General features: G+C 38.7%; 4 protein-coding genes and 1 pseudogene across 6 annotated transcripts; 2 read left to right on the top strand and 3 right to left on the bottom strand.

Annotated features, from left to right (window-relative positions):
* Positions 1–27567: 27567 nt before the first annotated feature.
* LOC143636054 (UDP-glucose 6-dehydrogenase 3) lies at positions 27568–30568 on the top strand. Of its 2 annotated transcripts, none has more exons than XM_077103736.1 (2): positions 27568–27645; positions 28817–30568. In XM_077103736.1, exon 2 carries the CDS (start codon positions 28829–28831, stop codon positions 30269–30271), a length of 1443 nt encoding a protein of 480 aa, XP_076959851.1. In that variant the 5' UTR covers positions 27568–27645; positions 28817–28828; the 3' UTR covers positions 30272–30568. The 2 variants fall into 2 exon arrangements, with proteins under 2 accessions (XP_076959851.1, XP_076959852.1); XM_077103737.1 differs by having other exon boundaries at positions 27585–27645; positions 28802–30568.
* Positions 30569–30828: 260 nt separating this feature from the next.
* LOC143636031 (uncharacterized) lies at positions 30829–31419 on the bottom strand. Its single transcript, XM_077103722.1, has 2 exons — positions 31126–31419; positions 30829–31035 (listed from the first exon to the last, which is right to left on the bottom strand). Exons 1-2 carry the CDS (start codon positions 31417–31419, stop codon positions 30829–30831), a joined length of 501 nt encoding a protein of 166 aa, XP_076959837.1.
* Positions 31420–32768: 1349 nt separating this feature from the next.
* Positions 32769–33792, top strand: LOC143636032 (uncharacterized; annotated as a pseudogene). Its single transcript, XR_013154175.1, has 4 exons — positions 32769–32787; positions 32826–33043; positions 33127–33269; positions 33350–33792. The product of XR_013154175.1 is annotated as an uncharacterized LOC143636032 (transcript).
* A 3976-nt stretch (positions 33793–37768) lies between these two features.
* LOC143636002 (chaperone protein ClpB3, chloroplastic-like) lies at positions 37769–39856 on the bottom strand. The gene is made up of 4 exons (XM_077103698.1): positions 39579–39856; positions 39232–39497; positions 38217–39143; positions 37769–38125 (listed from the first exon to the last, which is right to left on the bottom strand). The coding sequence occupies exons 1-4, from the start codon at positions 39841–39843 to the stop codon at positions 37889–37891; spliced, it is 1695 nt and encodes a 564-aa protein (XP_076959813.1). The 5' UTR covers positions 39844–39856; the 3' UTR covers positions 37769–37888.
* On the bottom strand, positions 39849–41078 carry LOC143636033 (chaperone protein ClpB2, chloroplastic-like). The gene is made up of 5 exons (XM_077103723.1): positions 40884–41078; positions 40572–40809; positions 40354–40496; positions 40032–40118; positions 39849–39890 (listed from the first exon to the last, which is right to left on the bottom strand). The coding sequence occupies exons 1-5, from the start codon at positions 41076–41078 to the stop codon at positions 39849–39851; spliced, it is 705 nt and encodes a 234-aa protein (XP_076959838.1).
* Positions 41079–72089: the final 31011 nt, after the last annotated feature.

Below are 72089 nucleotides of genomic sequence, written 5' to 3' on the forward strand. Positions count from 1 at the left end.
GAGTAATCAGTGATGTAACAACTGTTATTAGATGGCTTAAGAGGAATTGTTCAATTTCAATGTAATGATAGAAAAGAATATATCATAAATGAAAGTTTTGGAGCTAAAGCAGTAACAAAATTTTCATTATCAGCGAAAACAAGTACGAGCCATCTACTAGGAAACCACCATATATCAGTTTGAAGAATGTGTAAGTTTTGCTTCTTTCAAATGCTGTCTTTCAAAAGGGTCAATACTCAATAGGCATTTATCAATTAACTTACACTTCTCTGAATCGTTTTCTGGCCTCTGGGCTTTGTAACATAAGAAAATCATGGAAGCTTGATTAATTTGTTGTTGAATTGGATGTGTGTTCTTGTTTGCAGTAAACAATTGTATTACTTTTTTATGTGATTAATTAGATTTATTCGCAACAAATTTTATATTGTGTATAGATATTGTTGTATGAGATGGTATACATTTAAGTTGAGTTCTAATGTTATTACAACCATTAACATGGAATTTACTGGTTTTGATTATTTGATTTAACGACTTACAATATTCTGATGTTAATTTTGTTATCATTTAGGATGAACTTAAAGAGGAGCAAAAAGAGGGGAAGATGAATGTTTGCGAGGAATGTAGAGTTTCGTTTAAAAGACCTGCACAACTGAGCAACATTTGCAAAGTCATTCATTTCATGTATGGCTATAGTTATCACTTTTTTTATATAACTTTGATTGCTAAACTATTAATTGTTTATTGATGCCACACTTTTGCAGGGTATAGAGTTACTATTTCTATTAACTTGCTATATTTTTTTTTTATCTTAGCCACCTTATTTTTTTTCGTTGTCTTTGATTTAGGTATAAAGTATGGCGTTGATGACTGATTAAACTCTTTTACTTCTTATATAAGGTAATAGTAATTACACATTTTTTTCATTAAGATTCGCATTCTGTAGTGTGCTCCATTTGATGTTTTCAATAGTTGGTGTTATTACATTTAGGAAATCAAGTGGTTAAAGTGAAAGGTCATCATATCTTTTAACAAAGGTAGCAAGTAGTTAAAAGTTTAGTACTAATTTTTTTTATTGATTTAGTTCGAGTTTTAACGGGTCTTTTCTAAAATCGTATCGATTTGGTTCGGCTCAAGACGGGCAATTTAAAAAAGGTGACGATTTTGTTAGGGTAGAAACGGGTCATTTAAAAAGAAGTAACGATATGGTTTGGGTAAAAACGGGCCATTTAAAAAAAACTTAACGCTTTGGTAGGGTAAAAACGAGTAATTTAAAAAAAACGTAACGATTTGGTTTGGGTAAAAACAAGCCATTTAAAAATGCTTTGGTACGGCAAAAAAAACGAATCATTTATAAAAAACATCATGATTTTGTATGGGTGACAAACGAGCCATTTAAAAAAATGTAACTTTTTGGTACATGTGAAAATGGGGCAATTTCATAAGGCTTTGATTTGCTTTGGTTCAGTTGAAAATGGGCTATTTTAAAAGGGAACCAATTTTGTTCTGGTTACTCTTAATAGGGGTTAAAACGAGTCATTTTAAAAGGGTATCAATTTAGTTTTGGTTAAAACAAGTCACTTTAAAGTGAATCAATTTGTTTCGGCTCAAAACTGAATAGTATAAAAGGTTATCGATTTAGTTAGTTTTTAATATGTCCTTTTAAAAAGGTGACGATTTGGTTCGGGTTTCAACAGGTTCTTTTAAAAGTTGTATCAATTTGGTTCAGCTCAAAGTTGGCCATTTTAAAAAGCTATCAATTTGGTTAGAGTTAAAACGAGTCATTTTAAAAATGTATCGATTTGGTTAGAGTTAAAACGGGTCATTTTAAAAGGTTTTGATTTGCTTTGGTTTGGGTCAAAATGAATCATTTCAATAGGGTATCAATTTGGTTCGGCTTAAAATGGATCATATAAAAAAGTATCGATTTGGTTCGGGTTTTAACGGGTTTTTTAAAATCGTATCTATTTGGTTAGGCTTAAACCATGTTAGTTTTAGAAGGTATCGATTTGGTTCGGGTCAAAATGGATCATTTTCAAAACGTATCAATTTGGTTTGGGTCAAAACATGTCATTTTTAAAAGGTTTTCATTTGGTTTGGGTTCATAAATCTGGTTCGGACATGCTTCGGGTTTTTAGGCCTTTAGGGTGTAGGACTTTTTCCATAAAATGGTTTCGAGTTCACTTTTGCAAGTTAAATGGAAAAAGTTCACACGTTCCATGGCAACAATTTTGGTAGTAACCGGTGTTTGTTGTTGTATGAATGTTTATGTCGTCAACTGTGTTTCCGGGCCAAACCCCAAACGGGTTGGGTCAAATTTTGAGTCAAAATCAAAATCAAAGGTGTACACGCTTCCATCTTTTCAGTTTAAAGATAATTCGGGTGATTTATAATAGTCATCAAAGGCCTATATCAATGAAGAGCCCATTTCAATAATTGAAGAATTGGGTTTAGGTTTTGATACTGGTGAACCCGAGGAATCAGGCTTTATATTTCCTTGATGCTTTATAAACATTCTAAAAGATCAGAAAGATGTTACAAATGGAAGACTAGGAAGGCAGCCATGGCCCGGCTTTTATTCCGCGTCTTGATAATGTTGCAGACTTTAGAAAGGTTCATATTACACAAGATTATGAATACATGTATAGAATATGTATTATTTGTAAGTGTTTTTATTGTCAATTGGTATATAAATTTATTAGTAAATCGGTTTGAAAATATACCCACAAACAAATAACAAATACGTCATTTTCAACTCCCTCATATGACCCCACAGCTAGGGCTGTTTAAAAAGCTCACGGCTCGAAGCTCGCTCGAAACTCACTCGAAAGAAAATCGGAGAAAGCTCGCTCGAAAGCGGCTCGATTGTAAATGAGCCAAGCCGAGCCGAGCTCGACTCGATTTCTAAACGAGCTGAGCCTGAGCTAGCCCCGGCTCGACTCGAGCTCGCTCATGCCCACAAACCCTAATTCGAAGTCACGAAGCTATCAATCACCATAACATCATGATTGCTTCTTAACATCGATCAAATACACTACCGGCCACTCATGCTGTTGCTATCAATCACCATAACATCGAGTTCGGTATTTGGTTTGATTTAGACTTGTTTGGTGTTGAAATCAATGTCTTATTTATTTAGTTTAACTTAAAGTTGATGATTGCATATAGTTGTTAATATTATTGGTAAACTCGAGCCAAATCGAGTCAAGCTGAGCCGGCTCGATTTAAAATCGAGCCGAGCTTGAGCTTATATTTTCAGCTCGATTAAGAGTTCGAGCTCGAGCCGAGCCAGCTCGATTGAATATCGAGCTCGAGCTGGCCTTAGCTCGAGCTCAGCTCGGCTCGTGAACAGCTCTACCCGCAGCGAAGCGCGGGCTCTTCCACTCGTATATTATATATATTTAGGGATCCTTGGTTTTATGTAAAACATGAAAAACATTTTATCATAATTCCATGAGAATATGAGATCTTCATACATAATTTTCATGATGAATGTGTAGGTATATACGGCGCGTATAGGATTATACAAGTAGTATAAGTCATATGACTGACAAATGTAAAGAGGGGACATCAAAAAAACATCATTTTAGCATATACAACCCTTTTTAGCTCTATTACGAGCCGTAAATGTCTTCAACAACTTGGGTGATATACGACGCGTATAACCCTATACGAGTTATATAGGCGAAAAGTGGTGTGTGAAGATCTATGGTTGTGTATGAAGATCTTATGCCTTCCGTAAACAGTTTTATGGTATTAGAGCATTCATTGGTTTTAATCCTACAATCACCTTCATGCGGTGTTGTAAAAATCGTTAAGCACTAGTCAAGCGGTGGGGTAGGGACTAGCGATTAACAGGATTAAATTTATATGCATATTTTTAAATATACATATATATTCCAACTTTTATGTATAAAATTCTCAATTTTCACCGATTTGGACAAATGGGAAACTAATCGGCGACAAGTCGGTGGGGGCGACGACTAGCGATTAATCGGGGATTAATCGGCGCCTAGTCGGAATTTTTACAACACTACCCTCAGGTGACATTGTCGATACGTTGGCCGTCTACTGTCATTAATCGAAAATGACTAGCCTCTCATCTGATCTATTATTTAACTCCGATTGATCCTTTCTTTCAATCCATTAAGAAGTATAATATTAGAGTTGTAGAGGTAGGGTACTAAACCCACTCCTAAACAAGTTATATATCGTCCCGCTGAGTAGAGGGGTCAAGCGCCATGTGGAGATAATGGCGCCAGGAAAGGTGACATTACGTATGGTAACATATAATAAACATTCCCTGACACCTCGGGAATTGTAGCGCCAAGATCTTCACCAGTATGGGACAAAAATGAATAATATTTATCGTAAATGACGCCCAACCAATAAGGGATAAACAACACATGATGGATGATACTACCTAATACAACACGTGAATGTTAAAAGACCACGATGCCCACTAATCACTCGCAATTCCGACCTTTCTAGTTTCTATTTGTAACTTTTGAATATGGCCCGTCTTGTGTTGTCTTATAAAAGTAAATTCAATTACACCTAACACTAGTTGACAAAAGGCACAAAAATTCATTTGCCACCGACAAGCACCTTGATTTTCATTACAATCACTTACCACCCATCATAGTTCATAATAACAAAAATCACCCCTCAAGTCCTCAACAATTGTTGGACTTTGAACATCTGTGCTTAAGCCCATCTACACTGAAGTAGGGGTGTCGATTTTATCTGAACCGGAACACCAAACCCGAATAACGTTTAACCTAACCTGATTAATCCCGAAACCGAACAAATGGAATTTGAAACCCAAAGGTAGTATTCGATTTGGTAATTGGTGTAAAAAAGGTTAATTGGGTTATCCCGGTTAACACGAATTTAAATAAAGCGCACAAACACACATGTTTCCATCTTCGTCCCATATAAGTAATTACTTATTATGTTATTTTTCTGTTGGAAGATGTTGGTTGTTTGAACGACTAAAAAGATTTGGTTTCATTAATATGATTTAAAAGATCATAATGGGAGTGTTTTAAATTTTTTATACGACAATTTGTGCTTATTATTTAATGAATATCATGTTGAGTTAAATTGTAAAGTATACATTGTAGCCTATAGCTAAAAACTTGAATACTAATTTAACCCCACCTGAATAAACCCGAATAACCCGAATCTTATTTGGGTCAGTAATCGGGTAGGATTCCTATAACAAAACACCCAAAATCCAATTTAAAAACCCGAACAACATCCGTACCCCTAAGTATAGCACGATTAGCGACTTTGAACTTATATGGAATTTAGAATAGCAAGTGATGTACATGAGAATCTCAATGAATAATTTTCAACAAACTAAGATAATAAACTGATATACCCAATATTTCAAAATTAAGGGGAAAAAAAGCTCCGAGAATAGATAAGTTTTGTTATCTATATGAATGTAAAAAATATATATTTTGGTTGGATAATTGAGACTTAGATTTCACTCAATCCCAGCTATGTTGCTATAATACTTTTGGCCCCAACTTTCAATCTTGATTTTCAAGTTAGCTTTTATTAATTTCTTAAACAAAAATCTAATATATTTAGAGACTTTGCAACTGCTTAATTATATACTAGATATTTAAATAATTTTATGACAATTTGAAAACATTTATTTAGCATGCGCAACATATTCTATTTACAGGAAACGTTTTATTTGCGTCCAACTATGATTTTTTTGTTTTGTTTTTCTATTTTGCTTTTAATTAAAATATATTATGTATTTTCTAAAAACTTTTAATATAGTTTTAAACAAACAAGTGTCGTTCGTAGTATCCAAGTTTATATAAAACAATTATATTAAAAGAAATTTACCCTACTAAACGAAAAAACGGTCATGAACAGGGTCACCCCGGTTCCTCTTATACTTCACCCCTGTTCACGTGAACAATATCAATGTCCCTTGAAAATAGTTAGATAGCAAAGGTTCAATATATAAACAAGCCAGCATAAGTCATGTATAAAATAGAGGTGTTCAGTTTTTGTTGAAGTTCGTTTTGCAAAGGTTCTCTAATACAAAATCTTGATTTTGGTTCATGTACTCTCCCAAAAGTATAGGGTTAATTTTAGTTAAGACTTATTATCTACTAGCTTTTCAGCTTTTGAATACATGTACTATACGAGATTTGTCAAATGATAAAAATACTTAAGGTCTATTATTTGAAATAGATGAAAAAATTAAAGGTAAATAATAAAATATTAGTACAAACAATAAAAAATCTAGAATCTTAAATTTATAAACTTAAGAGAAATCTATTTATACACAACGTTTGTTGTTTTATCACAAGTATTCTCCGTCATCAAGTATTAACAAGTTTAGACACGTCCGCTGGTTGCTCTGAATAATGCAACATGTATTGTCTATGAGAAAAAAAACTAGATATCCAAGGAACAAACCAACACTAGAAAAAAAAATGTTCTTGCTGTTTTCTACTTTTATATTTCTATTTGTTTGATCTTCAATCAATATTTTACTTTTAATCAAGTGATTATTTTATGAGCCAATTGCCAAAATAGGTTTGATATATGACCCATGAATAACTAAGATGAATGAGATTAGTGATTAGAAGATTATGAGGGGAAATTAACTATTTTATAACCCAATTATGGTTTTTATTCATGCATTTTGGATTAGGGAAAATGTCATAAAAAACCAACATACTTTCTCTTTTTGCTTATAAAAGTCTCTTAACAAATTTTTGCATGTTAAAGTCCCTCCACATGCTAATTTTGAACATAAATGTGATATAACTTATAATAACATGTTGTTTTTGCTTATGTTGCATATACATAAAACTAAATACGTTAACATGGACGGCCTATGTGTCAAAAATTGGCATATGAGCAAATTATGTTGATAATTTTTTTATGTTGTTCCTTTTGAGTCTTTTGTAATGTGGTTATTGTTATTTTTATATTTTAATTTTTATACTTTTATAAATATAATTGTATGTTTATATTATAAGATAGTTGGTTATTATTATTGTTGGATGATAATGTGTGCACAACTCGTATTCTAATGCTATTGTCAATACTGTGTGCACAGCTCGTTCTATTCCATGGCCATCACCATAATCACCGGTATAACTATTCTACCCTAGCTCATACATCTTCTTATTTGATCATCCAACAATAATAATAACCAACTATCTTCTAATATAAACATATAATTATATTTATAAAAGTATAAAAATTAAAATATAAAAATAACAATAACCACATTACAAAAGACTCAAAAGGAACAATATAAAAAAAATTATCAACATAATTTGCTCACATGTCAATTTTTGACGTCCATGTTAACGTATTTAGTTTTATGTGTATGCAACATAAGCAAAAAAAACATGTTATTATAAGTTATATCACATTTATGTTCAAAATTAGCATGTGGAGGGACTTTAACATGCAAAAATTTGTTAAGGGACTTTTATAAGCAAAAAGAGAAAGTATGTTGGTTTTTTATGATATTTTCCCTTTGGATTACTAAGATTAATGAGATGAAAGATTATAAGGGTGTTTGGTAGAGAGATTTGAGGGTGGAGAATTAAGTTTCTCTTGTTTGGGAGAATTAGGCGGAGAATTGGGCGGAGAATTGGTTTTCTCTGAGAATTGGGTGTAGGCAAAAAGTAGAGAAATCCAATTCTCTCCATTTGGAAGAGAAATGGAATTCTCTCTGCTTCTAAATCGCGTCTCTGCTCTACTCCGTTCGCGTATGATGACGATGATGCTCCGACCGGCGATGGTGATGATGATGCCGACGTCCGGCACGGCGGCCGACGCCGCAGCCACGTCCGTTCGCGTCTCTGAGCCAAAACGAAACCCTAAATCGCGAGGCGGTGTTGCGAGGCGGAACCCTAAATCGCGGTGTTGATGTTGCGCGGCGATGATGATGACGCTCTACTCCGTTCGCGGTGTTGCGACGCGTCTCTGAGCCACCATTTCTCCACCATGATGATGCCGAGGCGGAACCCTAATCACGTCTCTGCTCCCGTTTCTCCACCCATTTCTCTATTGTACCAAACAAAGGAAATGATTGTCAATTCTCCACCCATTTCTATTTCTCTCCAATTCCATTTCTCTCCCATTTATATTTCCATTTCTTCCCATTCTTTTTCTCTGTACCAAACACCCCCTAAGAGTAGAAAAGAAAATTAGGCTAAACTTAAATATAAACTTAACACACAAGTTTTATTATTTTACTTTGTCAGAATAATAAGATGTTGCTCACTAACTTTCTATTTCTATCTTGAAAATAAGATGTTACACTATAAATATTATTGATAATAGTGATTTAATAATGGAAAGCATTCAAAGTTTATAAAGAGATAAAAATTTGTATATAATACCTTTTGATGCCATAAGTAATTTAAAAAAAATGGAGATGTCAAAAGGTATGTGTGCTTTATGACTACATAATGTTCTCTCTATATTTTTGCGTCTTATATTCTCAAGTATTATAGAGGTATGGTACCAAAAAAACCCAAATACCCTTAAGTACCACCCGCAGGTCACAGAGAATCCTTTTATAAACCACTCGCGGGACGCATGGATCACCCGCATATCACGAATAAGGAGGAACGTCCTCAAGCATCCTGGCATCCTCAAAAGCCATCCGCAGGACAGGATATCTGTCCGCCTAAATATCCGAAAGACAATGCCAGCGGACAGCTGTCATCACTCAAATACTCTCTAGAAGGAGGTTCATGATTCTTACTTGGGGAATACGTGACTGAACAACCAATGAATCAAGGACATCTGGCCAGTTTGTTATAACCGTGCACATGGCCAGGGTGCAATCCATCCTATCATTGGGCGACGCGTGTCTAGGTTGTTATACTCATGCACATGGGACGTATAGCTCAACCTATCACTAGAGGACACGCGTCCAGGCAGTTATCAAAGATCTTCTAGAAGAGGACAGTTGGCCCAATCACTTTCCTGCATCCTTCGGCTATAAATACATTGTCAAACGGTATGAGGTATTCATTCACTCACTAGCATTCCGACTACACTTAGTCTGCTTACTTCAGTACTTTCTTCATTTACGAAGGTTACTGATTCTCAATCCGGAGGGTGGTTACAGGAAGACCCCCCCTCTTGTCCTTCCTGTAATGAGACTCACGGTGTCTGTTTTGCAGGTTCCGGTCATTGGACTTTGGGAAGCTTTACTCATATCTTAGTTGTAATTATCGTACTTTACCCTGTAGACTCATTGGATCCAGGACCCATACCCGGGGATTGGATCCGTGTTTCTTCATTGGCGCCATCCGTTTTTGGTGTTAGAACAACAATAATTTTCGTTGGTTTTTCGGTTCGTTTGATATGAGTAACCTTCCTGAAGGGCCGACGGGAACCCCTGCACCAGATTCACGTGTAACTAACACAGAAGCACCTCCGGGTCTCAGTGTTTTTGCACGAATTACGACTCCAAGTGGCCGTACTCTTGAACGTGTCATAGCACCGGGGTCACGAATCACCAATGTAACACCTGGGGAATTTACTCTAGAAAATATTACAGCACCGACCGGCCTCACTCCCATAGACATGGGACATGCCTCGGCACCGGAAGGTTCCAATTTGGGTAACCCCAAACAAATTGCAGAAGAGACCCGCCAAAACCGGTCGATATTTGATCCGGATAACAACTCGGGCGACTCTGATAGGATGAGATCTCAACAACGTAACTCTAGATCTAGAGGAACGTTAACTCCTGAAGAATGGTTCCACGCGCAACAACAAAGTTTGGTGGCTGAGTATGAACGCAGAAAACGTAACGAAAGGTTTCACATTCGTACTCTGGATTATGAGGAATCTCCCCGGAAATCTCTTTCTCCTCCACCTACAGTGAGAGGAAGCCAGATCCGTTACAGTCAGAAGGCGGAGCCAGAGTTTGGTGAAATACCGAGGTTACGCCCTCGTCCTCGTATAGACATGCGGATGCCATCCTACTTGGAGGAATTTGATAGCTATGATTCAACTTATCAACCGGGTGAATACAGTACGTATACCGGAGATAGTGGAATGAGCTCCAGAGCAAGGAGTAGTCATCCGCATGACATAGTTCGCCATACCGAATACCACAACAATGCTGAACGAGACTTCACTAAACCATACCGCCCCGCAGCTTTCGCCGAAAAATCAAAATTCATAGCAAGCATTGCCACAGCACCCTTTCCTGTTAATGCTAAGATACCTACATCGGTAGGTAAGTACAATGGTATGACTGATCCAAGTGATCATCTCCAGAATTTTGTGGCGGTAGGCGGTGTTAGTGGTTGGACGCTTCCCTATTGGTGTCACATGTTCGCATTGACATTAACAGGGGCATCAAGAGAATGGTTCGAAAAGTTACCTGACGGTGAAATTTCTTGCTGGGACGATTTGGTGAAGAAATTTTCTCAACAGTTCAGTCAACAGAAGAAACATACTCGAGACCAATCAGAAATTTTAGACGTCTTTCGTCGCGATAACGAGTCTATAGAAGATTTTATCACCAGGTTCAATGATGAGAGCCTGAACATCGGTGGTATAAACAAAGACATGCTTCGGGGTGCCTTCCGCAAAAACATCAGATGTGATGATTTAGTCCGCACACTTACGGGCAGAGATGGAATGCCAAAAGAGTGGGACGATCTCATGACTGCAGCAAAAGTGTATGCGAACACCGAGAAAACGTTAAGAAGTGGTAATTCAAAGAAAAAATTTAAAGTCGAATTTCAAACCCCGAGACCAAATAGACAGGCGAAAGTCCCTACCTGGTCAAGACTTCAGCCAAGTACGGAAGCACTAAAACCATTTGATGCACGATCACTCATAGGCAATAAAAACAAAACGGGACCCTCGAACCGAGGCCCCAATAATTGGACTCCCCTTTCAAAGACTCCCGCCGAAATTCTCACCACGGAGAATGTAAATTTTAAAAAACCGCAGCCACTGACGAGAAGATCATTCCTTGACCAGAAAAAGCGTTGTTTGTATCATGATGACATTGGTCATAATACGAATGAATGCAGAACATTAAAAAATGAAATTGAAGCAGCTGTAAAGTCTGGAAAACTTGGACACTTGGTAAAAGGTGGAAAACCTGACAATGGTAAAGCTCCCGCACGGGATATCCAGGGTCCGAGTAAAAAGCAAGTAAGAGATTTAAACGTCCATATGATACAAGGCAGGTATGATACAAGAAAAAAGAGGAAGAAGTCTGATGATGAGGAATGGAAGAACGAGCCGGTGATTTTTCCTCGAATCAAAGGGGTCCCGAATAACAAAACCCCCTTGATCATCACTGCTCAATTCGGACATTATCGTTCCCAATACGTCTTTTTCGACACCGGTAGTACTTCGAACATTATGTATGAACAATGTTTTGAACAGCTTGACGAGGACGATAAGGAAAGGTTAAAACCCATCCACACTCCAGTATCGGGATTCGGAGGTGAAATAATGCATCCGCGAGAGGTAATCTCATTCCCAGTCACCTTAAGTGATGGAATTCATTCTAGGACAGAAGAGGTCGAATTTCTGGTTTTACCAGCAACATCAAAGCATGACATTATTCTTGGATGAGAAGCGATTGGTGACTTCAATGTTCACCCGTCCACAGCACACGGTGCAGTAGGAGTCCCAACTCACACCGGCATAGCAATAATTTATGTTAATCGACACTGCTTTGCAACAGAGAGCTCAAAACCTAGCAAGATTCCAAAACAAACTATGAGGACTGAACCAAAGAAATGGGTTTTGAACAAAAAATTTCCTGATCAAACTGTAACAATAGGACCTGCTATTTCCGAGATAGTACGGACTTTCTTAAAACAGTTATTATCGAAAAATATTGATCTGTCCGCATGGCAACCCGCGGACATGACTGGTGTTCCGCTGAACATTGCGGAGCACAAATTAAGGGTAAACCCGTTGTTTACGCCTATTGTTCAAAAACAACGTAATATGGGTCCGGAACAAACAAAAGCGGATGAGCAAGTCCAGGACCTCCTACAAGCTGGAATCATCCGCCCAATTCGTTATCAGACCTGGGTGCCAATCCAGTTATTGTCCCCAAAAGCAATGGGTCATAGCGGATGTACATCGATTTCAAAGATCTAAATAAAGCATGTCCCAAAGATTGTTATCCCTTACCCGAAATAGATCTCAAGGTTGATGCTGTGGCACCATTCAAATTCAAATGCTTCCTGGATGCCTACAAAGGCTACCATCAGATCCGCATGGCAGCGGGCGATGAGGACAAAACAACATTTCGTACCGATCAAGGCACTTTTTGTTACAAAATGATGCCTTTCGGACTGAAAAATGCGGGAGCCACATATCAACGATTAATGGACATAGCGTTTAAAGATCAAATTGGCCGAAACTTAGAAGTGTATATGGATGATCTCGTAATAAAAAGTGTTGAGGAAGACCAGATGTTGAGGGATATCGAAGAAACTTTCAAAACTCTGAGAAGCATCAATATGAAGTTGAATCCCGCCAAGTGTTCATTTGGAATGGAAGAGGGAAAGTTTCTGGGAGTAATTGTCACGGATGCGGGCTTCAAAGCTAACCCAGATAAAGTTCAAGCTATAGCCCGCATGCCTTCCCCATCTTCCCTCAAGGAAGTTCAGACACTCAATGGCCGACTGGTTGCTCTGAATCGGTTTTTGGCAAATCATGCAGCTAAGTCTCATCCTTTCATCTCAACTTTAAGAAATTGCCTCAAGAAGGCACAATTTAAATGGACCACGGAAGCGGAAAAAGCTTTTTTGGAGGTTAAAAGATGTTTGATGGAATTGTCCACGTTGACAGCACCCCAAGCTGGAAAACCTTTAACGTTGTATCTATCAGCTTACGACATTGCCATCGGGGCTGTTCTTCTGACAGATCGCAAGAATGTTCAAACACCGATCTACTACGTCAGCCGAACATTATCAGACCCCGAAACAAGATACTCCATGCTGGAAAAACTTTTTTTGGCACTAGTATATGTTGCCCGACGTCTCCGCAGGTACTTTCAAGGGCACCCCATCAATGTCTTAACTGGATATAAGCTCAAAAACGTTCTCAGCAAGCCTGAATTGTCTGGACGACTGGCCAAGTGGGCCATCGAGCTAGGTGAAAACGCAATAGAGTACAAACTTAGGCCAGGAATCAAGGGGCAGGTGCTGGCAGACTTCGTGACAGAAGTCCCGCACCACAAAGAAAAAGAATGTTTGATCGAGCAACAACCTCAAGCACCTCCGGAATCAGGACAGATTTGGTCCTTACTTACGGATGGAGCTTCAAACAGTGAGGGATGTGGCGCAGGCCTCAGGCTAGTCAATCCCGAAGGCCATGAATTTACATATGCCATAAAGTTCGACTTCAAAAGTACCAACAACGAGGCAGAATATGAAGCTTTTTTGGCAGGCTTGAGAATAGCTAAAAAGCTTGGGGTTAAGCATTTGGAAGCCCGAGTGGATTCCATGTTGATTGCGGGACAGATCAACGGCACATACGAAGCAAAAAATGATATCATGGCTTCATATGTGTCACAGGCGAAAGATCTGATGCTCCAATTCTCTTCTTGCAAAGTCATTCATATAAAGAGAAGTGAGAACAGATCAACGGATGCCCTCATTAAATTGGCCTCAACAAACTTCGAACACTTTGCCAAAGACATCCGCATCGAAATATTAGACCGCCCGTCTGTCCCGCAACATCAGGTCTTAGTGATCCAAACGGGAGTAGAATCCTGGATGACACCGATTACAGCATACATGTCGTCCGGAGCACTTCCGGAAGGAAAAACAGCGGCCCGGAAGATAAAGCACAAAGCCTTGAACTATCAAATACTAGACGGTGTCTTGTATCGACGTTCCTTCCTCGGACCACTACTACGATATGTGGATGCTGAGGACGCGAATTACCTAATCAGAGAAGTTCATGAAGGCATTTGTGGTCTTCACGCTGGCCCACGAATGGTCGTGGTGAAGTTAATGAACACCGGATACTATTGGCCAGGAATGCACTTGGATGCTGTAAATGAAATCAGAAAGTGTGATTCTTGCCAAAGGCATGCCCCTAACACGCTACGACTAAAGAACGAGTTAGTTCCAGTCACTTCAGCCTGGTCGTTCCAAAAATGGGCTATTGATATCATGGGACCTTTCCCTGAAGCCCCTGGACGGGTCAAATTCTTAATAATAGCCATTGACTACTTTACAAAATGGGTGGAGGCCAAACCACTTGCTTCTATAACAGTAGCGAGTGTTAAGAAATTCTTGTGGGAATTCATCATATGTCGTTTTGGCCTCCCCCTAGAGCTCGTTAGTGACAACGGAACACAATTCGCGGACAGTGGGTTACAAGAATGGCTAAACGAATTACACATTTCTCAAACCTTCACTTCTGTAGCTCACCCGCAAGCGAATGGTCAAGTTGAACGAACTAATCGGACCATCAAAGAAGGAATCAAGGCCAGACTAGGAACTAAAAGGACGGGTTAGGTGGACGAATTTCCCCATGTACTATGGGCTTTCCGCACTAAGAAAAATTCCAGCAACTTCAAAACCCCCTTTAGTCTAACCTATGGCACAGAGGCCATGATTCCGGCTGAAATCAGAATCCCATCCGCCAGAGTTCTCATGATCGAAGATAATGATCATGAACTCCGGATGAACCTTAACCTCCTTGAGGAAAGGAGGGAACTGGCATCGATCCGAGAGCATAACTATAAACGCCAGTTGCAAAAATATTATAACTCTCGGATCTAAAAATGCGAATTTGATGCGGGAGACTTTGTCTTCCACAGTAATGAAGCCTCGGGGCAAGAGCCTTCGGGCAAGTTGGCCCCTACCTGGGAAGGACCTTATAGAATTCAGAAAGTTCTATCTAAAGGTGCCTAAAACTCGAAAGGTTGGACGGGACAGAGATCCCTAGAACCTGGAATGGGGCCCAACTGAGAAAATGTTACATTTAGTTGGTTTTTCTTTTGGCCTGCGTGCCTAACTAGATGCTAAGAACCTTTGTAATTTCGTTTCTTGTAATTCGGCTTATGCCTTAGTTATGAAAATTTTCATTTCAGTCATTTGAGACTTGTATTATTACATAATCCTTTATTTGTACACAAAGATCCGCCGAAAACACTTATATCATAAAAAAATATATAAACAAAGTGTGCCGGATACAATAAAATCTATCTAAGGCGCGGCATCGTTGTGTTCCGCATCATCGTTTCCCGCACCTTCTTCTTCCTCTTCTCCATCAAGTTCTAGAAGAGTCTTTAGCTGCTGGATGCTGTCTTCCTTATCAGCAAGTTTGGATATCTGATCCGTCAAGGAGAATTTCAATAAATCGAAATCCTTTGACTTTTGCTTAAGGATGGCAACAGTATCCTGACCAGCTAAGACATACTCCTCAGGAAGCTTGGAGTTTAATCTAAACTGATAACCTTCTTGGAAGCCTAGTTGGCGACCGGCCTGTTTAGAAGCTTTGAGAAGGATAGCAACAGAATTCCCAAGCTCATCACTAGCCCGGACATCAGCAATGACCTGTCAAAATCATCACGTATAAATAACTCTAAATATTTAGATTATTTGTGGCAAGAATAGAATACATACCTTGGGAATAGCTTCCGCCAATAGCCATTTTTGGTCCGCCTTGGCCCGCACAAGCTCCATCTTGTGACCAGCGCACTCCAAAGCTTGGTCACGATGTTTGACATTAAGATTAGAAAGACGCTTGTCTTTGGCCGCTGATTTAGCCTACAGCGCCTCAATCAACTTGGCCTGTTCAGCCATTGCTTTGGCCTGTTCTTCCAGTTGCCCCTGGAGGGCAACCTTAGCTTCCTCGGCTGCGGAGCGAGCAATCTTCTCCGTCTCCAGGGCTTGGCCGGTTTCTCTAGCTTCGTTTATAGCTCTAAGGGCTTCTTCTTTAGCATCAGAAGCAGAGGCCGCCAGTTCGTCCCATTCTTCATTCATCGCCAGCCAGTCTCTGGTTATCTCATGGGTAGTGGAAATAGAATTTGCCACATAGTAAGTATGAGAGTTCAGAAACTCCTGGCGGACGCTGAGGCGACGTCTTTCCTTTTCATCATGCGGAAGACCCTCCCGCAGAAATTCATAACATGCGTTCACGTCACGGAATGTCGAATCCCGACGTAAGGTCCAATTAGGTTGATGCGGGGTAGGGTCTTCCTCTTCAGGAGTAGGGGAAGTTTGGGAAGCATAAGGGAACGTGCTTATCCCCCCTTGATCCCTAAAACGGTGAACATTATAAGAGGGCGACACCTTGACATGATCAGTCGTGTCGACCCCCTTACCCTTCAATAGCGAATCATCCGCCACAATTACCGGGTCCTCGGCAGTATTAGGAGGCAGTGGTGGCGGACGAACAGAGGAATCCTTTAAATCGGAAATACCTTCAGACAGGTTATCCAGATTCATTAAAGATCATTAACAGTGGGTTAGAAATATTCCAACTCAAAAATAAATAAAGAGAACGTAAGGTAAACTTTGCATACCAAACGAAGGATCCTCAGCATCAAGCTGGTCCAGGCGCGCTCCCAAGGCGGAAGGGTTTGTCTTTTTAGATTTTTTCTTCTTAGAAATAATCTTTACTGGATTAACCTTGCGCTTGCCCGCCACTTTGAAAGCACCCGCATCAACAACTGGACGATCACCCTCAGCAGTGACGTCCTCAGCAACAGGTCTCTTACCTTCTGCTACAGTGGTAGCATCGTCTTGCTCCGCCGTTTGGTGGGACGCAGCACGTTGACGAATAAGAGCTGCAGATGAGTCCCCAGCTCTGTTAACATCAGTTGAACAAACTTCTTCACAAAGTGACGACTCCTCGCTAGACGAGAAGAGCACAATCACTCCGCTAGAAGAAAGAGCAGTCATAGGTTTGGGTTTCAAAATGCCCTCACCTTTCTGGATACAATCTTTAACATATGCCTCACCTTTGGCATACATCGCCTCGGAAACTTTAGGTTCCGGGCGGAAAGCTGTGGGGAATATAAAATTATAACGGGTGCGCTCAAGGAAAGGCGCATCCCTCTTATCGATTGGACGTCGCACCATCATACCCCCCTCGCGATCCAACAAAGTACTAAAGGCGGAACCTTCACCTACACAAAAAAAAAACAAAGTTAGAAAATGCTTAATGACAAAACAGAGATAACAACAAACTTACTCTTGTTGGTCTCCTCGTAATACGGTTACAGACTTGGAAATGGCCACAAGCGGCTCATCTTGGCACTCACCATTGCCCCTTCATGAATTGGGCGCAGGGGAGTTGGCGTAGATGTCAGCGTTTTATACCACGCTTGGTCCTCATGGGCACTAGCGGGAACCACATGCATGGGGGCGTCCGCCTTGCGTTTGGTCATATTGAAGGGAATGAGTCCTCATGAATCCAGAAAAATTTGGGCTTCCAGCCGTGAAGACTACGGAGCCATTCCGTCCGATGGTCCTCTTTTCGATGGTTGCAAAACTGTACCACCCATCGCGAAAAGTCATCTTATAAAAAACGGCAAACATGCCAACAGTCGGTTCTAGGTTATGAGTTTGGCAACGAAACTCAAAATGTCGAATCCTCAACATCCCAAAGGGATGGATCTGGGACAGATGAATCCCGTAAGTCGTAAAAACCGATCCGACAAATTTGGTAATCGGAACCCGGAAGTTCCCCGTGGTAAAATGATCCATGTAGACAGCCATTTTATTCGGAGGAGGACTAGTGGCGATAGAACCACTAGCAGGACGCTCCGGCTCCCACTCCGTCGTTAATCCGTAAACGTTAATGACGTCATTATAGTCCTCTTCTTTAAGGCATACGACAACATCGCTGATAGTAGGGGTATTCTTCTTCTCTTTCGCCATTTCAGTTTCAAGAAATTAAGAAATCACAGAAAAGGGGAAGAAATTTCAGAGAATGATGAAAAGTTTTGTCTGCTTAAGAGAAATCTGAAAGTGATAAAGATCAAATGGAAACTGCAAGGGTTATATTTATAACCATTGTAATTAATGTGATCCATAAAGTGACAGAAGAGAGAGAAACGGCGGACTGCTAGACGGTTGACACGTCAGGCGGGAAATTCAAGATAATGGAAACAGGCTGTCATAAGACACCGGACACGTCTTGTCAGTTGTCCTCAAGGGGTCTCTCTCTCCACCACGTCATCATAGTTATCCAAACGTTTAAACATTTCAAAAAAGGCTGTAAATTTCAAAAATATCTTTTAGAGATATTTTCTCCAAACAGTTGAATGTCCACAAAATTCAAAGAGGTTTCTCATTAATTATTCAAACGATGATTACAAAATGAGAAAGGAAAATTACAAGTGATAAAAATCTAAGAATATCCTAAGGGTTCGAGCCTGATGGATCTTCCGGAGTCTTCTGCGAAGTATCGTCTGAGGAATCGTCCTCAGATTCCTCCCCAAGGTAACTCTTCAAAAGTTGTACACCGTCGTATACGGAAGCAAACTCCGGAAGCGCATCTTGTAAAGGAAACACTAAAGTGTCATGCTCCTTGACCCTGTCCGCACGATCTTGTTTGACGTTTACACCATATAGCGGATGGTCTTGAAATGTGCGGTTGCTTCGAGTATAATTCACTCATTCATGGAAGCCCGCCACACGCCCAAGCGAAGAAGAGGCAGCCATCATATTGGCAAAGTTATAGTTCAGCTCCTTACTTCCTTTAATGTGGCGGACGACCTGTTGAGACAAAAACATAAGTTTCCAATATCAAAGAATAAGAGCGAAATAATAAGCGATAAAGATTAATTTACAGCATCAACTCCCCGAGTAAGGAACCACTGACGGTCCTGCTCTGCACGCTCTGCCCGCGCTTGGAATTCCTTCCGCGATAGTTTCCTCATGAGCTTTGAGGAGCGAGTCATAAGCAGTTTGAATTTCAGCAGCACTTTGATCTTTAAGACTGACTCATTCCTTTTGTAACTTTAGCTCCTCCTCAAGCTCATGAATTCGGGCACCCTGAAGAGCAACTTGTGTCACACCCCGACCAAAGGCGGCGGAACATGCCGGGGTGCAACGATTGCTCATAAGCGCATGACACTATTTAAAGCGACAATATTTAACAAACTCATTTCATTTCACAACATCGAAAATGTCACATAACCAAATATTCATAACTCAAATACAACAAAATTTAACAAAATATAGCAAATCAAATATTGTTCATTTTTTCTAATATCCTAACGGTATTTGTGACGTTTTCTTCACCGAACTCCATAATCAACCTAGATGCAAACCTGTAACATTTCATAAAATAAAGTTTATCAACACAAAGGTTGGTGAGCAATTCATAAGTTTGAACAATAGATATATAGTATGAAAAGCCACAAAACTAGTATACAAAACCATAAATAATAGCTATAAACTTGGATAAATAGTTATCGCTAACAAGTTAGCGACACCCAACTATAAGGGGTTGCCAAATAGTTTAGGATTTTATATTTATCGTTAATTGCATTACGTTAACGACACCTTGCCATGAGGGGTTGCCAAATGGTATAGGATTTATAGTTCCACCATCCAAAAGCTGTAAACACATAGGCAAATAAGCATAGAACACCAAATCGAGCAATTATTCAAGTCAAGTATACAATCACGTTTGTGGGTTTAAGACTCAAGTAAATAAAGCATTTAGTTTAGATAAGTTGAAATGTCACCCCCAAAATAAAAGATAGAAAACGGGGTATGAAGTTACTTACGTTCAAGTAATAAACTTGAAAGATTGATTATTTGGAGATTTGCCGGAACGACGAGTTTAACGTATGAAGCCTAAATAAAAGAAAGTCTTGGATTTAGAAAGGTTGTCTTGAAGATCTTTAAATAAAATAATTGTTGCAAAAACTAAGCAATTAAAGTTCAAGGTTTAAAATGTAACTATTTAAGAATTTATAATAATAACCCTTTTAAAAAATGTAAGTTTGCTCAAAACCGGGTTAAAGTATCTAACCTTAATATTTACTTAACCAATGTTAAGTAATAAGGTGGGGAAAATGCTAAAATGCAAGTTCCATTAGGCTAAAGATACTAAAACGGGTTTTTAACGAGTGTTCGGGTTGTCGGTTCGGGTCTTGACAAATGGTCAAACCCAAAGTCAACTTTCCAAAATATTAATTGTTATGAGATAACTCATTAAAACATACTAACACTTAACCAAGTATGTAGATATTGTTTAGAACTAACAACGCACGTTAAGCGAGTGTTCGGTTTTGTCGGTCCAAACTATGTTATGAGATCAAGTTGGATCCAACTATTCCAAGTACTTAAGAAAATAATTAAAATCAGTTTGTAAACTATTTTTTAAAGAAATATACAAGTCTTGATAGCTAAAAACACACTTGTGTGTCTTAAGCGAGTAAAAGTCGGTATAGTTCGGTTTGGTTCGGTCTCCATCTCACAAATAGTTCATAGATGGTTTCTACATGCCCAAATATCACAGAACTTGTATATTGGTTTATAAATGAAGAAAACTTAAATTTTACAACAAAAAAAGTTAACTACAAGTCTTTTAAGCAAAAGTTTCGGTTTAGTTCGGTTTCCATCTCCCAACGAGTTCATAGATGGATTCCATATGCTTAATATCAAAGAACTTGTAAAAATGATTTTTGAAACTCAAATCTAGCAATAAACATGTTTAAACAACTATTTTAACAACTAGTAAACAAAAGTTCGGTTTCCGGTTTGGACTAGTTTCGGTTAAACCGAGGTTAGTCTTATACAAATCCACACCATGGAACTTGTAAATAAGATGAACAAACTAAAGGGTTAGAAGTTAGTCATAAGTGATATGTATAATAAGTTATGTGTGTGTAAATATATATCAAGAACACGAAGTCCTCCATGAAGCCTTGCCTTATGACATTCGAAACTTAACCAACCAGAGTCGGTGAAGTAACAAATAAAGGAAACAAGGGGTGTGTATTATATATATGTTGTACCACCATATTCAAGAGTTAGTAATGTTAGATGAACAAGTTAGAATGAAAGACTATAGTTAGTTTGACTTGAGAAGTCAAAACTTCAAGAATACATAAGAAATAACAACCTTGAATCTATGGAGTTTTGAAAGAGTTTTTGGAGATGTAGCAAGAGTAAAATGAATAAGATGAGTGTGTATATAGGGAATGAGTGAAGGGTTGGGTATAAAGATTCTTTTATGGTTTGCATAAAAATGGGTATGTTTAAATGGTCAAACAATGCATAATATAAAAAAAACCAATATTTTATATATTTTAAATGACAAGATCCAATATTTTATATATTTGAAATGTTCGGGTTACAAACGGGTCGGGTTTACATAACAAAAGTGACCCGAAATTGAAAAATGTCACAACTTGATTCTCTAACAAGGAGTTGGTTTCATGGGCACGGGTTAAATCATCTTTATCCTTCTGAGCCTTAGCCCGATCTACCTCACGAATAGAATTTTGCCTTTCACAGGCTTCTTTCCATCGCCGAGCAACGTCCGCGTTATGATCCTTCTCACTCTTGAGGGCGTTCTCCGCGTTGGCTTGTTTCCATCTAGCAGTTTGGTCGGCAATACGATGCCCCTCGGCCTCTTTTTTGGCAGCCTCAGCGGCCCGCCGAGCCTCTGCCACTTTCCCGCCAAGAGTACGCCACTCACTTAAGACCTCCTGGCTACCGGCCTAAGCATTAGCTAGATGATAAGCTACGTTTGTGTTAAGGTCATGGCGGGAAAGGTCAAGTTGAACTGCCATCTCAGCGGGTGGCGTACAGTGTTCAACAAAATCCATACAAGTTCTGGGATGGGAGAACCGTGACCCGTTAGTAATCCCCCATGGAGGGACAAACAATTCATGTGTCTCACCCAGGCCCGTATCCCCATAGTAACGAGAACCCGAAGGTTTAAGGCGGTTGGGGTTGAAAAAATTTTCTGAGGAGGAGGTTGAGGAGGAGACTCCTCAATCCTATAACCCTCCTCATTAACAGCAGGATTGTCCTGCTGACCACCAGTACCACCCCCAGCCTCAAAAAGGTAATTAAAATGATCATCAGTCTCAGACTAGACGTTAGCTCCCTCTATAGTGGCAGTATCAATCGGAGGGGTTGGCACTCTCAAAGGTGAGGAGGGTTGATCCTCCGTGTTAATATTGCTAAGAGGAGTTGGAGACTTATCCTCCACATTCTTCTCTGGAGAAGGAGATGGTTGCTTTTCAGTTTGAGGAGTTGGTGTAGGCAACTTCTCAGAGATATCTTCACTAAAAATCAGCGGGTCTACAAAAACAAAAGCTATCTTTAGCTACACATCTTATGAAAGTATAGTACTTAAAAAGATTAATATATACCTTCAACAATGTCAATACGGTCAGCAAGGCTATATTGTGGCTTCTTAGGACGGTGAATTTTTCGTTTCTTTTTTGAAGATCCCGCCTCAGCATCCGCAGTCTCGCCACCCGCTTGCCCTGCTTGGAAAGCCATAAAAGCTCTCTTTTTCTCTAATTCTGCCAACAAATGGGAGACAGAGGAAGGTTCAGGTGTATCATCGTCAGATTCCCTCTCTCCTTGGGAGATCGAGAAGTCAGAACTATCGCCGTCATCATCACTCGAAAATAAAGTGGCGATCGTCCCGTCAGAAGTAATAACAAAAAGCGGATGAGGGTTCAGAACATACGCACCTGTTTCAAAGGTGGCGTTCGAGACAGTGGGCTCAGCCCGCACCTTCTTTGGAAAAAGGAAGCGGGACTTAGTTTTCTCAAGAATAGGCATGCCACCGGCATCCCGGATGCCATGTCGGACACACCCCCTATTTTCAAAAAGGGCATTGAACATCGAACCCTGACCTGAGGAGATATTAAAAAAAAAATTAATTATAGAATACATCGCGAAAAGAAGAAAAAACAGTAAGAATAACTTACGTTCATATAAGTCAACAAAAATGGGCTCCATATATTCTGAAGCCCATAAGCGACTCATGCCTGCCCATACCAGGGCTTCTTCTGGCAGTGCTCGCATTGGTGATGGTTCCATCGTGAGTACACGATGCCATTCTTGACCTTCATGGTTAGCGGTAATAATGTCCGGAAGGGCAGAATTCACCGGACGGCGAACCATGTCTAAAGGCACCACGTCCTCAGAAATCCAAAAGAACTTATTCCGCCAATCCTTGGATACCTTTTCAGCCTCATATCCGATGCTTCGGTCAGAAAACCCCTGACACGTATACCAACTATCACGAATGGCAAGACGGTAAAAAACTGGAAATCGATCAATATGTGGCACCATGTCACGTGCTATGCATACGAATTCATAATGACGAATTCGCATCATAGCACGAGGATGCAATTGAGATAAATGGATTCCGTAAGCAGTTAACACCTTCTGAAGGAATCTCGTTATGGGTAAACGGAAGTTTCCATGAACAAAATAATCGGCATACAAAGCCATTTTCCCAGGCGGTGGGAAACTGGCTATAGAACCAATGGAAGGAAACTCTGGTTCCCACTCGGGTGGAATACCATACGTTTCCAATAACTTTTCATATTCTGAGTAATCCCATGCAATCTCTATTTCATCAACTTCAGTCTGAACATTCGACATTTAAGGAAGATCTAAAGAAGACATATAAGGGAGATTCGATACTTTATCAGAGAGAAAAGAAGATAATTAGAGGAAAAAGGGTGATAAAACTTCTAAAGAAAGAAGTCTCTCCTTATTTATACCCATCGCAATTAATGCGATGGGATATGAACAGTAGAGAGAGAAAAATATCACCCAACCAGTGACTGACACGTCACGCGGGAAATTCAAAAAAGAGAAAAAGTTGTACAGTCGGGTACAGTGACAGTCGTAAAAAACGTCCCATCACCTGTTCACGCGCTTACGAGTGGTCAACTTGTCCTTTTTCATGATTATCCATACCATCAGAAGATATTTTCTACATAACTTCTGAACAATAAAAATCCCAAAACGCATTAAGTCCAGAATTTCACCCGCATAAAGATTTCACACGGAAGAAACACTGGACTGGGGGGACTTGTAGAGGTAGGGTACCAAAAAGACCCAAATACCCTTAAGTACCACCCGCAGGTCACAGAGAATCCTCTTATAAACCACCCGCGGGACGCATGGATCACCCGCATATCACGAATAAGGAGGAACGTCCTCATAACACACGCGGAAGCATCCTGGCATCCTCAAAAGCCATCCGCAGGACAGGATATCTGTTCGCCTAAATATCCGAAAGACAATGCCAGCGGACAGCTGTCATCACTCAAATACTCTCTAGAAGGAGGTTCATGATTCTTACTTGGGGAATACGTGACTGAACAACCAATGAATAAAGGACATCTGGCTAGTTTGTTATAATCGTGCACATGGCCATGGTGCAATCCATCCTATCATTGGGCAACGCGTGTCTAGGTTGTTATACTCATGCACATGGGACGTATAGCTCAACCTATCACTAGAGGACACGCGTCCAGGCAGTTATCAAAGATCTTCTAGAAGAGGACAGCTGGCCCAATCACTTTCCTGCATCCTTCGGCTATAAATACCTTGTCAAACGGTATGAGGTATTTATTCACTCACTAGCATTCTGACTACACTTAGTCTGCTTACTTCAGTACTTTCTTCATTTACGAAGGTTACTGATTCTCAAGCCGGAGGGTGGTTACAGGAAGACCCCCCCTCTTGTCCTTCCTGTAACGAGACTCACGGTGTCTGTTTTGCAGGTTCCGGTCATTGAACTTTGGGAAGCTTTACTCATATCTTAGTTGTAATTATCGTACTTTACCCTGTAGACTCATTGGATCTAGGACCCATATCCGGGGATTGGATCCGTGTTTCTTCAAGTATGATAGGAGAAAACTTGTCAATGAACGGCTTATGGGTTTGTGAACTTTAATTATAAACAAAGAAGTGAATAAAATTGTTGATTAAAAAACACTAAGGTTTAAAATAATTTTTCAAAAAATACAATTAAGTTTTTTAAATGATAACTGATAAGTATGGTTTACCCTAAAATATTTAGGAACCAACAAACATGATCATCAACCCTACCATTCGTGTAAAATCCAAGAGACACTATATGCTAAAACGAGAGAGTGAAAATTTTGAAGATGGAAAAAAGTGCATAATATGTGGAACTAAAGGAGAATCAACAACATTGTTTCGTAATAAAAGGCATGTTTAATAACATTACACGAACGTCGTGTAACATAAGAGTTTAGTCAATAACAATCGTATACAAACTGAAACACAATTAAACGTAGATAGTGAACTAGACTTTTTTCAGAATTATGTTCTTGAATTTCTCTAACTTTATAAATTACTTTACCTAAGGGCTATTTTCCAATTATGCACGACTAGTCCTTTGACCTTAATAAATCCATTAGTTTCTTTTAGGCTAATGGTTAGCGTCAAGGAAGTGAAGAAGATGCTGCAAGGAAGCCGTTTGTGGATGACACACACTGACAGTGGTGAAACATTACCGTCAAAACGCGTTGTTAATTGTTCATTACGTATAATAATATTATTCTTGTCAAACTTGTTATATTTTAATTCAATAATCAATATGTTAAAACCTTGGCCCTTCATGTTATATTTATTTTGCAAGTTTAGCACATCAACTTTTGTTCTTTAAACCAACTATTTATTAAATACCTTAAAAAAGTCATTATCTTAAATTGACTCTTAAGTATCACCCGGATGAAATCAAAATTACTTATGGGTACAGAAACAAGCTCAGATTTATTGTCTCACTTCATGTATTTGATCTGTTTTGCGGTGCAGCTTGTTGTTTGTTTGTTTGCCCTTTATTTTACTTGTGTTGAATTAATGAGAAATCAAAGAATTTTTCTAGAAAGAAAAAAAAATTGTTTTGTTTATATTTAAGATTTGTATAGTGTAATATAGGGTTTAATATAATGTCAAAATACCAACCCGTTAACTTACAGTTTAAAGGGTTTAAAATAATAAATATTAACGAGTAAGAGAGAACATGTAGATAGGTGGACGTGGAACCTTCCACCTCTGGTGGAGTGGTTATGCTAATGATGGATAAGTGTCTACCCTGTTTGAGGGGTCAGGTTCGAATCTTGAAGCTCCCTGAGTTTTTTTATTACAATGTATTTACTCTATAGATGCTTCTTTTGTGGAGGGTAACATCTGTCTAGTGACAGGTGGCTGGAAATTTTATCGGGAAACGCCGAACCAAACTCGAATGCCAGCGTGAGCCCGGTTAAAACAACATAGTTTGGCCTGAGTGAGATTATGGGGCTCCTCAGTGAGAAGTTGCGGTCTAACTTAACTGTAAAATTCGTCGTTAAAAAAAAGATAGGTGGACGTGGAAGAATAAAATGGTGATTTAAGAGAGAAAAAAAAACTTTAAAGGTGTACCCATGTGTCATGCACATGCTATGGTGTATTTTGAAGTTATAAACCAGCAATATGAATCCTATGAACTTGATTAACGCGACTAAACAAATAGGTTGACTAAAACTTCTTGTTATATTACATTGCATCCTTCGCATTCCAGCTAGAATGCTGTCATGCACACAAGTCCTAGTATGAAGGGGTGTGTTGGTGGTTTATGCTCTTTAGTTTATGTTTTCTTATGCATGCATTACTATATTAATAATTAAACATGCATAACATATTAAATTATAATTAGTTACACAATTATATTGTTATTGTGGCTATGTGGCCAGTCATGAGCTACATAATACGAACATCATTTTATTGTTAAGTCACTAAAAATTAGGATCTAACGACACTACTCATACCGCAATCACTATAATTAACATGCTTAAGATCATTCACTTTTAATTCATCAGAAAATGTGAGTGGAGTTTTTATAATGTAGGGAGTGGTTTATGCGTTGTGAGTGAATGGGAAAAAAATGCAGTGAATTTTCTGTATATTTAAAAAGTTACTGTTCACACCATATAAATTTTTTAATATATTTTAAAAATGATTGTTAGTGAAGGAAAGATAAAAGGTAAAGATAAAGGTATAAAAAACATTATTTAATTGGAAAGAAAGAAAAAATGTATTGATTTTTAATGTAATTTTGAATTTGAAGATAAGTGATTGAACGTGAATGCTTTAAGCCCCACAATTTTCGTTACGTGTTATGAATACATGCAACTACAACGCCACACCGGTCAAACCCATATTAACAACATCGCATGACCTCCGATATGTTTAGACCGTCATCTTTGATAAATAAAAAAATCCTCACATACAACATCTGTTATATACGTGTTTAACCGAGTCTATTAAAACAGTAGTGTCAACGAGGGTTCGGGGTCAAAAAGACACATGACAAGACTCAATGGACAAAAAACATTCAAAACCAATTCTACTGTACCAAATTAAAAAAATCATATAAGTATATTTCACAACTTCACCACTCCTCTACATCTGCCAAATGCGTGTAGGTGGACGTCCACATCACAAGGACCATAACCGTCAACAACAAAATCCCAGGGGTTAACTTACGTACTTCCAAACTATTATATAACCAAGTCCCGCTTTCTTTATTTCCGTATAACAAATCTCTCATTTCATTTCATTTCATTTTCTGTAATAATATTATAAGAAGCGCATAACGCGGATCTAACAGGTAACAATTTACGTTTCATAATTACACCTTTCAAATCCGATATATATTATTTCCGATTATTATGTTATTCGTTTGAATTGATTTGTTCGTGATCTGGTTGATCAGATCTAGTCAATTTGTAGTCAACTGTTATGTTTATATGATCAGATCTGTTAGACATTTGGTTAATTAAGTTGTAACTGAAGGTTTTTAATTGTTATTGAGCTGAATTTTAGGCTGTCGGTTATGGATCGAGTGTATTGGATTTAGATCTGTACTGTTTGTATTGTGTAATTGATGTGATCAAGTAGTTGAAATGACTAATTTGATCAAGTTAGCTTGCATTTGGAGTAGATCTGAATGTTTATTAAAATTTAAAGGTTGTGATCTGAATTGTAGACTAGATCGGTAATGCGGTTACTGGACTGTTGTGTGCTATAAGTTTAGCGGATATAACTAGAGGTGCAAATACCAGTTAACCGGTTTTTGAATAACTTTTATTAAAAGATTTAATTAATACTAATGTAATTTGGTTACTCTGATCATATTTTAATTACCAAGTAGTGTTTACATTGAAATGAAAGGCAAACGGGCAACAACCTGCTCTGCCACTAGCGTCTTTTGAATAGTAAAATTAAGTCGTTTTTTGGAGTATCGGTTACTAACCGTTTTTTGAGTGGAAAATCCCTAACCTATGTGAACAGTTCGGTCCGGTTTGATTATAAATCGGTTAATCAATAATAATTTATTGAATATAACCTTAGTAACTGGTTTCTCATATACCGATTCCCAACAATCGGTTAGTAACCGGGTTCTCATATACCGTTTATTAACTGGTTTCGATTAAAATAATACTAAAAAATTATATTTATTTTTAACAAAGATATTTTTAAGCTCTTTAAATAGCAAACTTTTTTTTTAATAGCAAACTTTTTTTAATAGCAAACTTTTCTCATATATCGGGTTCGATTAGCTAGTTACGATTTGCACCTCTAGATATAACTAACAATTTCCCCTCTGGTTAATAAATTTTAAGCAGCTTTTATATCATGCTAGTTGGTTGCGTCATATTGGATTGGCTTCTAGTATATGTGGTTAGATAGAGAGTGTATGCTAACTATGTTTTGACTTTTATCTACTACGATGATACGATCCACATGACTTGATGCTTATTCAGAATCTTGTTATACAGGAACACAAGAAGATGGTGAAGATCTGCTGCATTGGTGCCGGGTACGTTGGGGGTCCCACCATGGCCGTCATAGCACTTAAGTGTCCAGATATTGAAGTGGCTGTGGTTGACATTTCTGTCCCTCGCATCACCGCCTGGAACAGTGACCAGCTCCCTATTTATGAACCAGGACTTGATGATGTTGTGAAGCAATGTAGAGGGAGAAACCTCTTCTTCAGCACTGATGTAGAGAAGCATGTATGTGAGGCTGACATAGTCTTTGTTTCGGTTAATACCCCAACAAAGACACGTGGTCTCGGTGCTGGTAAAGCTGCTGATCTCACCTACTGGGAAAGTGCTGCTCGTATGATTGCTGACGTGTCAAAGTCAGACAAAATTGTAGTTGAGAAGTCAACTGTTCCCGTCAAAACAGCTGAAGCAATTGAAAAGATCCTGACACATAACAGCAAGGGAATCAATTTCCAGATTCTTTCAAACCCGGAGTTTCTTGCCGAGGGAACTGCAATTGAAGATCTTTTCAAACCCGACCGTGTTCTCATCGGTGGTAGGGAAACCCCAGGAGGCCAGAAAGCAATCCAAGCTTTGAAAGATGTGTATGCTCACTGGGTCCCTGAAGAAAATATCATCACCACCAATTTATGGTCTGCTGAGCTGTCAAAACTTGCAGCCAACGCCTTCTTGGCACAGAGGATCTCTTCTGTTAATGCCATGTCAGCTCTCTGTGAAGCAACCGGTGCAAATGTTAGCCAGGTTTCTTATGCAGTTGGAAAAGATACTAGAATCGGTGCAAAGTTCTTGAATGCCAGTGTGGGCTTTGGCGGGTCTTGCTTCCAGAAGGATATCTTGAACTTGGTTTACATCTGTGAGTGCAATGGCCTCCCTGAAGTTGCTGAATACTGGAAGCAAGTCATTAAGATTAATGATTACCAAAAGAACCGTTTTGTAAACCGGGTTGTGGCCTCTATGTTTAACACTGTGTCAAACAAGAAAATCGCCATACTTGGATTTGCCTTCAAGAAGGACACCGGTGACACCCGTGAAACCCCAGCCATTGATGTCTGCAAGGGTTTGCTCGGTGACAAGGCTCGATTGAGCATTTATGATCCACAAGTGACTGAGGACCAAATCCAAAGAGACCTTTCGATGAAGAAGTTTGACTGGGACCACCCTCTTCACCTCCAGCCAATGAGCCCCACCACTGTGAAGCAAGTAGGTGTTGCTTGGGATGCTTATGAAGCCACCAAAGATGCACATGGTGTGTGTATCTTGACCGAGTGGGATGAGTTCAAATCTCTGGATTTCCAGAGGATATATGACAACATGCAGAAGCCTGCTTTCGTGTTTGATGGTAGGAATGTCGTTGACACTGAGAAACTGAGGCAAATTGGTTTCATTGTTTACTCAATTGGTAAGCCCCTTGATGCATGGCTCAAGGACATGCCTGCTTTGGTTTAAACAAATAATTCGGATGTCGTGAAAACCTGAGAGCACTAGTCAGTTCAAATTCTTCACTATTTTTGTCTGGTCAGTTTTTTTATTCTTATATTTGTTCCCTGTAGGGAAAAGAACCAATTATGTGGGTTTGCCATATATGTTTACATTCTTCCTATGTTGTATTCAATGAACCTTAATATGACCTGTTTTGTTCAAACAGTTGCTTAAATAGTTCATGTAATATGTTATTTCTGTGAGCAGTCTTGTTAATGCATTATGGTGTTGTACTTTTGATCGAGTACAACTCAATTTTGCTTTCAGTTAATCCTGTCTTGTGATGCCTCGGAAAGTTGAATATTCGATTGCATATATGATTTTGAATGAATGTTTGCCACAATCAATGGAAATATATGTCACATAAAAGAAACTGCTATATTGCCATAATGGATTTAAGTAGGCAAAATTGAATATTATGCATTGATGAAAAACCTAACAAGTTCTTAAATTTTTTAAAAATATCCCATCAACCGTGGCGTTGATTATAGGCCATCGGGTTCTGTTTATTTAGAAGAAAAAAACTATGCACTTACACTGAACAAATAGACCTTAAGTACAATGGAGAGAGCCAGCTGCAACAGGGTAATTCCAGAAACAATCCAAATCCACTTTTCACCTCCTGAAACTATGTGGTTTCTTAGATTTGACGCCACGAACATTGCCGACATGAATCCCGCAACACCCACAACCACCCACCTTAATATTTCCACTGGAATAATAGACAGACACTGCAATTTAATCCAAACAATATCATATTTCTTGTATAAACCAGATTAAACCGAGTTCTGCTTTTCAAATCATAAAACTTGGAAACTTACCACTGCTGGAATGAAGACAAACAGGGAGTACCCGTAGAGGCAGAGTAGTTGAACAAAACCCAAAGGCACAGAAAAGTACTTAAGAACTACAAACAAAGTGACCGGGACAATAATAGCGTAGCCGTATAGCACGCAAGCAGACCAGGTCAACAAATGTATGTCATAGTCCCATTCCTTGTGGCGAAACCTGTCTGCAAGATAAGTGACCGACGTGCCAATCGAAGCTGATGCAAAGATCAATGTGGTGCATATCCAAAAAGGTCCATACCTGCAATAATATGTGACATTTAACATCATGAAAATGTATAACAATTAACAAAGAGTTGGCTTACAAGTCCGGGCTGCCAGCAGTCTTCTCATTAAAGTCTCCTTTAAAGGGAAAGAGCGAATCTTTAATCCTCTCCAAAATATCCGACGTGTCAACATCAAAGTATGGCTGGTATGCAGTGACTGTAAATGCTTTAACCCAATTAGCAGCTGGTTGCTCTGACGAACCCGATTTTGGACTTGTGAATGTAACTGTATTCACATATTAACCATGATCATTTTCCCATAGCAATACACAAAACAGTAGTATTAAACAAAATACAAGGCATAATTAAAACTGTTAAAAATTTGAAATACGAAAGAAACAATTTCCTTATTCGAAATACGAACCATCAGCATCACGAGGCGGTCCAGAAGCGCCTGCGATCTTCCCTTCCGATGCAGAAGGTGGAAACGTGTGGAGTGCGGAATCTGCAATATACTATGAAATGATTAACCATACAATATTATATAGAACAGAATTACCGCAATGCTACCGTTGAATTTGACGGAGGCCTGTCCGGATGGATCGGGTGCAGGCTGAAAGAAAATGAGAATAAAAGTTTGATTATGTATCAAAGTGATAACATAACATGCAAGTAATGAGAATGAAGAGATGTACCGGAACAGATGATGATGCATTCTGTTTATTAATGTTGGTGTAATTTTCTGACATCATTGCTCCGGCGGACCAGGGATCTGTTAAGGTTAAGCCAATTGATGAAAATGTCCTCCGTTGTTGTTGGCAGTATCAAAATGGCTGAGTGCAAATTTTGCCATCTCAAACTTATATCCAAAGATAAAAAAAATTATTAATTTAGTGTGTTTTTTTTTCTTTTTTAATTTAGCATGAGGGGTGTGCGTGGTGCGGTTCGGTGCGGTTTTTGACTAAAACCGAACCAAAAACCAAACTTTCAGTTTTATGATTTTTTAAAACCGTTCGGTTTCGGTTTTTACGGTTCAGTTTTTGGGTTTTGGTTCGGTTTTAGATTCGGTTTTGCTACTCGAGTCGAAACTTTTTGGGCCAAAAAAAAAAGCTGACCCAAGATATTCTTGGAATTAGGTATGATATTTTTTTTCTTTAAACTAATAACCAATATTAATATAATATTAAATATTTGAACTTCAAATATTAAAAGCTAATAAAAGATACATTTAAAATCAAAATCAAAATCAAAATTTAAATTACAAGTATTAATAGTTATTAACCATATGTAGAAACCAGATATATTTGTTATTAACAATACGTTAAAACTAAACAAATAGTCATCGACAGATGTTATTTTAATGGTTACGGTTAAAATAGTATTGTTATTTTGATATTTTTTGTTATTTCGATGCGGTTCGTTTTTTCTGGTCTTTTCAAGATTTTAGATAAGAAGTTGATATTTCAGGAATTGGACCGTATGTTGAGGTGGCATTTTACCATAAGCCTTCAAGAACCTTGCTTGTAACCGATGCTGTAATCTTTGTGCCAAGCAGCCTCCCGAGTGTATAAGCAGTGAATCGTTGTTGGCATCGGCTAAAAACGGGTTGGCTGTAAAACTTCTTAGCAAAGGCAAGGAAGTCCCTCAAGAACCGGTTGTTGATAACAAGATAAATAGGCAAAAAGGTCTGTTTTTGGTTAATGACACTAAAGATCATAACTTTACTTGTAATTCTATGCATCTGATCCGTTCTAACCTTCTGTTACAGGGTGGGAAAGAATGGTTCTTCAAATCTTGTTTCTTGGTCCATCAAATCTTTTAGAACCGAAAGCTAGTTTCTCTCAAATGTCACAGAAGTTAATCGTTTCGCCCATTGTTAAGACCTTAGTCTTCAGCAAAGTTCCAGAAAAGGCATGTTATTTGAACCATTATTAGAATTGTTTAAATTTGTGGATATTTGACTTTTGAAGTCAAAGATTTGACTTTTTCAGGTGAGGGATTGGATTGATAGCATTGCAAGAGACTGGAAATTCAAGAGAATCATACCAGCACACTTTGCTGCACCTGTAAACGCCAGCAGGTCGGATTTTGTTGCAGCTTTTTCGTTTCTTGATGATCTTTTAGGGGAGCGTTATGTTACCAGACCTTCACTTCAGCTTCTTTTCACATCAATAATGGGAAAAGCTGCAAGTTATTTTCCTCCGGATGACATGAAAACTTTGTCATCACTTGACCAGTTTCTGGTCTCTGTTGGAGCAGTAAAAAAGACGGTCTCAGGTCGAAAACGACCATAAGATTGTGATACACAGAGAGAATTGTAAAGAAAGATGGTGATATTTTGCATATTGTAGTTAGTACTTATATGATATGGTATACACAAACTTTTCTTGGCACTTGTTTTCCCCTTCTTATTAATAATGCAAAGGAAGTAGCATTTTGCCATTGCACAGATGTCAAAATTATTGTGGGGTGTTTGTGTTGGGTTGGGGGGGGGGGTGTTCTTAATTGGGACCCTTGAAAGGCCCATTGTGTGTTGATGTCATTGCAATAGTTGTGAGAATATTATCATATGACAAGTGATAAATATATGTTTCAAAACATTCATTTCTTGAGCTTTGTGTGTGTGTGTGTGAGAGAGAGAGAGACTTTCTTTAGATCAAGGTTGTCAAGATCTAATGGATTCGGGCCATAACCATGGGGTCTAATTCACAAGATCTTATAGCGCTTATCAATGAGGCTCTACCGATTAGTATTGCACATAAAAATCAATTATAGGCAGTAACGCATTTACATCAATGTCTTATTGTAACATAGGGGAGGGTTATTATAAAAATAAGTAGTTTCCTAGGAAGACTAGAAATAAATCATAGTCATTGGATCATATTAATCAATGATTGAGATTTAAAATTACCAATAACCGACATAGTTTCCTAAAATTGTTCTTTCACCATCATTTGTAATGCCAAATGTCAAAAAATTGTTGGTTCTTACCATTCCTAGGAAACTTCTTATTCTTATTTGAACCATTTTCTATATATATATATATATATGGGAGGGTTATCCTAAAAAATAAGTAGTTCCCTAGAAATACTAGGAATAAATCATAGCAATTGAATCATGCTAATCAATGGTTGAGATTTAAAATTGCTAATAACCGACATAGTTTCCTAGAATTACTCTTTCATCATTATAACCGACGTAGTTTCCTAGAACGGTTCTTTCACCATCATTTGTAATGCCAAATGTCAAAATTTTGTTGGTTTTTACCGTTTCTAGGAAACTCCTTATTCTTATTTGAACTATTTTTCTTGAACTACAATCCTATATTATTATCAAGGTTTATTAGTGTGAGTCCACGGGTCCATCTTAGATTTCTAAGGTTTTCTTATAACCTCAATCAATGAAATATCGAGTATTTAGTTATTTACAATCTTACATGATCTTTTACCGAAGATGAATCTGTTAGACGAGTTTCAAAAGTGTTTTAATCTTTATGTATTTGACGTTTCTTAAGTCTCCTAACCGGCCTTCCTTCCACCCCAAAGTACTCCAAATTCATAAAATCTTCAATGTTATATCATGAATTAAGATTTTTGGGCGTTTGATTGATATTTTTTTAAAAAATTTACTCATAGTTATCAGTTAACCAGTTACCACTACATTTTCATTAAATATTTAAAAAAGTTCGTTAAATAATAATTACATTTCACATCCTCAAGATTGAGATCTGATTAAATGCATCCTAGCAATCCCACACACGATATATAAATGCACTTTGCTACACCCACCCCCTTCTTTTGTTATTGTTTTCGAACGACCAACTAATATGGTCTGGCGCCATCCGAGGTAACCCAATGACAAAAGACGATCCCATATGTGCACGTTTGCAGACATAGTTAGGTAGCCCAAGCCCACTAACTCCTGTTCCTAAGAAGACCCGACGGCCTTGTGGTGGTTGTGATTGGATTTTTTTAATTATTACTTCAGGTTCAAAATAAATAATTTAAAAAACCGTTAGGGTCCATAATTAACGTTGGTCCACTCCTGTACATTTTCCCGCCATATCTTGTTCACCAACAAACCTGCAAAGCTTTTGATGGTTGGTTCTTCCTCGATCTTCAATTCGGGTTCTTATTCGTCACCCATAACGTACCTTCTAATCAAACCCCTTTTCTTTTTTAATTCCTCCTGCAGATGAAGTAACACAAAGGTATGTACGTATGGTATTGTTTTCTAATCATTCAATTCCGCCTGATAAACGATCACTAGTTTCAATTTCTCAGGTTTATATAAGCTAAGGATTTCTTCCGGTTGTAATGGCTGCCCAAACCCAAGATAATAATAACAATGCAAAGGGGGTAGTCGAATCGACACAGGAACCTGCATATACGGTTGCTGTTGGCGCTAATAATAATAATAAAGCCAGAACCAGAAACTACACTGGAAGAAAATGTCATGTTGCCTCTCGTTATCTCAGGCCTAAGATGGATTCATGTCACGATCATTGCAAAACAGGTGCGATAGATGAGCCCGCGGTGTTAAAGAGGCCTGCAAGAAGATTGGGAGTAAGAAAAGTGTTGGTTAAAAAGATTAAAGTTAAAAGGATTGCAGAGCCGGTTGAGAGAAACAAGACCGTAAAACCAAAGCCTAAACCTTGTCCAGATCCCAAAATACGTGCACCCGATGAACCTGCAAGCCGAAAATCGAATCAGAAAGAGCCCACGTTGCCTAAAAAGAATGTGAAATCAAAGCCGAGTACTTCATCTATCACTAATGGTCAACAAAATAAAAAAGAAACAAAAAATAATAAAAAGTCAGAAATTGTAGATAAATCGCCTAAAAACAATAAACCCGAGTCTCCTCCAAAGGATGAAGAAGTTACGGAAAAAGACGAGCTCAAGCAGTTTCTAGCTGAGAAAATTACTGAACTGACCTTGGAGGAAGCTGAAAACGAAGAAATGGAATCTGTCTATCCAACTGTTGAAACCGAGTCGCCTCTAGAAGATGAACATGGTATGACGAAAACCAAGCTTAACCAGTTGATAGATGACAAGATTACCGAAAAGACCTTTCATGAAGCTGAAAATGCTGAGTTGGAATCGGTTCCTTCAACTGTTGAAACGAACAAGTCTCCTCTAAAAGACGAAGACGATATTGAAAAAACCAAACTTAAGCAGTTAGTAGCCGAAAAGATTACTGAAAAGACCCTGCAAGAAGCTGAAAATACTGTTGAGTCTCCTCCAACTGAAATAACAGAATCTTCTTCAGACAAGCAAGTTAAAGATCATGAAAATGCTGATAATGAAGTTAACGGGGAGTCGAAAGCTAAGTTCATGAAGGGAAAGGTTGTTAAAGCCGAGTCTGATGATGATCCAAGAAGGCTTAAAATTGGGAAAGGGAAGATCCCGGAGGATAATGATGACGGTCCAACAAAGCTTAAGTTCAGGAGAGGAACAATCCTGGACGTTGATGAGGACGCTGGTCCAACGAAGCTCAACTTTAGGAAAGGGAAGATTCTGGAGGATGACGTGGAATTGGACAGTCCTACAAAGCTTAACTTTAGGAGAGGGACAATCCTGGAAGATAATGAGGATGATGACGGTAAAAAGGAATCTGATACGGTAACATTGAAGCATCAAGAAACGCAAGAAAAGAAAGAAGAGGAGTTGCTTAACCGGGTGATAGAAGAAACTGCGAGTAAGCTTGAAGTTGACAGGAAGCATAAAGTGGATGCATTGGTGGGAGCATTTGAAACAGTCATCTCTCTTCATGATGATGCCCCTACCACCCCGACCGCTAAATGATGAGGTTTTTTCAACAAAAAAAAATGTACATTTTATGTATATATGAAGGGCTGATATTGTTGAAGTTTGGAGGATTATAGGGTTGGTATTGGATAAGGGAAGAAAGGTTGATAAGTTGTTAACAAGGTGTTTGATTATTAATCAAAAGCTTTTAACTAAATTAATTGCCCAAATACATTTTAGTTCATTAAAATGCAGGAGGAATGAAACTTGACTGTTAAAGCTTACCAACTGCATCCAGACAGTTGATTTCAGCATGAACCGCCTAATATGCTCTTCTGCTTCCTTAAGAATCTTGTTTTTCCTTAAACTCCCACAGCTGTTTCTGTTTATTCTTCGTAACAATAACAGGCTGCTTATAATTGGTTGTGGGCTGTTAATCTCATTCCTTTTGTTATATGTTCCGCTAATAATAATCACTTGCGGTTTTTCACTTTTCAGTTTCTAATGGTTTGATCCTTGTGCAACTAGTTCCACAAAATATGAAAAAATAGATAAACAGTGGTAAACGTTTACAATATAGCATCAATATTAACTTAAAACTTTGATTCGTCGATAATCTGTAACGATATAGGAACATGCTATTATTATATACGATCATGCTATCTACAAGTGGGACGGGTTCATAGTTTAGCAAGTTTGTGAAATGGCTTCTTCTTTGCCCATAAGTGCTTCACCAGCTGGTAATGATTTGACTCGTTTGAAGACTAGCTTTTGTTGGAAGAGTTAACCATTGGAAAAAGGCGTGACTTCGGTGTCTACTGAAATAGTGTCCTCATCTTTAAAGTCTCCTCTCAAAATACCCTTTGCAAGCTCGTTTTCAACATGCTGTTGGATCACCCGTTTCACGGGCCTAGCACCATAGTTTGGATCATACCCGAGATTCCCTAGATGTTCAATCACAGTTTCGCTTACCGCAATCTTAAGCTTCCGATTTGCTATCCTCTTCTGCACCCGTTCCAACTGATAAATGAAATAAAATGGAAATATCAATTTAATTGATTAAACATGTTAATGAACAGATGCTGTGAAACATGCAAACGCTGCAACTTACCTGTAATCGAACAATGCTGTTGATTTGTGAGCGGTCACGAGGTTGGAATACTATATACTCATCGACCCGGTTCATGAATTCAGGTCGAAAGATTGACCTTGATGCATCCATGACCCTCTGTTTTATGGTCTCGTAAGCACCTTCTTTTGTCATGGAGCCATCACCAGCGTCTAATATGTACTGTGAACCGACGTTTGAAGTCATAATAATAACAGTGTTGGTGAAGCTGATTGTACGACCTTGCGAGTCAGTCACCCGACCCTCATCTAAAATCTGAAGAAACACGTTGAACACATCAGCATGAGCCTTTTCAATTTCATCAAACAAGATAACCGCATACGGTCTCATTCGTACAGGCTCGGTCAACTGCCCACCTTTCTCATACCCTACATATCCAGGCGGGGCCCCTATTAACCTAGAAACAGCGTGTTTTACCATATACTCACTCATGTCAATTCTCACAAGAGCTTCTTCAGTGTTGAACATGTAAGAAGCAAGTGCTTTTGCTAGCTCGGTCTTTCCAACCCCCGTGGGTCCCATGAACATGAAACTAGCTATTGGACGGTGCGGATCGGATAAGCCAGCTCTGGACCGTTGGATCGCTTCAGCTACAGCTGTTACTGCAGGATCTTGACCGACTACCCGTTTATGTAATTCTTCCTCCAAATGTAACAGGTTCTCCCTCTCGGATTGTTTTAGTTTTGAAAGGGGTATTCCTGTCCATTTGCTCAAAATTTCAGCAATGTCATCAGCTGTAACTTCTTCACGAAGCATTGACTTCCCAGAGCTCATATAGTCATCCAAATCCTTTTCAGCAGTTTCAAGTTGGCGTGACAATGAATTCAGAGTCCCGTATTTCAGTTCGGCTGCACGGTTCAGATCATACTCACGCTCCGCTTGTTGTATCTCCAGATTAACCCGATCAATCTGAAAATTATAATGACGGCTTGGTTATGTTTTCAAATTTTTCATGAACAGATTGAATATAGGTAAACTAAATCAACTGTTGACTCACCACTTCTTTGATAGATTGCATATTTGTCACAACACTCTTTTCGTGCTCCCATTGTTCATTTAACTCGAACTGTCTTTCCTTCATCAGCACCAGCTCAGCTTCCAACCGAGTCAGCCTGTCCTTTGAGGCTTTATCTGTATCACTAGTGAGTGACAGCCTCTCCATCTCCATTTTCAGTACTGCACGATTAATCTCATCAAGTGCAATAGGTTTTGAAGTGATCTCCAATTTCAGTTTAGCTGCCGCTTCATCTACCAGATCAATGACTGTAATTCACAATATTAGAGTATCAAATAGCTGATTTGATAGTTAGAGCAGTTATATTTTTATTTTTTTTAATGTTTTACCTTTATCTGGTAAAAAGTGTCCGCTTATGTAGCGATCTGAGAGAACTGCAGCTTCAACAAGTGCGCTATCTGAAATGCGTACACTGTGATGCAGCTCGTATCTTTCACGCAGTCCTCGAAGTATAGAAACTGCATCTTCAACTGTCGGTTGTTTAACATAGATTTGCTGAAACCGCCGTTCCAGTGCAGGATCTCTTTCAAGATATTTACGATACTCGTCCAACGTTGTTGCAGCAATGCATCGCAATTCGCCTCGCCCAAGCATCGGTTTCAAAAGATTTCCAGCGTCCATTGCACCATTAGTGGTGGCCCCTGCAGGCAAAAATTGTCATTAAATCATACCAACTATATTTTATTAAGAGAAAAATAAAGTCTAAATATTAAAATACCTGCGCCAACAACAGTATGGATTTCATCAATGAAAATAATTATCCGCCCATATGATTCTGTAACCTCCTTTAAGACTGCCTTGAGCCGGTCTTCAAATTCTCCACGATACTTAGATCCAGCAATAAGGGCACCCATGTCAAGAAGCATCAACTGACATGTGAATAACAAGTCAGTTTATGCATTATTGGTAACGTGGCGGATGCATGAGCAAATAAAAAAAGTCAACCGTATTTTACTACACACTTTTCGGTTCATTAGAGCTTGAGGCACATCACCTTGTACTATTCTCTGAGCAAGCCTGCCAGATAGGATGCAACATAAAAATTAAAACTTTAGGGTCCAAAGTTCAAACTTTTAAGACTATAGTATTCGAGAAAAACATTACCTTACCCTTCAGAAATTGCAGTCTTTCCAACGCCTGGTTCACCAATGAGCACAGGGCTGTTCTTAGTTCTGGCTTTCCTTCCCTGGCCATGGCTGTCAAATCTTGACCATATTTCTTTAATGATTCATACTTCCCCACAGGACCTGAAATTCACACATAGCAAAAGAAAATCATGTAATTAGGATCACATCATCATAACATGAATGAAATATGTTTACCGTGGCGTATCGACGTCTGCCTTCCTCTGACGGATTCTATTGCGTTCCTTATTGTTTTCAACGAAATCTTGAATTCCTTTAACAACTGTTGCCCGAATCGGTTATCTTGCACAAAACCAAGCACCAAATGCTCAACAGACACAAACGAATCACCATACTCTTTCTTGTAATCCCTAGCTCTCTGCATCAAGCTTTCCAAGTCCCGTCCTAACGTCAATCCAGCCGACTCACCAACAACCTGACATATGGTCAAGTATTAGTATATGTTCAAGGATGACCATGTAACAGCACAGCAAACCATGATGACATTACATTTGGTTGGCGGTGGATGAACTTATCGGTGGCTTGTAGAATGCGGGTGCTACCGAGACCAGCCTTGGAGAAAATTCGACGAGCAAGGCCGTTTTTTTGTACGAGCAGAGCTTTCATCAAATGCTTAGTCTCTACAGTTTGATAATTATTCTCCCTTGCAATTTCATGGGAGGATACAAATGCTTGCCATGCCATCTTTGTGAACTCTTCCTGACTAATCTGAGATCGATTAATGCAGTTGAATTGATCATTTGTATAACTTACAGAATTGTGGCAAGTGAACAATAATAATAATAATAATAATAATAATAATAATAATAATAATAATAAGATATATAGGAAGCCTTACATTGGAGAAAGAACGACGGCGGACAAGAAAAGAACGAGTACCGAACCCATCGCCAGTCCGAATGCTATGAATATTACTCAAGTTCAAGTTCAAGGCAGTAGTTGTTGTAGGTTTAGAAATAGAAAATGAGACAGATGGTTGACCAAATGCTGATGGTCTATGGATGGAGATGAATGAGAGAAACTGCTGGATATGAACGCCGGACAAGGACGCCATGAAAGCTTCAACAGCTACTTATATTTTATTATTATAGGTTTAAAACGACGAACATGTTAACACTTGACATGCTATAACTGGAGCGACTGTTTTTGTGACTCTTCACTTTTAAACAACTCCCAAAATGTCCCCTTTTTTAAATAGAGAGAGATTCACCCTTTATTCAGTAATAGCTGGTTGATTGGTGGGGTGAGGGCTAACGATTAATTAAGATTAATAAGTGATTAATATGTTCATTGTCGGGATTTTTATAACCTTACCTTACTTTGATCACAATAATAAGACATTTGAGGTATGTCATTTGACTTATTTTCCAACTCGTAGTTAGTAAAGTATCTTTTACGTGGGATGACGAACTTTTAGTCTAACTAAAAGACGAGATGTGACACCAAAGAAGTCGGCCCGACATGGTATATAAATATTGGGTTCACCCGCATAATTATTTTTTTTCTCATGAATTATGGTGTTTGTTCTCATATTTGGTCTAGTCGCATAAAATATTCAAATATTAGGTTTAACTGCTCTGTTTTGATGGCATGTGTCATCTTGTTGTTGAACAATGAAATTGACTATGCAAGTAAAAGACACTTCATCAGTGATGAATTTGTATGGGGGCGATTTTGTAATTCATTGTTTGTGAGGACAAATGTGAAATATCTCTTCTAAAAGTGGATATTTTGAGAATTTTGCCAAAGAAACACTTTAAAATTATTTGATGACTTCGGTTTCATATTCATTCATCATCCGGGTAAACTTTCTATTTCATTTGGTATTTGTATCTTTGTTAATCTAAACCTTGATGTGAACGTTATTCGAATTTTGTGTGGAAATGAAAACTGCTTATTTGGTTATTTAATTTATGAAAAGCAAAAGTTGTTTGGTACTCGTACATGTACCCATACCAATTTAGCTATTCGGTACATGTATTGGTATTCGTTTTTGTTGAATTTCGGTACATGTACAATCGGGTATATCTACGGGTACATTTGGTATTTTGTACATTTTTGAAATACGTAGAGATTTAATTGGGATTCTTCATATTTAATATATAAAATCAATTCTTCAACCATGTTATTATTGAACAAGTAACAAACGCTTCTTTAATATTAAATAATATATATCCAAGACTCGAACAAAGTAACAAATCACTTAAATTCGGTGACCAGATTAGGGTTATTAAATACTATCTTATCATTAAATCGACAACCAATACGGTATTTGTACTAATTTGGTACTCGTCATGTACCTGTATGAGTACTGGTACCTAGATTAATTTAGGTTGTTTGTTACTCGTATTGGTACCGGTTTCAAAATCGCCGAAGATTTTAGAAATAAAAATGACAAAGTGGTACAAAAACGGGCATCGTACTGAAATGCCCATACAAATACCTATACCCTTACAATACTGAAATTTTGGTACGGGTATTAATACATGTTTTTATTGATTTTCAGTACATGTACAATTGGGTTACATATACAGATACGTGTATGGATACAAGTAGTATACCAAGTTCATCCCCAAATTGATGTGTGTTGAAAAGCTTTAAAATGAAAGTTTTCCAAACTGATTTTGCTTTTTAGAAATCAAATAAGAAGTTTTTAGAAGCTTACCAAACACCCCATAATTATGAAACAATAAAAAAAATCTGAATTAGACATTCTCGATTCAAGATCGAATAGGTTAACCACTAGCTCGAGAAATAACTCAATGATTTCCTCGACTGCCATCATTTTTCCTTCCTTATAAGACCATGCATAGTCATAACTAAGTACACCCGGACATTTTACGACATGTGGCGTCTAGTCAGCTTTTGGGCATTTTGCAAAAAGTGGGAAAATACCCCAAAACGCCTCTCTCTCTCCTCCCCCTCTCTCTATGTCTCACTCACAAAACCCTCAAAACGTGTGTCATAATAGTGTTATATACATAACGTTTACCACCATAATTGTGACATTCGTTAAATTCGGGCCTCGATTTATATTCATTTTGTAAACTTTTATTATGTGAACCCGACTCAACATTTTTTTAGAACCTTATTTAATTATTATATAATATTATTATATACCTCGATCATCAATAAATCGATGTTTGTCATATTATAGTGTTGTTAAGAAAAACATAAGGGGTCCAAAATGATTTTCGTAAAGTCGTTATAAGTTTTAAAATCCTTTAAACTCATATTAAACTTAGATAGAAACTTAAGGGGTTGTTTTTGAAAATATATAATACATATATATACAACCCAAAACCCTAACCATACCCATTTAACACCCCAACACCCATCTCTTTCTCTCATTATTCCGGCGCCGTTTTTCGGCGACCGGAATCGCCTCTGGCGACCCTTCTCCTCCCCATTCTCGACCTCCAGCCACCCCCTTTCCCCTTCTCGTATTTCCGGCGACCCCATCACCTCCGGCCACTCTCCCTTTCCCGCTCTCGGCTCCCCCGGCGACTGGAAAACCGCCCCCCCGTTATCTCACTCTCTCAGCTCCGCCGTGATCCCTCTCTCCATTGCTCTCTCCGTCACTCTCTCCTCGTCTCTCTCACTTCGCCTCTCTCTCTTTCTCACTCTCTCTCCGTCTCTGTCTCTCTCTCAATCTCTCTCCGTCTCACTCACTCTCTCTCTCTGATGCTTTTTTCTGGCGCGCCTCCGGCGGCCGGAATGGGCTCTGACGACAAGGTATATAGCACGGTGGTGGTGACCTACCACGTCTCTTGCAGCCTTCATCTCCGACGACCATATTTACAGCTAATAGGTAAATGAACAATTATGGGTTTAATTAACAATTGTTATATTGGTTCGGTTGGTTTGTACGTTAGTTGTTGAACTAGAGGTCACGGGTTCGAGTCTCATCCTAGACCGGTTTTAGTATTATTTTTTTATACTTAATAAATTATGGTTACTATTAGTACTAATATCAATACATAAAAATTGTTATTAGTATTATTGTGTATAACTTACTATTATATTTATTTATTATTAATACTATTTATTATTATTATTATTATTATTATTATTATTATTATTATTATAAATATTATTGTTGTTATTTTTATTAAAGATCATATTATTATTATCTATTAAAATCATATTTTTTATCATTAACTATTAGCAATAATATTATTATATTTATTTTGTGAACTCGTTTAGAAATCGAACCAATATCGAGCATGGTATCATTATTTACTATCAATATTATTATTATTATTATTATTTATTATTATTATTATTATTATTATTATTAATTTTATCAACAACACTTTAATTAATACTAAAATTTTTATTCTTTAACTATTATTATTAGTATTATACTATATATAAATATTAATAATAATTATTGTTATTATTATTACCATCATTATCTTATATATATATATATATAACATATTTTATTTTTTTAGAATTATTATTATCATTACTATCGTTATTAATTAATAATATTGTTATAAGCTTTATTATCAATCCATTTTTATAAAAACCGAACTCTTGATTTAAACCCGTCTTGTTTCTATTTAATATTGGTTTAGTTATTTAAAAGCCTAATAAAATAATATTATTTTAATTTAAATTATTATTTAAGTACGAGTCCCTAATCGTTAACAAATTAACCGGTAACCCGATTAACAACCGAACCCTCTCGTTCAATGTTTCAAATGTAGTTTCAACTAAATTTCAAGTTCATAATATATTATTTATTCGTTTTCAATTAGCTTTCAAGTCGGTTTCGTTCGTTTCGTTCGCAAGCCTTCTACATTTCGATCATTTATTATTTCTCGATTCATCAATCGAGGTGAGTACTTTCATACCCCGTTTTCCATCTTTTGTTTTGGGGTGACATTTCATACTTATTCAAACTAAATGTTTTATACTTGAATTTTAAACCACAAATATTATTGTATAATTTACTTAGATAAATGCTCGATTTGGTGTTCTATGCTTACATGCTTATATGCTTATGTGTTTACCGCTTTTGGAAGGTTGATTCATAAATCCGTGAACTATCTGGTATTCTTTTATAGCACGATGCCGTTAATGTATTCTTATTAACGACCTCATGAAATCCGAATCTATTTATAGACGGTGCCGTTGATGTATTCTTATTAACGACCTCATATAAAAATCCTGAACCATCTGGTATTCTCTTATGGAAGATGTCGCTAATGTGTTAGCGATCTCATATTATACATATTGTTGCTTTTATCTATTGTTTCGTATACAAGTTTTGTGGCTTTTTATTACTATATATACCTATATGTTCAAACTTGTGAATTGCTCACCAACCTTTGTGTTAACAAACTTTATTTTATGAAATGTTACAGGTTTGACTTTTGTTGACTTGAGGACTTGACGAAAACGTTACCAAGACTATTAGGATATTAGTAAAACGAATAATATAATTGTTACTTGTATTCAATTTGTTTGTGTGAACGAGATGTGTTGATTATTGATTTATGAAATAAAATGAGTTGAATAAATATTGTCACTTTAAACAGTGTCTTGTGTTTTTGGGCAATCTGTTGCACCCCGGCATGTTCCGCCGCCTTTGGTCGGGGTGTGACAGATTGGTATCAGAGCCACAAGACTATATGATAGGTAGTTAGACATAACGACCTAGTATAGTCTTTACTTTAGGGTCCTTATACGTGTTGCCTATACGTGTTTACCCTAGTTGATTGTTCAATACACTTGTTTATTTATATACTTATTTATTTTATCAAATCGTATATATACACAAATACTCGTGTAAGGCCCCGTTACCGGTGCCTCACATTTGGGCGTTGGATTTACTCATCAACATAGTTCTAATCATCAGAGTTAATAAAAACATTCGCGAAAATATAAAAACTTTCATAAAACATTTCATAACAATTCAAAACTTGTCTTTAAACAAACAATTTGTCTTTCAAAATAAACAACGTTAAACATAAATGTCTTGAATCTTCCGATGCCAGCCTATTATTCAATGCCACGTGTTCCCCTCAAGCGAGCTGCCTCATTCTACTCACCTGCGTGCATACTAAAAGTCAGCTACGCTGAGTGAGTTCTAGTTAATCATACAACATACCATACATTCATTCTTTCATACTTTCAATCATACTTTCATATCTTTATCTTATACTTATTTTACTTCATATCCCAGCGTATTATTAGGGCCCGGTTTCCTCTTTCCTCGAGTATTATTAGGGCTCGGTTCCCTCATTCCTCGAGTATTATTAGGGCCCGGTTCCCTCTTTCCTCGAATATTAGTAGGGTTCGGTTCCCTCTTTCTCGAATATTAGTAGGGTTCGATTCCCTCTTTCCTCGAGTATTATTAGGGCCCGGTTCCCTCTTCGTTACCATACAACCATACATCATACATCGAGTATTATTAGGGCCTGGTTCCCTCTTCGTTACCATACAACCGTACATTAACCTTCTTTTATTTATAACATTTATGCATACAAACATACATACCATACCTTCATTATACATAGCATTAAAACTTGTCAATACGTGCAATATCCGAAGATCGTTCACGTATCAACAAGTATTCATTCTTAACCTTCACATAATCACATAAGGCATACTCTTATCACTTAGGATAAGTGTATTAACAAACACATCGAGTATGTACACAGCCCCGAAAACGTAACACAGAAATGGGGCTAGAAACTCACCTGGATCTTGTTTCTTTCTCCGCTAATAGTTAATCCTTTCTTTAGTTGAGCTTTGCTAACTGTATATAAGTTACACGTATCAATACTCGTCTGATCTAATCTAACGGCCTTGTATTAGGTTACTTTTACTTAGCATATATATAGTTTTCATTTATTTTAATGTTGGTACATGTTTGTCAGTAGTTCATAGTCTAGTATTTGTTATCGAGTCTGTAATATAGTTAATGGTTTGTTTATGTTTTGTTTTGTAAACTAGCGAAGTTATCAGCAAGTTCGCTATGGCGAACTTGCTGATTTAGCGAGGTTACTGACAACTTCGCCAGTGGCGAAGTTGTCGTGTTTAAATACACTGTTTCAGCCGAAACAGAAGAGAACGTGAGTTAGGGTTTTTGGTTACGCTTTGTTTCGTTTTGTTCTCTGTAACAGTGACTTACTGTCACGTGTTTAGTTATTCAATATAACGTGTTTACCTTATAGCTCGTGTTCATTGTTCGTGTATTCAATCTCTACAATATCTACACTCGTACCTATATACGCAGGGATTCCGCACCTGCGTTGTTAGAGATTTCCCGTGTACGATCCGCGTTCAGGAACCTACAATTGGTATCAGAGCCATCGGCTCGATTGTGAGGTTCGGGATTTCACGCGGGTGTAGATTTCGTTTCATTTCGGGTGTTACCGGGACGAGTTTTTGGTGTGTTTATTCATTCTAGCTACCTACCAGTGTGTTTAAGCCTTTAAACCTTCAAAATTCTCGTTAAAATCCGAGTTTCAGATCTGAACTGTTCTTCGCGTTCATCGGGCGAAGTTGCTGAATTCAGGCGAAGTTGCCGTCACTGGAGATTAGGGTTTCGGCGAAGATATAAGGATTAGCGAAGTTAACCACAACTTCGCTTACCTCATAAGTTCGCCAAAGCGAAGTTATCCGTAACTTCGCTTACCACCCAACTTCGCTTACATCCTAAGTTCGCTCATTCTAAGCGAAGTTATTCTTAACTTCGCCAAGTCAAGCGAATTTAAGATCCAGCGAAGTTCTTGTTCAGCGAAGTTAACTTCCAGCGAAGTTATTCTTAACTTCGCCATCTGAGCTGTTTTAATATTTTTTTTGTGTGTTTTTCAGGTTTTTCAGGTTTTCGCAAGGATGTCCGCGATTAACATCTCAGATTTAGTCAAGATGGAGGTAGAGGCGGGGTCAGCCACTAAGGCCCCGAGGTTGATGAAGGGAACGGACTTCGTGGCATGGAAGGACAGGTTCATCCAGTATATCAAATATCAGGACGCCAAGATGTGGGTGTGCATGCAGGATGGATATGTACCTCCAACCATGCAATACGAAGGACGTGATGTGGTGAAGAAGTACAGTAAGATGGATGACGAGGAGAAGAAAATGTATGAGGCTGAGAGTAAGGCCCATGCTGCTATTACTATGGCACTACCTCAAGAAGTTCTTCATACATTCCGAAAGTACACTTCTGCAAGAGAGCTCTGGGATGCTCTGGAAAACAGATTCGAGGGGAACGTGGGTATACGTGCCTCAAAAATTAAACTTTTAAAAACCCAATTCTCCGTCTTCAAATATTTGAAGAATGAATCCTTAGATGATATTATCACCCGATACTATCACTTAATGACAGAGCTTAGCAACTATTCAATTGCCTATCGAGAGGAGGAGATCGTTGAAAAGCTTCTAGATGCTCTCCCACCGAAGTGGGAAATGTATACCGTGTTAATGAGGGAAGACAAAGACTTTCCTAACTGTGACTTAGAAACTGCAGTGAACAAGCTCAGAACGTATGAGCTAAATATGGTTCGAAAGGAGACACCCACAGACCAGATACAAGACCCTGGTATGTATGGTGCTAAAGTTAACTCAGGCTCAAGTTCAAGGCCTGAATCTGCTGCATTTTATTCGAAGGGGGAGTCAGGTTCTGACTCTGCACATGAAGGAAATGTTTCTGTGAACTCAAATGGGGACGTATGTTTTGTTGCTGGAGGATCTAGTGCTTCAAAGCCTCAATCCTCTACAAGTGGTTATTCAGCTGGTCCCACAAGCAATAATTACACCAAGATGCCTATGAGTGTAAAATCTGCTGAAGAGCAGTTTGCAGTCTACGCTTCATTTATTGCTTCATACGAGAATTATATCCAGGGGAAGATTGTGGACCCTGCCGTTCTTGATGAGGATTATGACCAGATTGATGCTGACGATTTGGAAGAAATGGATTTGCAATGGCAAATGGCAATGATCGTGAGACGGGTAAAACGTTTTATGAACAAAACAGGAAGAAAGTTTGTTGGTGGTAGGCCTGGATTTGACAAATCAAAAGTAAGGTGCTACAATTGTCAACAGTTCGGGCACTTTGCTAGGGAATGTAGGAATGAGAGAGTTGAACGGGGACAAGTTAGGCCTAACCAACACTCTGGAATTAACCGCGAGATCAATGCCATGTTAACTAGAGAGGCAGGTGAATACAACTGGAACCAACACTCAAGTGGTTTGGGTGAACAAGCACACATGGCTGAGACTGAAGCTGTAGAAGTTGAGAAGGTTGATGGAGAGAAGAAAGCAAATGAAGAAGAAACTGCTTTCATGGCGAACGATCAGGATGGTAGATCCAAGGTATGTCCCAAAATTATTTGTGCTAATTGTGAAAATTTGACTGAGCAACTAACCAATATAACTGATCAGTATGTCAAATTAGATGCTGAGTTTAAAACTGTTAAAGAAGATCACCATTTCATTAAAGCAAGAGAAAACAGTTATAAAGTTAAGATAAAGTCTTGTGAAAAAGACATTAAAAGTCTTAAAACTAAACTTGCTGAGAAAATAGAAATTATTGATCTTAGTTATGAGGTTTTGGAAGAAAAGACAAAATTGATTGCTGATAGAGATAAACAGATTGCTGACCACCAGGTAAAGGTGGTGGAACTGAACCGCAAACTTGAGCAGTTCAGAAACTCCTCGGCTATCCTTGATCACCTTGTGAGTGATCCAAGTACCTCTGCAAAGAGGGCAGGAATCGGATACCACGAGGTTCCACCACCCTTTAACCATAATTACACTTATAATCCAAGTGTTCAGAAATCTGTTGATTTTGAGATTGCTCAGTCAACCCCAATTAGAATTACTAGTGTCAAACCAAGTGTTAGCTGTGGCGAAACAAGTTCGCCTGTTTCTAGTGTGAATATTTCCGTATCAAGTCCAGTCTCATCAGATTCGGATATGTTGTCCGAATCTGGTCAGACAAAAGAAAAGGTAGAATTACCCACCAGTGGAGATAATGATAAAGTTTCTAAAAAGAGTTCTCCACTCAATCCGTACGTCCCACCTTATGTGAGACGAACGGCTGGTAATACTACCTCTACATCCAAACCAACATTTGACAAGAAAATGGAGAGTAGATGTTGCTTTAGATGTAACAGGTTAGGACATCTTGTTGCAGATTGTCCTTTGAAACCGAGATTTAGAGATGTGAAGCCAAATAAAAATGAGAATAAGCGTCATTTTATTCCAGCTAAAAATGAAAACTTTAAAAATTGCCAAAATGTAACGAATTCAAGTTTTCATAAAAACCAACCTCATTTTTACAACCAAACCACAAGAAATAACACTTTCTATTCTCAAAGGTTTGGAAGGCATTACACTCAATCTGCAGGGAGATTCCCTAACAGGACGTACAGAAATTATCCTGACGCTAACTTGAGAAAGCCAGGGTACGGGATGTATCGATCCAAGACCAACTGGTCTTGGGTCCCAAGATTCTAACTCATTGTTTTATTGTGCAGGAACAGTTGAACAGGGCTGCCAACAATCTTTGGATTGTAGATAGCGGCTGTTCCCGGCACATGACTGGCAACAAACACTTGTTGCAAGATTTAAAACCTGTTCAGGGAGCTAGAGTTAGTTTTGCTGGTGAAAGCGGAGGAAGAATAACTGGGAGAGGAACAGTGTCGAATGGGAGAATGACACTTGAAAATGTAAATTTTGTGGAGGAATTAAAGCACAATCTGCTGAGTGTGTCGCAGATCTGTGATAAAGAATATACTGTCCATTTCACTAAGAATGAAGCAATTGTATTGAAGCCTGGTTTTCATATACCAGAAGAATGGATAGTAATGAAAGCTCCACGTGAAACGAATACATACGTGATGGATATGAGGTCTACTGAAATGGCCACCAGAGAATCCTGTTTAATGACAAAGGCAAGCGAATCAGAATCAGAGTTATGGCACAGGAGAATGGGACATATTCATCTTCGTAAGATGAACTTCATTGTCAAAAATGGGCTTGTGATGGGTGTTCCCTTAAAGAGTTTTAACTTTGAAGATAAATGCATAGCGTGCAAGAAGGGAAAACAACACAAGAAAAGCCATCTCACCAAGACGATCAACTCAATTGCTGGTACTCTAGAACTACTTCATATGGATCTCTTCGGTCCGGTGAATGTACAAAGTCTAGGCGGTACTTCTTACTGCTTGGTGATAACTGATGATTACTCACGATACTCGTGGGTATATTTTCTGAAAACGAAAGACGAGACGACTCAGATGGTGAAGAATCTAATTACAAAAGTCGAGAACGTCATGAGTAAATCAGTTAAATTCATCAGAAGCGACAATGGGACAGAGTTCAAGAACTTTGAGATGGAAATCTTTTGTCTTCAGAAGGGTATTGAGCATCAATATAGCGCTCCGTATACTCCACAACAGAACGGAGTAGCTGAAAGGAAGAACCGAACGTTGATTGAAGGAGCCAGAACTATGCTGGCCGACTCAAAGCTTCCTGTGATGTTCTGGGCTGAAGCAGTTGCTACAGCCTGCTATGTTCTGAATCGGGTGTTAACCGTTAAGAGACTTGGAAAAACTTGTTACGAGCTTATGCACGGAAGGAAGCCCAACTTGTGTGGTCTTGAACCTTTTGGGTCTCCTTGTTCGATTTTGAAGACTAACTCGAAATTTGGTGAAGTAGCCGATGAGGGAATTCTAGTCGGTTATGTTGTTGGGACTCCCAACAGACGGGTCTTCAATACGACAACTTGCAAGGTGGAGGTGGTTTGTAACACCGACATTACTAGTTATCAACCGCCAAAACCAAGCAATGGACCTGCTGAGCTTTTTGACTATGTTAAACTGTTTAAGTCGTTTAACGTACCTAATTTGGAAATTGCTGAAGAAGACGAAAGAGTTGTGACGAAGATGATATTTGATGAGGAAGAGGAGCTAGTGCAACATCAGATGACAGAAAAATCTCAGCCTTCCACATCAAACCCTATCGATACCCCTGCGGCCTCAACTGAAGATGAGTTTATTAATCCTTTTCACTCTCAGCCTGAAACTACCATAGATGAGATCTCTTCAAACTTGGAAGACAATTTACATGTCGGTGCTGTTCCGACCACGAGAATTCACAAAGATCACCCTTTGGAGAATGTTATAGGTGATGTGTCCTCGGGTGTACAAACCAGAAGTAGCCTGAATGAGCACACCTGTGTTTATTCAAGCATAAAAGAAACAGGTATAATGAATGAATGTTTGTACTCCTGCTTTATAAGCCAAATTGAACCGAAAAATTATCAAATGGCTTTGAAGGACAGCTCGTGGGTCGAAGCTATGCAAGAAGAGTTGGCTCAGTTCGGGAAAATGGAAGTTTGGACTTTGGTCGAAAAACCAAAGAATGTGCACGCTATAGGCACGAAATGGGTGTTCAAGTGCAAGAGAGATGAAAAGGGGATTATTGTGAGAAATAAGGCGAGGCTGGTTGTTAAAGGTTTTAATCAGCAAGAGGGTATTGACTACAATGAGGTTTTCGCTCCTGTTGCCCGGTTAGAAGCGATTCGATTGTTTTTGGCGTTTGCTGCTTTCAAAAAGATGAAGGTGTTTCAGTTGGATGTAAAGAGTGCGTTTCTTAACGGGAAAGTTGACGAGGTTGTGTATGTTGAGCAACCACCGGGTTTTCCTGACCCAGACTTTCCTGATCATGTATACAGGTTGAGCAAGGCGTTATATGGTTTACATCAGGCACCTCGTGCCTGGTATTCAACGTTATCGGACTACTTGCTGGAAAATGGTTTTGAAAGGGGTTTGATCGACAGTACGCTGTTTGTGAAGAGAGAAGGATGTGACTTCTTACTGGTTCAAGTCTACGTGGATGACATCATTTTTGCTGCATCAAGAATATCCATGTGTCAAGATTTTGAGGCTGTCATGAAGAAACGATTCGAGATGAGTGCTATGGGTGAACTAACTTTCTTTCTAGGATTGCAGGTTGATCAGAAGAAAGATGGAATGTTCATTCATCAAACAAAGTATGTTCATGATGTGCTGAAAAGATTCAAGATGGAGGACAGTTCTCCATATGACACTCCAATCTGCGTCAATCACAAATTGGGAGCTGAATCAGATGGTGACGCAGATGTGGACCCTACTCTGTATCGGGCGATAATAGGTTCTTTAATGTATTTAACTGCTTCTAGGCCTGATATAATGTTTTCTGTTTGTCTTTGTGCTCGCTTTCAGGCAAACCCAAAGGAATCTCACATGAAAGGTGTGAAGAGGATTTTGCGGTATCTCAAGGGCAAGCCGAAACTAGGATTGTGGTACCCAAAGGGAGGAGATGTTGAACTGGTGGCATATACTGATTCTGATTATGGAGGTTGTAATCAGAGTCGGAAGTCAACAACAGGAGGCTGTCAGTTTCTTGGAGGAAGATTAGTTTCCTGGCAGTGCAAGAAACAGACATCAGTCGCAATTTCAACTTGCGAAGCTGAATACATGGCAGCATCCAACTGCTGCTCTCAGGTTTTATGGATTCAGCAACAATTGCGCGACTATGGTCTGAATTTCTTACTCACTCCTATTTTAATTGATAACACTGCCGCCATCTCAGTAATTAACAATCCCGTGAAGCACAGTAAAACTAAGCATATTGACATTCGTCATCACTTCATACGGGATTGTGCTGAGAAGAAACTGATCAAGATCGAAAAAGTTGATACACTTGAAAATTTTGCTGACTTGTTTACAAAAGCGTTTGATAAATCCAGATTTCAAAACCTAATTGAACTAAATGGGATGATCAGTCCCGAGTAACCATGTCTTTGTTTTTGATTTAAAAAAAAAAAAAAAAAAAAAAAAAAAAAAAAAAAATGAGTCTTTATTGCTTAAAATTAGTCGGTTACCTCGGTTTGATGGACATCTCCTCGGATATGTTTTGGTCCTTGTTTTCGACTTAGGAAATGAGGATAGCCATTAACCGGAAGACTGAAAGTAACTGGGGCAGTGTTGACATGTTTTTCTTTCAGTTGCTGAAAATTAGTCGGTCATTCTTAGTAAGAAGGACACATACTTGCATGTGGTCGGTCCAGCTGATCCAATGGATCTTCAGGATAGCCGTTTACCTGATGACTTTGACATGATTGGGGCAATTGAATTCAAAACTTTATTTTGGGAAATGAAATTACTTTTCAAGTCTATTACTTCGTAAGAAGTTCTTTGCTGTGTTTAAAAGAAAATTGATCCACCCTTGGAAAATGATATGTATACTGACTATGTGTGCCTAACTAGTGAAGTTATTAAGCTTAAAAGGCTTTAGAACAGTCATTGTATGTCATGGTAATTTTAATGGTGCGTAAAAGTGTATGTGATACTAACCTAAATTTACTCGAATTTAATGCGGAAACTCCTTAAGAGTTTTGCATGTCTTCATACACATCTTTTCGAAGGATAGGCAGAAAAGCAACTACCCAGTCATACACGAGCCCGTGAGTGTTCTGATTCCCGTGAAGAAAGCATTTCAAGACACTGCAGTGATCCAGATTCGGGACTTGCAGTAGTTTAGTACTCCGATGAAATCTCTTATGTGTGATTAAAAAAAAAAAAAAAAAAAAAAAAAAAAAAAAAAAAAAAAAAAAAATGTACTTATGAGAAGTAGTGACAATAAACACGAGAACCGACACTTCTCAAGATTTCTCAAGTTTGGAGTAAGAAGAAAACGGGAAGCAGACAACGAGTATCTACAAGTTAATCAGACACTATGGGTCGAAGTCAATTCGGGGTGACTTGGGTATAGCCAAATACGCTTTGAGAATAGATAGAAGGCATCATTACCTCTGAGTTGTTGCCAACTTAAATTTTTGAGCTTAACTGAACCTTAATCCGTATCACAGAAACAATGAAAACCATTTAAGTTATTACATGCTTATAACCTGCTTCTCTATGTCATAATACAGCCAAACACGGATCCAAGTGACAGTCACGTAGTTAGTATGATTCCTGTTAGGATCTTTTCTAAAACATGGTGGTCCCCTGACTAGACTGAAATTTGATCCCTTGTTTCGTAAAATAAGTTTTTCCTATTTTTTAAGTTGTATTAATTTTGACTGGTTACTTGGACATGACCATTTTAGTTATAACTCTTTTTGGAAGCTTCCAAGGTTAAATGACAAATTTTTCAAACTTAAAGGGCTGATTTTGTAGTTACTGGCGAAGTTGTTGAATTTGGCGAAGTTGTTGAATTTGGCGAAGTTGTGCTTAACTTCGCCATGGCGAAGTTATTCGTAACTTCGCCAGACACAACTCCGCCCTATATATGTTCTGTTTCAACACTGTAGCTCTTTCATAAATCTTCTTGCGAACATAAAACCTCAAATCCTTCGGCGATCTTTATACTCAATCGTCTTTTCGATCTTGTGTTTCTTGTTACTATTATTCTTGTGGTATGTGTTATCACTTGTATCTTACCTCTCTCGTTCGTAATAGTTTACCCGGTTCGAGACCTTGGATCGTCGGTCTTTCAAAACCAAGTTTTTCCGACCCTTTGTTACGTGATCATGGACGAGCCTTACGTCTCAAATCCTTTGAAATATGTTGTTCTTCACTTATAAATCATCGATTTTGTCCGAAAATCATCGGACAAAATCGATTGAATCTGAACAGTCGCTGGTTCTGGTTCTGGCGAAGTTAAGGTTTTGGCGAAGTTATCCTCAACTTCGCCAGTGGCTGAAGTTCGCCAATGACGAAGTTGTCCCCAACTTCGCCCTCGGCTTAAGTTCTCCAGTGGCGATGTTAACCGTAACTTCGCCAAGAATTTAACTTCGCCTATTTCAAATGCCTTATCAGTTTTCAGACGAACTTAAGGACGAAGCGAAGTTGTCTCCAACTTCGCCTCACCCTTAACTTCGCCTGTACTGGTTACCTCACAACTTCGCACTTGGTTCTATGCGAACTTGTGGAATACACTACTGCTCTCTAACTTGTCTTGTTTGGTGCAGATATGGCTGCTGTTGGAGGAACTGGTGGTAATGACGGTGATGACCAACGACAATTCTTTCCATCCCACAACCAATATATCACCTTAGATCCAGATGCACGAGGCTTAGATGATTTCAGGGAGATTATCACATTTCTCCAGCGATCAAGGATATTTCATGCTTTAACGACAACACTGCCCATCTCCCTGCCAAACATTGAGGACTTCTGGAAGACAGCTTACCTTGATTGCAGGGCTGAGCCTTCGGTGATACGAGCAACCGTAAATGGCCAAAACATACAATTCTCTTCTGAGGATATACGGTTGGCTCTGCAGTTCGGTGCAGAAACCAGAGATGACCCTACGGAATTCACAGCTCCTTTCCGTGATGGAGCATATTTGAGAATGGGTTATTCGGGTCCGCTGGGGGACTCACAAAGGAGGAAAGGCTTTCTGCTGGACCAATGGCGGTTCTTGATGCATGTGTTGATTGTTTGCATGTCCGGCAGGAAGGGAGGGACAGACGGAATGGGGGCAACGATGCAATCGGCTATGCTTGCGCTGACTTATAATCGCAGATACTCATTTAGTCAGATGATATTCTAAGAGATTGATCGCCAAATACGGGCTGCGGCGCGCGAGCGATTCACTATGTATCCGCGCTTCTTGCAGATGATTATCAATCACATTGCTCCGTCTCTACCGCAAAGGCGCCCGATACGATTCGTTGAGTGTGTCACTAAGCGTATCTTTGCTCAGTGCAGAACGTCGAGCACTCGAAGCAACCCTGAACGCCGTCCAAGGCATACTCCACTGTTCGGGTATCTCATTAACCCGGAGTATGTTCCTGCAGGAGGGGACGAGTTCAGGGATCCCCAACCACATCAGGCGGCAGCACCTCATGCTGTATCAGCTGCGCCTGTTGTCACTTCTGCTGCTGTGCCAGCTACTTCATCGCAGGCTGTGTCTGCTGCTGCAAACATTGATCTGGATGCTGCCTTCAGTGGACACGGTCTGTTCGATATGGATCTCTCGGGTTCTCAGATTTTGGGTACTACCTCAGCGGCTACTTCGGTAGCTGAAACCGAGCTGGATGAAACATTTGCTGAGGCCAGACGGTTGTTGGTGACTCGGGAGAGGATATCGGGTAAGCGGCCGAGGGCTGTGGATGAGGATGAAGATGATGAAGATGAGGAAGAGGCAGTCCGACTTGTGCTGAAACGCTCACGTCGAGAACGACAAGGTATGGTCACTGGAGCGGGGGAGACTTCAAGGTTCGTACGATTTGCTCCGCCTACCTTGTCAGGTATGTCTCTATTGCCTACTACTGCACAGGTTACTACGGTCGAGGCGTCGGCACCAGCAGTTGTGTCGCTACCACCCCAACTGGTTGATCCCCCGGTGGTAGTTGCACGCTTCGTCGACTCAACAATTACAACAACTGCAGGGTTACCTAGTGTACCACCTGCGGTCACTTCAGCTGCTACTTTTCCACCAACTCCAACGCCTGCTTCAGACTCTGAACGGATTGCTTCGCTGGAGCGTATTGTTGCTGAACAATCGAAGACCATTGACCGCCTGGTGGAAGCCAATCAAATCCAAGCCGCCCTCCTGGTAGAACACGGACGAACTATCGATGCCTTCAAGGAATTCTTGGCATCTCAGGGGGAGACGACTTGCAGGGGCGATGAGTTGAGGACAAAGAGACGACAAGATCATGACGATGATCCCAATGCACCTTCGGGTGCAGGTGGTGAGCTGCCAAGAACCTCTCAGGATCTTGGGGCTTCCACAGCTGAGGGGGAGTCAACTGATGCAGCGGGTGATGATGTTGTGGATGTTGATGACGATGCTGATGTTGAAGACGTCATCGATGCTTTGAAGGAGTTAGATGAGGAGGAGGTTGATGACTTTGTGAATGATGATGACGATGATGTGTTGCCCGTGGAGGAAATTGAAAGGATTGGAGAAAATATTGATGTGGTGAATGTGTTGGAAGAAGGAGAGATCGTGGATGACGCAGTGGAACATGAGATTCCAGCTGTTGAAAGAGCAGATTTGGGAGATGAGAATGTGGTAGATGATACGGTATGGGAGGAGCAACCAAATTGGAAAGAAGGGTGTGCTCAATGGTTTGTTAAAACTAAGAAGCCTGCAGTGCCAACAATGTTTAGAAAGACGTATAATATAAAGGGCTATGCAGAGTCGAAGAAAGGTATTATATGCTGGTTGTACGACAAAGAGTTGAAATTATTTGTGATCAAAAGGTACGACGGCATTCAATACTTTAAAAGATTATTGAGATCTCTAAACTCCCTACCGGAATGCGAGGTGAAAGAGTTAGCAAGACTGGGGCTAATTAACAGAAGTAACGATAATATGGCGAGAATTATTGAAAAGATCGTCTGGAAAGAAGCCATCAAAGACAAAAAGTTTGAACTGCTAAAGCCTCAGAAAGGAAGATTGATAGAAGATAAAGATAGGGGAATGAGGGCTGACGGAAAACCATGGATGGTTATGAAGTATAAACCAGTCCGACATCTGAAGGAAGTACCAATGAGAGTCATGCCCAAGAATGTCCTAACAGATCTGAAATGGTGGTATGTGGATTGCGAGACAGCTGAGGCGGTTATGGAAGATGAGGACGAACAAGAAGTTCTTCGGGTTTATGACCCGATGCATCTTGTTAATCTATCGCAGGCTGATCTGGAAGTGCTGAACAACAAGAAGATCTTCTACATTCCTGCTTGGAAGGATCAAGCGAGGAAATATCAAGGAGTTGTGTCGGTTTGTGTGAGAGAAGGGGCGCACGCGTGAAAGTGCAAGATTACAAGACTCAGAGATCAAGATATGAAGCTACTGCCAAGGGGGAGTCTGTTGGTACATGTTTGTCAGTAGTTCATAGTCTAGTATTTGTTATCGAGTCTGTAATATAGTTAATGGTTTGTTTATGTTTTGTTTTGTAAACTAGCGAAGTTATCAGCAAGTTCGCTATGGCGAACTTGCTGATTTAGCGAGGTTACTGACAACTTCGCCAGTGGCGAAGTTGTCGTGTTTAAATACACTGTTTCAGCCGAAACAGAAGAGAACGTGAGTTAGGGTTTTTGGTTACGCTTTGTTTCGTTTTGTTCTCTGTAACAGTGACTTACTGTCACGTGTTTAGTTATTCAATATAACGTGTTTACCTTATAGCTCGTGTTCATTGTTCGTGTATTCAATCTCTACAATATCTACACTCGTACCTATATACGCAGGGATTCCGCACCTGCGTTGTTAGAGATTTCCCGTGTACGATCCGCGTTCAGGAACCTACATTTAATATTTGTCTTTCTTTGGTAATCTTCCTGCCATACCCTTGCATTCGAACCATCTAGGTAATCCAAAGTAATCGAGTCTTAATGTAATCAAATCTTGGATATGTAAGCGAACATAAATGTAAGCGAAGTTACATTAAGCGAACTTACATTAGCGAACTTACATTAAGCGAACTTACTTTTGTTTAATTTTATATATATACATATATGATACATGTACTTTCATAATAATGTAAGGTATCCTTATCTTACGGCGAAAACATTAGTTTTATTGTGTTTTATGGATCACGAGTGTTTGACTTGGATCCCGTTGTTTCAAATCTCTTTAAAGATTGTCTTATATGAGATGACCACTTTAAGTAGTCGAATGCGAGCGTTCCGCTCACCATCCTGATTTTCGGTGTTAAAACAATAGAACCACGGTGGTTCGTGGACTAATGTTTTGACATGACGTTGTATTCCGATTTATTTTATTTGTTACAATCGCTATTTGAGTCGAAAACATGAAAAAGACGCGGTGGTACGTGCACATGTTTAGACTCGAACAAGGTATTTTTTTTGTAAAAAGGTTTTAGTGTCGGAATATCAAGTCATGGTGGTTCATGCACGATTTTTCCGCCTTTAAATCTTAAGACATTATTTACAAATTTCAAAGATTTAAACAATTTTTTTCAATATTTATAACGATCCCGTTCATTTTGGAACTATCATTTTACAATATCGATTATTTAAATTCTCACGACATTTTAAATTACACCATATTATATAGTACACACGATAGAATTTTCGTTACCAAAATTTATTTTCATAAAAACTTTCACCTTGCAACCTTAGGTTCATTATAAATTTTCACAAATAAAAAAAAATTATATCATACAATTTTCCGCGTTTTAAAATTCTTATGATAGTTTTGCCATGATTTTTCAAGAAAGTCACAAACTTATAGCGTGTAATTTTCTTGAAATCCTTATGCAAAACTTCATAGAAATTTTACTTTAAAGACAAAAAAACCGTTTACTTGTGATTTCTCGATTTACAATGTCGGTTATTATAACTTACCATGATATTTTCGTTACACGATATTAAGTAACGAACTTGGTAAAAAAAATTTTCATTACGCAACTTTGTATTTCCAAAACGACATTCATCATTCAATATTGTGACCTCATAACAAATTTTAACATTCAATTCACTTATTTTAAATTCCTCATAAGCAAAATTTTAATTTGATCCTTATAAAAATTTATTTTACTTACTCATGACGATCAACTTTTATTTTTACAATAAACCTTAAAATGCAAACTTTATTATCTTAGTTTTTCCGTGATGTCTCCCACTATTTAATTTTAAGCATTTCAAGGACGATTTACGTTATGCGGGTTGATTTATTTCAAATTTTATCGTAAATTATTTTACAACCTAAGCCGACCCGACGTATCTTAACAACTCTCATTTTAGTGGAAAACTTTTAGCAAAAAAAAAAATTATGTGATTCACACGCTCGGATATCAAAAATTCTATTTATAATATATATATATTAACTTGTAATTTTAATTATCAAAATTTTCATGGATATTTCAAACATTATCTATAAATTATGATACTTTCAATTTAATACTTATTATTAGTCAAAAATCTCTCTAAACGCAACCACAAGTTCCCAAACACCCGTACCCCATCTCAAACTACCGCATTAAATCAAACCATCCTTCCACTTCAAAAGTTTCCCGAGCACTCAAATATTTCCTCAATATGAACGAAACCTAACACATCAACGTTATATCCTCACCTACCCAAACCCCATGCAAGTCCAAGATATACAAAAATCAACCCAACAAAAGGCTCTAACTACCGACACTCCTACGCCACAAAAACCTATCAAATTCACCATCCTAATACTTCAAAGACACCGACAAACACACCCATGAATGCTTTGAACATATACAAACCAAAGTTTACCCAACTATGACTCAAAACCCTTCGACCTATGCTATGTCGAGTCAAAAACCATATCGCCACACCATTCTCATTCAACCATAGGGTTTGATATCAAAAGTAGCAACCCCGAACACTCCTTACAAAATACATGTATAAACCGAATCTCAACCCAAACTTGTCAAGATCAAATTATCCAACCCAACAACTTAACCCGAGCTCAAATAAGCAAAACCTCACCTAAATAGCCCAACCACTACTTACACAAATCATCTAAGCCTAACCCACTCGAACGACCTAAACTCAACAAACCTCATCAATCCAACTCAAGAAAGCTCAACTATGCAAAACAACCGAACATACTCACACTTCACCAAATTTCCAAACCATTCACCACTCGAAGCCTAAAACCTCTCCATACACACGCAATCTTCATTTTTCCTTAAATTTTTTTTATTATTTAAATATATACAACTAGGGTATTTATAACAACCTTATGTATTCAAATAATCACTTATAGATTATAAACTCTTTCAAGATTAACGATTCACATATTGCCCAAATCTTATAAATCATTTTTCAATAAAAATCTAAGATTGTCATGACAACAAAATTCTATTATGAGGATTTGTTTTCAAAGGTTATTAAACGATTATATGCGTGTTTTCAAGGTTTTAAATATTGTCACTTAAGGTGATAAATCTCTTAATAACTTTATAAATACGAGGTTTCATTTTGATTGTTGAATGCGAGATTTATTCAATAACAAATTACAACTTTCCTTATTTTGCATAAACGCAATGATCATGGCTTTACAAATCTTTTTGGGACGCATTTATAAACGCTTCATACTAGATATTGTTACACAATTTTTTGTTCAATAACGATTTACGCAACTATTACTTCTTATTATCGCGAGCATTACTTTATAAATATTTTTCATCATAACCGCTTCATGTATACAAACTCCTTTAACAAGTTGGCTTGGAAGATTCACATTTGGTAATGATTTAAATGTTTTCCTACCTACGCGCTACCGCAATGCTTTGTTATTATGTACATTTCTTAGAAACAATAAAACGGCCTTACTTAAGACCTCATTTGCAATTTTAGTCTATTATACGCTACGCGATTTACATATTTCGACATTTAATTCGAATTTCACAATTATTGAGATTTTCTTTTCATTTGATGAGATGTTTCGATGACAATATTTTGCACATGAGATTTTCATTTTGTGTCTTGTTCATTCATGACCAAATCCAAACTATTCAATAACAATTTGCGTAATACTATCAAAACCTTAACTTCGCAAAAAAAAATCTCGTTTATCTTTTAAACGATGTTTTCATGACTATGTTATTTATATTTGAGCATTTATGTAAACACGACTCTATACATTATTCTACATTATTTCATCTAGTCTATTAACGGCCTATTTGTGGCTGTCTACAAGTTTGGCGCTATTAGAAACCATTATTATAATGACGATTATATAAATGGTTTCACAATAGTGGTCGTATTCATGTTTTTATCACATTTCATCGATTGGTTTGGTTGTTAATCAAATACTATTTTATTTATATTGATACACGTATGCGTCACCCAAAGAAACTCACCTCATACTCGTGTTATCACATTTCATGTAATCATATCCTCAAATACTTATAACCTCAAGTTTGTTCACGTGTGAAACTCATCGTATGATATTATTATTAATTGTATCGTTGTTTACCTCAACTTTATGGATTCATTTATTGGACTACTCGTTTTATTTCACTTATCGGATTTCATCAATCGGTGTTATTTAGTGCTCGATGTATAGACTCGACAATTATCTTGATGACTTTTGACTTCAAATCTCATTTCATATTGTTTACCCTAAAATATATATATATATTATTTATTTAATCGATCGTCTTTAATTATTTCAACCAAACTGTTATTATCACCTTGATTTATACCGTCGGATTTTGTTGCTTCAATTACGTACCCCATTTTTCCTACTTATTTAAAAGTCAAACCAAAAAAAATTTCAACCACTGGTAATGGCTTGTCCACATTGGTAAAAAATTTCAATAAATTTATTTACACCTTTATTATTTAAAGATTTCAAAAATAAACATGTCTCTTAAACCACGCAATGGAACGAACCATGTGGACTATACGACGATCGAAATAATTATGGGTGCACATGTCACACCCCGACCATAGGCAGTGGAACATACCGGGGTGCAACGGATTGCCCAAGAACACAAGACACTATTAAAGTGACAATATTTAATCAACTCATTAATTTCATTCAATCACCAAAGTAACACATACAAATAAACACCAAAATACGATAAATAAATATTGTTCATTCTTCTAATAACCTAGCGATATCAAAATAGAATGACGTCTTCAAACTCCAACTCAATAATAATCAAACCTGTAACAATGCATAAAATAATATTTGTCAACACGTATGTTGGTGAGAAATTTCATAGTTTGAGTATATATAATATGAGCGAAATCCACAAACATATATGAGACTATATATAAAAGCATCAATCGTGGTATATAAAACATATGTAAAAGAGGATCCTTTCTAATCGGTAACAACCGACATACTTGGATAATGAGGCCCTATTCTACTAGCACAAGGCTAAATAGTTAGGGGAGCGTATGATCATACTTAATGAGGCTCAATAACAACATAAAAATAAACACTCGTGCACATAAAGCATATGAGACATATAACACACAAAAGATGAAGTATTCTAAGTATCATACACCCTAAAGTTTGTGGTTTGAGAAATGTGTGTAATAAATCATTCTTGTTTTGAATAAGTATGCATGTTACCCCCAAAATATAAAAGTGAAAACGGGGGATGAAATGTACTCACGTTAACTAAGTAACTTGAAAGATTGATTCGTGAATAATCGGAGATCGGGTTAACGAGCAAGACCTAAATTAAACGGGTCTTAAGTTAGTAGGTAGTCTTGGAAGGGTTTAAAGTAAAATATGACAAGTAAAGTAAATAACTAAAGTTTATGGTTTCAAAATGTAAATTGTCGAAGCATGAAATGAATCTGACCTGATCCATGACGATGTTTCCACGGATTTCGAGATGAACGAACCACGCCTTTATCTTCTTCTCCGGTTGCTTGAGATCTGCAATGGCTTTTTGGGGGTGTGGAGGTGACTGCTAAGAAATCTCAAGGATCTCTTGTTTACAGACACAAAAATATATGATGGCAGCTCTTACTGAGCATCCACCTTCAAATAAGGAGGTGAAGACCTCCTTATATAGAGAGCCTCATGGCCACCATCATGGTACCCTAATGGGCATAGCCCAGTTAGGGTTACCTCCACAAAACCCCCTCAGCCCAATAACATTGTATTAGTCCGTATAATAAAATAAGCCAAACATAATAAATTTAGGGTCGTAAAACCGGGTTTAGTACCATACCCCTACAAGCCCCCCAAGTCCAGTGTTGCTCCTAGGCGTGCAAGCGTTTAGGTGGAGCGCTGGACTTTATAAGGTGTGTTAGGACGTGAGGCGGTTTTTTCCCTTTTCTTCGGCATTGTCTTTATTGTCTTTGAGTTTTGGGAGGTTTTCTCCATGATGGTGACATGTTGTGGTCCTTATGATAATGATGGTGCACTAGCACGAATAAGATATAGCACGCATCATAACAATAGTGGCGCGGGGCCTGATAAAAGATAGAGTGCGCGTCTCGATAATAATGTAATGTAACTTGCGCGCGAGGCAGCTTACGAGTTATAAAAATAATTAAGCTTGCGCGTGAGGCGACTTACGAGCTATAAAATAATAAAGCTTGCGCGCGAGGCGACTTACGAGCTATAAGAATAATTAAGCTGGCGCGTGAGACGACTTACGAGCTATAAAATAATAAAGCTTGCGCGCGAGGCGACTTACGAGCTATAAGAATAATAAAGCTTGCGCGCGAGGCGACTTACGAGCTATAAGAATAATTAAGCTGGCGCGCGAGGCGACTTACGAGCAATAAAATAATAAAGCTTGCGCGCGAGGCGACTTACGAGCTATAAGAATAATTAAGCTTGCGCGCGAGGCGACTTACGAGCTATAAAATAATAAAGCTTGCGCGCGAGGCGACTTACGAGCTATAAGAATAATTAAGCTGGCGCGTGAGGCGACTTACAAGCTATAAAATAATAAAGCTTGCGCGCGAGGCGACTTACGAGCTATAAGAATAATTAAGCTGGCGCGTGAGGCGACTTACGAGCTATAAGAATAATTAAGCTGGCGCGTGAGGCGACTTACGAGCTATAAAATAATAAAGCTTGCGCGTGAGGCGACTTACGAGCTATAAGAATAATTAAGCTTGCGCGTGAGGCGACTTACGAGCTATAAGAATAATTAAGCTGGCGCGTGAGGCGACTTACGAGCTATAAAATAATAAAGCTTGCGCGCGAGGCGACTTACGAGCTATAAGAATAATTAAGCTGGCGCGTGAGGCGACTTACGAGCTATAAAATAATAAAGCTTGCGCGCGAGGCGACCTACGAGCTATAAGAATAATTAAGCTGGCGCGTGAGGCGACTTACGAGCTATAAAATAATAAAGCTTGCGCGCGAGGCGACTTACGAGCTATAAGAATAATTAAGCTAGCGCGTGAGGCGACTTACGAGCTATAAAATAATAAAGCTTGCGCGCGAGGCGACTTACGAGCTATAAGAATAATTAAGCTGGCGCGTGAGGCGACTTACAAGCTATAAAATAATAAAGCTTGCGCGCGAGGCGACTTACGAGCTATAAGAATAATTAAGCTGGCGCGTGAGGCGACTTACGAGCTATAAGAATAATTAAGCTGGCGCGTAGCCATGTGGGATATTATTAGGCTCCCGACCTTTAAGTTTGGCGCGTGGCCATATGGGTTTATAAGGATTCCCAACCTTTGAATATGGTGTGTAGCCGTATGGGTTTGGGGATTCCCAACCTTTTGGTTTGGCGCGCGGCCTATGGGTTTATGAGGATTTCCAACCTTTAAGTTTGGCGCGTGGCCTATGGGTTTATGAGGATTCCCAACCTTAAAGTTTGGCGCGTATGTGATATGCGCCATGCGCAGATGTTTCACGCGCGGATGTGATATGCGTGAGCATACGTGATGCGTGAGCATACGTGATGCGTGAGCATATGCGTGAGCATACGTGATGCGTGAGCATATGCGTGAGCATACGTGATGCGTGAGCATATGCGTGAGCATACTTGTAGGTTTTGGCTTTGTGTCTTCATGACATCCTGATTTTAAGCCTCGTCTATATTTTGTGGGTTGACCCGCCTCGCTCGATGTAGGGCGGGTGCATACCCCCTTCAAGCCCCCCAGTCTAATGTGTCTTGTCTCGCGCGAGCGAGATAAGATAGATATTAGACAAGTTTGCTTTTTTCAATAGGGCATGTTTTTTTCTTTTTCTTTTCTTGAACGCGCGTTGCGCGTGATTCCATCCCTCTGGTGAAAACGAATCTTCAATGCACGTGGTTGGTTGGTGTTGGATCGCGGTGGTGCGGTGCTCGGCGCTAGCGCGCATGAGTGACGGCGCGCTGCTGCTTCATGGCGATGTATTGAATCGTGGTGGCGCATGCGTGGTGGCGATGTATTGAATCGCGGCGGCGCATGCGTGATGGCGGTACATCGAACCATGGTGGCGCATGCACGATGGCGCGCGCGTGTGCTTGTTGAATATAAGGTATGCTTACACGTTGAAATTTGAACAAGGTTGTAAGGAATTTATTAAGTACTCCTTAATAGTTGTCATATTTCAGGCTATTTTGCGATATTTTGAATATGCTGACACGTGTCTTGGCATTTCGTTATTCCTCTTTTGCGCGACGTTATCGTGCATTTATTATAGGGAATTATGAATGAGTTCTTTAGCCTTTGCGCGTCTATATTTGGCGCATCCATTATAATCCCATGCGCGGCCCCGACCTGAAACCTCAACAACTGTGTTTTGGCATGTGCTTTGCCTTAGTTGTGCTTAGGTATGTTATGGTCGAGCCGCGCAATACGCGGGATGGATGCTATGAGTAATTTGAGCTAAGGCTCATATTATTGGGCTAAGGCCCTGACGTTTTAGAGTTAAAACTCGTCAACGCGTTTGAGCTTGAAGCTCGCGCATGTATGTTTTACTTCGTTTTATTTTTAGTTTGATGTCAATATAATGTTGTCATATTGCTCAAATTAATAGAAGGAAGTGTGAAACATGTATGCAAAGATCAAAATCAGGCTTGCACATGCATGGCGGCGGAGTCGTGACTCGCGGGCGAGCATGCATGGTGGCGAAGCTTGCTCCTTGGCAGTGCGCATGCATGGCGGCGTAGCGGTGACTCGCGGGCGCGCATGTATGGCGGCGAGTCTTTTGCGCAAAACCCACATGGTGGTTTCCGCGGAGTGAGAATTCGCTGGCGCGCGTGCATGGCGGCGGGAGTCTCCGTAATCTAGATTGTAATTTTAAACCTAAAATCCAGATCTGTAATCCAGATCTAGATCTGTAAATCAGATCTAGATAGATCTGAAGCTCGGAGCGGAGAGAATTTAAAACCATCACAGATCCGGAGGTTTGATCATCCGAATCAGGTAGTTTCTTTTTTGGATCTACAAATCCTTTTCAGCTTCATTTTTGCACAGATCTAGAAGCCTCTTTTAGATCTATGGATCTTTTTGAGCTTTAATAGAACAAGTCTTGAAGCCTCTTTCTGTAAACTTCCAGATCTGGGTTTTTCTTGGGAGAGATCTGAGGACCGAGACGAAAATCGAAGGGTAGTTCGTTGCCGTCCCACGGATGGCGCCAATGTCGAAGCATGAAATGAATTTGACTTGATCCATGACGATGTTTCCACGGATTTCGAGATGAACGAACCACGCCTTTATCTTCTTCTCCGGTTGCTTGAGATCTGCAATGGCTTTTTGGGGGTGTGGAGGTGACTGCTAAGAAATCTCAAGGATCTCTTGTTTACAGACACAAAAATATATGATGGCAGCTCTTACTGAGCATCCACCTTCTAATAAGGAGGTGAAGACCTCCTTATATAGAGAGCCTCATGGCCACCATCATGGTACCCTAATGGGCCTAGCCCAGTTAGGGTTACCTCCACAAAACCCCCTCAGCCCAATAACATTGTATTAGTCCGTATAATAAAATAAGCCAAACATAATAAATTTAGGGTCGTAAAACCGGGTTTAGTACCATACCCCTACATAAATATTTGGGAAATTAAAGACATGTTCTAAAAAGTAAGTTTACTCAAAACCGGGTCTTAGTATTTCATTCATAAATATTACTCAACCTATGTTAAGTAACTTATGTGGGTTATAATGCACTAATGCAAGACCCTTAGTTATATAAATACCAAAATAAGGTTTTAATCGAGTGTTCGGATTTGTCAGTTTGGGTCTAGATAATTAACTAAACTCAAAGATAACTTTCCAAAATGTTTTGAGATAACTCAATAAAATCAAAAAGACTTAACCAAGTATATAGTTCTATTGGGAAGAACCTTAACGTCCGTTAAGCGAGTATTTGGTTTCACCGGTCCAAACTTAATGAGGCTCAATAACAACATAAAAGATGAAGTATTCTAAGTATCATACACCCTAAAGTTTGTGGTTTGAGAAATGTGTGTAATAAATCATTCTTGTTTTGAATAAGTATGCATGTTACCCCCAAAATATAAAAGTGAAAACGGGGGATGAAATGTACTCACGTTAACTAAGTAACTTGAAAGATTGATTCGTGAATAATCGGAGATCGGGTTAACGAGCAAGACCTAAATTAAACGGGTCTTAAGTTAGTAGGTAGTCTTGGAAGGGTTTAAAGTAAAATATGACAAGTAAAGTAAATAACTGAAGTTTATGGTTTCAAAATGTAAATATTTGGGAAATTAAAGACATGTTCTAAAAAGTAAGTTTACTCAAAACCGGGTCTTAGTATTTCATTCATAAATATTACTCAACCTGTGTTAAGTAACTTATGTGGGTTATAATGCACTAATGCAAGACCCTTAGTTATATAAATACCAAAATAAGGTTTTAATTGAGTGTTCGGATTTGTCAGTTTGGGTCTAGATAATTAACTAAACTCAAAGATAACTTTCCAAAATGTTTTGAGATAACTCAATAAAATCAAAAAGACTTAACCAAGTATATAGTTCTATTGGGAAGAACCTTAACGTCCGTTAAGCGAGTATTTGGTTTCACCGGTCCAAACTTGTTATAAGATCAAGTAGGATTCCGACACACCAAGTAAGTTGATAAAATACTTAAAATTAGTTTAAAATACATTCTTGAAGGAAAGATGAGTTTCGGTGGCAAAAAACACACTTGTTTGTCTTAAGCAAGTTAACTCGGTTTACTTCGGTTTTGGTTCGGTCCTTGACTCGGAATGATACCTAGGATGGTTGCCACATACCCAAATACCATAGAACTATAAAAATGATTTTAGAAGTTATAATATTCAAATATTACATAAACATGTTTATTTAACTATTTCAAACAAAAACTAGTAAACAAAGCTATTTAAAACAAAACTAGTAAACAAGAGTTCGGTCTTGATTCGGGTCTAATCTCGGGATAAAACCGAGACTAGTGACTTCAAACCCAATACCATGGAACTCTTTAAACATGAATTAGAAAGCTAAACTACTTACAATATAAACAAGACTAGTAAAGCATTAAAGGAAAATAGTATAATCAAGAACTACAATGAGTCCTCCATGAAGCCTTGCCTTGTAGCATATCACCTCCCGAAGAAGATGAAAGCCGAAGGAAACAAGGGGTGCATATTATATATGTTGTACCACAAGATATGAATTAGTGAGTAACAAAACAAAAATTAAAGAAGGTTGTTGCTTGATTATTATGAACCTTGAAGGTTAGAGATATGAACTTTGTTTGGGAGAGAAAGAAGGTGAAATGAGCAAGGAGAAATTGAGAGGATAGGCTTGTTTATATAGGGAAGTAGTCAAAGTTGTTTTCTATGTTTTATATCAAGGCTTTCATGTGTTTTAAAAAGGTTAAACAAGTCAAATAATACAAACAAAGGGCCAAAATCCGAAATATGTGTGCAGGTGGGACTAGGCCACGCGCAACCGGCCTTCTCCTCTTGGTCCGCGCGGAGCGGCGCCTTCAGGGGGGGGGGGGCTGGTCCAGTTTGGTTCGCGAATCGTTTCGGGTCGTCTTCGAGTCGTTTTAAGGCGTTTTAAGCGTTTTAAAGACCGTTAAAAAGTGTTTTCAAAAACCGACAAGTGTGAGATGATTATGAAACATAAAAGTCCATTATTTTATATTTCTAAAGTTTCGGTTTATAAATCGGGTCCGGTTTTGATACAAATACAAATACAAATACAAAAATAACCGAAAAAGACGAATGTCACAGTCTTCCCTACTTTAGGAAATTTCGTCCCGAAATTAATAAGAATCCGTAATAAACAAGTGCGGCTACTTTTCCTTCATCTCGTATTCTTGTTCCCAAGTAAATTCAGAGCCACGCCGTGATTCCCATCGGACTTTAACTAAACGGATGCGGCTACGTTTAGTTCGTTTCTCTTTGCGATCCAAGATTTCAACGGGTTTTTCGATCATTTGCAAGGTTTCATCGATACACACTTCGTCGAGAGGTATATGGAGATTACATTCGGCTAAGCACTTTTAAGGGTTAAGACATGAAAGGTTGGATGAACACCTGTAAGTTCTTGCGGTAAATCGAGCTTATAAGCTACTTTTTCAATCCTTTCGTGGATTTTGAATGGACCTACAAAACGGGGTGCTAGTTTTCCTTTCTTTCCAAAACAGACTACCCCCTTCCAAGGGGATACTTTAAGAAGGACAAATTCGCCAACATTAAACTCGAGAGGTTTTCGCCGTTTGTAGGCATAACTCTTTTGGCGACTTCTAGCAGCAAGGAGATTTTTGCGGATTTGATCGATACGATCGGTAGTGTCTTGAACCATCTCGGTACCGGTGATTTGGGCTTCACCAATAGCATTCCAACAAATCAGAGAACGACACTTACGACCATAAAGAGCTTGGAAAGGAGCCATATCAATGCTAGAATGATAGCTATTATTGTATGGGAATTCAATTAGCGGGAGATAAGAATCCCAATTTCCACCAAAATCAAGAACACAATATCGAAGCATATCCTCGAGAGTTTGGAGTGTACGCTCATATTGGTCATCGGTTTGAGGATGATAAGCGGTACTAAGATCGAGGCGAGTGCCCAAAGCTTCTTGAAGCGATTTCCAAAAACGGGATGTGAAACGAGCATCACGATCAGAAATGATGGTCAAAATAATACCATGGCGGCATACAATTTTTCGAACATAGATTTTGGCTAGTTGTTCAACAGAGTACTTCTCGCGGATCGGGATGAAGTGAGCCGATTTGGTTAATCGATCAACGATGACCCAAATGCTATCATTTTGCTTTTGAGTGGGGGGGGGGGGGGCAATTTGGTGAT

Source organism: Bidens hawaiensis, unplaced genomic scaffold (assembly GCF_021521415.1).
Source record: "Bidens hawaiensis isolate Kalapana, Puna unplaced genomic scaffold, B.hawaiensis_p1.1 tig00007761_1, whole genome shotgun sequence".
Lineage (NCBI taxonomy): Eukaryota > Viridiplantae > Streptophyta > Magnoliopsida > Asterales > Asteraceae > Bidens > Bidens hawaiensis.

Excerpts from the sequence above, each read along its gene's own strand:
- LOC143636054 (XM_077103736.1), top strand. The coding sequence starts at position 28,829 with ATGGTGAAGATCTGCTGCATTGGTGCCGGGTACGTTGGGGGTCCCACC.
- LOC143636031 (XM_077103722.1), bottom strand. The coding sequence starts at position 31,419 with ATGTTAAATGTCACATATTATTGCAGGTATGGACCTTTTTGGATATGC. Across the intron at positions 31,036-31,125 it reads TTGTCTTCATTCCAGCAGTG|TGTCTGTCTATTATTCCAGT; the intron begins GTAAGTTTCCAA and ends ATTAAATTGCAG.
- LOC143636002 (XM_077103698.1), bottom strand. The coding sequence starts at position 39,843 with ATGCTTGGGCGAGGCGAATTGCGATGCATTGCTGCAACAACGTTGGAC. Across the intron at positions 39,498-39,578 it reads ACACTTTTTACCAGATAAAG|TCATTGATCTGGTAGATGAA; the intron begins GTAAAACATTAA and ends TGTGAATTACAG. Across the intron at positions 38,126-38,216 it reads ACAGCATTGTTCGATTACAG|TTGGAACGGGTGCAGAAGAG; the intron begins GTAAGTTGCAGC and ends TTCATTTATCAG.
- LOC143636033 (XM_077103723.1), bottom strand. The coding sequence starts at position 41,078 with ATGGCATGGCAAGCATTTGTATCCTCCCATGAAATTGCAAGGGAGAAT. Across the intron at positions 40,497-40,571 it reads GCAGACGTCGATACGCCACG|GTCCTGTGGGGAAGTATGAA; the intron begins GTAAACATATTT and ends TGTGAATTTCAG. Across the intron at positions 40,119-40,353 it reads TGCAATTTCTGAAGGGTAAG|TTGATGCTTCTTGACATGGG; the intron begins GTAATGTTTTTC and ends TTCACATGTCAG.